The sequence below is a fragment of the Medicago truncatula genome, chromosome 6 (genome assembly GCF_003473485.1).
Source record: "Medicago truncatula cultivar Jemalong A17 chromosome 6, MtrunA17r5.0-ANR, whole genome shotgun sequence".
In the NCBI taxonomy this organism is placed as follows: domain Eukaryota; kingdom Viridiplantae; phylum Streptophyta; class Magnoliopsida; order Fabales; family Fabaceae; genus Medicago; species Medicago truncatula.
The window spans coordinates 10,441,718-10,502,665 of NC_053047.1; the positions used below are offsets into that span (position 1 = coordinate 10,441,718).

Below are 60,948 nucleotides of genomic sequence, written 5' to 3' on the forward strand. Positions count from 1 at the left end.
GAGACATCTGATATTTTATATGTTATTATTTGGGGATAATTAAATTATATTCTCACATTTTGTTGTGTGAAAATTACATGAATATTCCTTACTCTTGATTGACATTTATGAGAAATTTCACCCTCTCAAATTTGAGATTGATGTGTTAGTGAGGAATTTTACATCCCTAATTAACTTATAAATATTATATTATTTTGGGATATAAATATAATTTATCTTGTATCCAAAATATTCGAAAGATTTGATTTATTTCATACCCTTAAAATTTGAGATTTAAATTATTTTGAAATCTCTAAATATTTGATGCAAATTGATATGAGTATTATACACTTTTAAATCATATAATCTCTAATTTTCAGTTATCTGAAAAATATTTTTTAAAGTACTAGCATTTAGGTAAAGTGTTATAATTGTGAAAAATTTTAGACTCAAACTTATTATTTTGAGATTTGATGATACCCTCAAAACTATATGTCCTGTCAATAATAACTTGACTATTATACTATATATATTCTTATTTATGGGTTTCAAAATTTTGTCAAATCTTGAAAAGATCAAATATAAACTAAATTGAGAATAATCTCTTTTAAATCTATATATTCTCAATATTTGAGCCTACATTATTTTAAAATTTCTCATTTATATTAGTAACACTAACTATCTAATAAATTAAAATATTACTATTGTGAATTATAGAAGGCTCAATTCTATTAATTCTAATGCCATATATATTGAATTTAATATATTATTTCCTTCATATTTTCTTAGCATAAAGATCAAAAATTTACTAATTGATCATTTTTGTGGCGACATATTTAAACTAAGACACTTGTCTTTGATTCTTGTCACAAATTGTTTTGAAGGGTCCTCATAATATTTTTGTTTTCAAAATGAGTACATTGAGTAATATATATATATATATATATATATATATATATATATATATATATATATATGTCATTTATATTAATTAAATCTAAAATCGGCATATTTCTCTTTAATATACATTATACTTTCTACTATACTCTCTGATCTAGACCCGTAATTTATTATTCTAAATTTTGTGATAAATAATGCTAACTCTTTAATTATGTGTCTTTTCACAATTAAATATTTGGATCAAGATAATATTAAACTATATATAATGCATTGTTGCATTTTTTATGCTAAATATGCATTGTTGCATTTTTTATGCTAAAATTCTAATTATGAATTAAAATTTGCACACCTCTTTGTTGTTTATCCGTTAAATTTATCAAAACAACATATGAAGAATTCATGCAATTTTAAATCATCCTTACAACTGAACACTTATATAAATCATAATGAGTTATAATTAGAGTCTCATATATATTTAATTATAATGACTTATTCATGATTATTTTGAGATGACTATATTATAAGATATTCTCGTTAAGTCATCAAAAGTCATTGGCTCTAAGCATAAGGATGAATGTCACACACTACGAGGTAAGTTGTGTTTTAATTATTTTTATCATCTTGTGACTTATCCTATATTATTGCACATATGAAAATATTTATTCATTCTTCTCTTTTGTTGTGCAATTATGATATCCTATATAGAAGTGAAATTCTTTTTTCAAAATATTCTAAATAGAACTCTATAATTCTTATATATTTTACTATAATACTCCATTTGTATTTATATTCTAATTTTAATCTATAGTGAGAGTACTTAAAATTTTATTCTAAGAGTTCTATTCGGGATAAAATAGAAAATGATTTGACACACTTGTATTCTAAATAATAACTTTTGTTAGTATACTATTTCATATAGATAAATTCTAAAGTCATATTTATGATGTGCTAATTTAAAATATTGTTAAGCACATTTTTCTATTATTTGAATATGATCAAAGTTGAGTAAATTATGTACAATTGTTTATGCATGATATTATTTTATCATATTCTCTTAAGCATAAACATTACTGATTTGTATAATTGTAATCTCACCTATCGTGGATACTCTTATGCAAATTTTGTTAAATAAATTACTGTTATATTGGTGACAGTCATACTCTATCGGTGTGTTGTTATTAATATAATTGTTATTGTTCAATGTACCTTAATTTTTATACTTATGTCAAATATAATTAGAGTACCCTATCAATATTTAAATTTTTTGAGACATAAAAATTGTACATTGTGATGATATAGTTCTTACTTATTATCCTTAAGGTCCTTGAGTGAGATTACAATAAATAAGTTACTCTATTAAAAGACATGTAGAAAATTGTATAAATTTTGCAATCCAATATTATTATATTTTGAATTAAAATTCTACCTAAATGTGATTTTTTATATATACAAATATTTTGGATTGCTACTATCCCTTTGTTATATGAGTGACGGACATACCCTATCGGTGTGACGTTACTTAACATATCATTTTGTGATAGAGAAGTAGTTGAATATCTTATTTAAAATATCTTTAATTCAACTATCATTGTCTATTCTCTATCAAGTGGGAGAATCATTGCTATGTATTGTGTAACGTGATGGGCATACCCTATCGGTATGACATTACTTAACATAATCATCTTTTTATGAGTAAGAAAAATACCTTATTAGTTTAACTATTATTCTCCACTAAGTGGAGAACATATAATTCTTCAACCGGCTAGGAAAATTCTACATATCAATTAACTATATCTCATGAACAAATATATTAATTTGTTTCATAACTCTAGATATAAAATTATTGTAGAGACTTATATTGAGGATATTAATTATATTCTTTTCTCATAAACTATTATACACTTCCATATCCTTTTAAATTATTATAAAATTATTTTGTAAAAGCAATATGTCAAAATCACAAAGTTCTTAACTACTCTATTGAGAAAGGAAAAAAAATATTTATACCATTATTCTAAATAATTATAAATGGTATATATGGGACATTAAATTTTACCATTTTACTATATTTTGACATATTTTATATTATTGCTATTATTTAATACTTATGGAAGCTTATGACTATTTTCTCTTATATCCTCAATAATAATAAAATATAAGTCTAGTGCATTTCCGCTGCGTGTAACCTAATCTTTTCTCAAATGTGTGTAATTATAAGTGTAGCATTTGAGTTTTGAGTGAGTTACTACAATTGTGAATAGAGTCTCCTATCCTATTTTATAATACTAGAGACTTATCTCACTCATATGATGATAAACCTTTTATATAATCATCATACTCTGTCATATAAATGTTACTATATTTATAAAATTCTTTGGAATTTTAATTGTGAAAGGAGATATTGTGTTATAAAATTCTTAAATGAAAATTTACATTCTCCTTAAATCTAAATGCAGAATATGTGGTTAACTAAGAAACTCAATTCTTGATAATATCTGCCATTGATAAATTATACATTCTATGAGTTTCATACTATCATTAAGTTACCACTTTTGTTAATAATTATGTTATACTCATGTGCAAAATATGTGGTTGAGTTCATGAAACTCTACTAGTTAAAGTTACATAACCACTTATGTTGATAATCTTGCACTAATAATTAAGTATCCCACTGTTGAATATTACATTATTATAATATTTTTATATCAATGATCACTAATGTGAATCCCACTTACTCTTGTTTATATATATGTGGGATCAGTGGGAGTGTGTACACAACACTATGTATTATGAGCTCAAATGAGAAATCTCACTCTTGTTTATACATATGTGAGATCAAGAGAAATGTGTACACAATATTATTCTCATCGTTGCCATATACTCTTGTGCACACTATAAAATATGGCATAGCTTAAGAGACTTTTAAACTTTAGTCTCATTCTATTATATTGAGATATATATTAAAATTCTTTTAATATCTCAATAAGCATCATAATTGAATGCTTAAGTCAATTTTGTTGGAATATGCACAATAATCTCTCAGTATGCAAATATATATTGTGCTTCTCTTTTACCAACATTCCACATTTTATGAGGTTGTAAATAATAAGTACAATGTATAATATCAATACTCCTATCGAGTATGATATTGTGTTCTTGTAGTACTTATAATTTGAGATAATCATAAATGTTCGTTCATTATTGACATTTTAGTGGCCACATTAATCCACATCCTTTTTCTTTAAACTAAGTGTTTATGTCAATCAATTTTGGAGATTCTTGAATTTCCTATTTCTTTATGGATTTTCATAGTCACATTTTTCTAAAACGTGGATTAATTGAATGTCGTAGAACATTTATCGATTTAGACTAAATGTAATTACTCTCTCTTTATAGGCTATCCCTATAAGTAATTATTATTCTTATATCTTTGTGGATATATGACTTTTATAGAATTGAAAACTCATTGGCAGAACCACTAACCACAAACTTATATAAATGAGTATTGTAACTCATAATGATTTGATTAAGACTATGATATTTTGGGTTAGTGGGAGTTTGTTATAGCATTTTTTTAAAATGTTTCGGTCATTCTTTATTGACACATTCTTTTAATTCAAGTATGTCACTATAAATTCATCATTTGTTAGAAAATGGAGTCTTTGACCTGGATGATTTGTTTTCCCTATCGGATTCAATTTCTGCAGTATTAAAGTTTACTTCTCTTTCGAATTAGTGCTTTGACCATACATATATTTTAAAGTTTAAACTTTATATTCTTTTAGTAATTGAGTATTGTCATCCAAGTGGGAGATTGTTGGATTAATTATTTAATTAATCAATTATAGATTGACAATAATCAATTATTATAAATTAATGTTATAATTTATAATATGGTCTATTGTATTAAACATTCATTAGTTGATGAATATGTATGATTGGGCTATTCTAACTAAATGGACCGTGATGGGTTGAACCATTTAGCTAAGCCCAATGAGAGGTCCCTGCCCTCAGCCGTTTAGCTATTTAAACGTTATCCCATCAGACGGTTAAACTATTCTTCTGAACATTCTGGTGCTAAACGGAATGAGGGTAGTCATCCCTCTCATCCTTCATGAACCTAAACATACAAGGTACATAATTTCTTATTCCTTCTGTGATACTGATACTGATATGCTATAACTTGTATCTACTGATCCATGGCTGAATCCTAAAACTTTTATCAACATCATCCTCTTGCCTAATATTTTTTTTAAAAAAATAATATATGTTTTTCAATTTATTTTTATCAAATTAATAGTGATGATTCTTTTGCAAAGTAAAACTTCTTGGATCTTTGATTATCTTTGTAACATCTCGAAATTCATAGCTCAGCTGGTTTTGACAATGCATAATATATGTAAGGTTTGGGGTTCGAACTCCGGCCACCAAAAAAAAAAAATTTCCTCAAATTATCTTCTTTTATTTTTTTTAAAAACCTAAACTCTTGCCCTTTTATTTTCTCGATTCTTAGTTTTGTTTCACAGACAAATCTTTCAAAATCAAATTGTACATTATGTTATGGAGGTTACATGATTCCAATGTTTGAGATGTTGAGAACTTTCATTATGAATATGGATATGTGGCAATATCAGATACACACATACATTCACTTATACATCCACTTACATACATTCGCTTAGAATAATTTTTTTTTTTTTTTTGTTACATTATTATTAAGAGAAAGCACAATAAAGCATATAACAACTTTTCTTGTTGAGAAAAAATAGCTCCATACTGAAAATATCTTTATAGGAGAGGTGTTGAAGATCACACTATCTGAAAACTTGTGGGGGTCCTCCTTTCCCAATACAAGAGCATTAACTTTACAAGCAAAAGATGAGACAGGAAAATGACTGGCTGAAAGAAAAGGTTAGTAAATTTCTTTCATTGATTATATTTTAATTTTAATAAAATATCGATTATAACACACACACACATGGTTCTTTCTTGCACGACAATCCTCACCGGCCAACCTCTCACTAGTTAACTCCAATACAATAATAAAATTATACTTCTTACTTTTTATGAAAAGATGACAAAATATAAAATTGAATGATTGTGTAAAACATAATTATTTTATTGTTGTATAATTATTAAACTCATTCATAACAACGAGTAAAAGATTGATAACTTACAACATTAATGTATGAATCTATAGTATAGAAACAACAGATTGTGATTTTTCTAATTGCATCTAATGTTGCATAACTGAAATTAAACGACTCATTAAAAAGCGCACGTGATAACTTGCATAACTAAAACGCGTGTGAATATAAATGATGGAGAAATGGCTCGAAAATACGTTGTACGGAAATAAGGAGAAAAGAAAAAACTTGATAAGTTGCTTAGTTTTGGTGTGCTTTGAGACACAAACGCTCCTTATAAGGGACTTTAGCGTTTTTCAATTCACACTTACTAGTATATTCTACTATCCAACGTGGGACTCTAGAGTTTATTTTTCTTTCAATCCATACACTCTATGTTTCACACTAATTACAATTTAATGGATGATTAAAAAATATAAAAAAGTATCACAACTCATTAAATATTAATTGAACATAGTAAATCAATATTTTATTAATACGGGCTTAAATTTGCTACTAATTAACTACTAAATGATACTCTCAAATGTTACTGAAATCATTTAGTAACACGGGTTTTGGCTTTACCTAACATTTGTCAAATGATACAAGATCTAAATAGTAATATTTGTTTTTGATTTAATTAAGTTATTATCTATGTATATGTTGTTGGAATTTTAGTTTATAATTTATTTTCTTGACTAATAAAGCCACGTTTTTATATAAATTGATTTATTCTCTTGACTAATAAAGCCACGTTTTTTCTACTCCTAATTTAACCGTTACAAGCTTTACTAAATGTCATTTATTCTCGGTTACTCTCCTACTTTTTCGGTTTCAATTTTCCACATTAATCGGAATTAATTTGTACGTGTTTACATAATATAAATAAGTGGGTTTGGGGCGCAGGAAGAGAAGATAGAACATATGCACATATATATGTTGCTGAAGAATAATAGCTACTTCAATCTCTCTTCTTTTTCATTCACGTATCAAATAATAATAACTAAAATATAGTTCCCTTTAACATCCAAGAGTTAAAGTTTATGAATGCCTTTAGGGCATTGTTTAGTAACTTTAAATAGTAAATTTTTGTTAAAGTTTATGAAATCAATATATTAGAAATTTGAGTTTTTTATTTTTTTAAAGAATAATTTCTTTACTATGGTATTGTGCAGTAAATGGACGGTGCTAGAGTTTCAAGATTAAATTGAATTAAATGGGTGGTGCAAACTCTTAGAGGAAAACTTAACCACTACTTAATACATCTTCAGCTTGGCTCTTTTCTTTCAACACGATACAACATCTTCAGCTTTGTTCACCTACTTCTCCTTCACAGCTCTTGTACACGGTGAGCATTCACAATTGTTCTAGTATTTATTTGATGTTCATCTAGAAATGTTCTATGTGAATTTTCATTTTAGAAAAAACATTGCATCTAAAAATTTATGTATCTGTTTTTATTTTCATTAGTCTTTCGTTCTGAGATTTGGACCATTTTTGCTGATGTAATTTCGTTTCATTTTGAGTAAATATTTTCTCTGTAATTTTGGTTTCTACAAATATATTTAGTATAACTTTTTATGAAATTTAGTATTATTTGGTTATATGTTTAAAAAATTTAGCCTCACTAATATTTTAGATCCAGACCCATCTTTGTTCATAAACCTAAGAAACACAATATCGATATGCATGTATGTTGAACTATTTGGAAAGATCCACAATATCAAATAGAATTGAATTGTTTAACCAACATTATGAATTCATCAAGTGATTTGAAGATTAATATATTTTGCAATATAACTTATAATAATCGACATTAGAATTTCTAAAGTAAACGTACATTGAACCTATATGAAGTTTTATGATATGTGTAAATATTACATTTCTTGTATTCATGCAAATGTATAGAGTACATTTCATGTGTTATTATATGACAAATAAAAAAAAAAGCTTGCATTCTTCATTTGTGAAAATTTTTTCTACCATTTATGCATAATTTTGTTCTTTGTCTCTTATTTATTTCCCATCAAAACTCCTTTTGTTTTTTTTATTCATTTATTTTTTTTGCAATTCAGCCAACTAGTACTAATTGTTATCTGAAACAACAGCTGAGAAACATGGCACAAAGTGTAAGAGAGACTCCTGAAACATATTATACAATAAGACCTCATTTTAGATCAAAAATCTCTAAGGGAGATACTACGGTGATAGTTTTATTTTGTTGTTTTTGTTTAAATATAATTATATATTAAGTTATTTATGAGGTCTTACAAAATGGAGATACTACTAAATGGACGAGAGATCAATAACTTAATATTTAATTTAAACAAATACAACAAAATAAAACCATCACCGCAGTATCTCCCTTAGAGATTTTTTTGTATCTAAAATGAGCTCTTGTTGTGTAATATGTTTCGGCAGCCTTTCTTGCACTTTGTGCCATGTTTCTCAACTGTTGTTTCAAACAACAATTAATACTAGTTAGCTGAATTGCAAAAAAATAAATGAACAAAAAAAACAAAAGGAGTTTTGATGAGAAAAAAAAATAAGAGACAAAGAACAAAATTATGCATAAATGGTAGGAAATAAATTTCACAAATGAAGAATGTAAACTTTTTTTTTATTTGTCATTGCTTAATAACACATGAAATGTACTATAAATATTTGCATCAATACAAGAAATGTAATATTTACCCATATCATAACACTTCATATGGGTTCAATGTACCTTTACTTTAGAAATTCTAATGTTGATCATTATAAGTTATATTGCAAAATATATTAATCTTCAAATTATTTAATGAATTCAGAATGCTGGTTAAATAAATTAATTCTATTTGATGTTGTGGATCTTTGCAAATAGTTCAACGTCTATGCATATCGATATTGTGTTTCAGAATCATTTAATGAATTCAGAATCATTTAATGAATTCAGAATGTTGGTTAAACAAATCCATTCTTTAACTTTAGTGTATTTTGATGTATGACAATGATAGATGAATGATTAAAATAAATTATTTTGATTAGAGAGGATGATTTGTTATGAAATAGATAGAGACAAAGTCTGTCCTCCTGAGCTTAACTCAATTGGTATGGATAATGCATAATATATGCAAGGTCTGGGGTTCAAACCCTGACCACCACAAAAGAAAAAAATAGAGACAAAGTCAACAATATCACTAAACTCAAAGTCATCCAAGTGAAACCCGAATTTAACCTCATTTTAATTATTTTTCAAATCTAATAAAGAAAATATGTACCGGTTCCAATATTTTAATTTGATGTTTATAATATGGAAGGTCTATTTAATTTCACTTTTCTAGGTTTCTTCAGCTACAAGTAATCTTATTTGAGGCGTGTTGAACACTAAATATAAATATTTATGTTGGCTCCAAACTTAGTTTGTGGACCGGAGAAACCCGGATAAAAGACACCATGCCATTCATAAAGGCTAAAATAACTATGAGCGCCCTTCTTAAGGGTCGAGAAAGCCTAAGGCAACTCCTGTACATGCACCACCAATAACATGTTCTAGAAGCGGCCAGAAACCTTAATGCTTATCCAATTCCAGGTTACTTAATTAACGCCTAAGTTACTGGGTTTATCCGGCCCATCTATAACTATAAATACTATCCTTGAGAGCATTCTCAAGGCATGACCTAAATAGATTAACCATAGTCTCATAAATCGTACTCACTGCAAGTACATCTTGTAATGTAGCGGAAATCTAATCTCTTCCACTAGACTCAATCTACATTAGTTAGTATTTTTAAAATTTTATCAGTACCTTTCTATCTCTATATGATTTTTTATCACTGGTTAATATTTTAAAATTTTATTAGTAGCTATCTACCTCTATAATTTTTATTGATTTGATTGTTTCTTTGCACTTCATATATATTCCTTGGTAAGATAATATAAACCGAACATTCGTCCAATTGGACCGTTATTGTTATTTAATACAATTTTGCCCCATGAGTGACAAATTAAGCTATAGCTTATAAGTCGTTATGGTTACCCTTTCTTCACTCACACATAACACATTCTATCCTCTATTACCTTTGTGTATCTTATATTTTGTTTAATCCTAACAAAGATGAATTTTCAATTTTTTGTTCTTGTAATGTTTGTTGTTGTTGCTTCACCTTATCAATGTGTTAGACTAAAGCATATAAGACCCAGCTTCAATGTTCTTGACTATGGTGCTGTTGGGAATGGGAAAAATGATGAAACACGGGTATGTTTTTTGGTTACTCTATGATCTTATATTACGTGTTTCATTTGAAATGTGTATATTTTTCTTAGAAAAAATGATTATTTATATAAATGTTCAACACAAAATAATATGATAAGATTAAAATGTTTTTCTACTTCATTGATGGCTACCATTTTTAAACATAAATTTGTTCTTACACTATTTTTTATATGAAAGATATCGAACCAACATCTTTAAAAGTGTGTTTGAACGAGGTAATTGAAAATTATAAGGAAATTAGAATTTAGACAATTGAGTTTTCTTAATTTCTAATTTTTGTTTTGTTTCGATAGAATAATAAAATTCTTCATTCTTAAAGTTTATCAGATATATTTATGAAATTTATAAAATATTAGAGGCCAATTTCAAAATACAAAAAATTAATAAATGATTTATTGGTAGTATAAAATTTTGATTTACTATGTTCAATTGATGTTTAATGAGTTGTGACACCTTTTTATATTTTTAACTAGTTACAAACTCGTGCTTCGCACGGGTTGAATAACATATTTTTTAAAAATTTAGTTTCGAAGGAGAAATCTTATAAATTACGGAAAATTGTTGTCCTTTATAAATGTGAAAATCAAAGCCTCTGTAAACCAAAATTTTGCAACACAGAGCCTAAAACACTACATAAAAAATAACATAACAACTATTGTAATCTTTTATTCCTTAAAGTTAACCCGAACGTAAAATTTTGCCCTAGATTTAACCTAACTTCTTTGCTTAATTTTACTGTATTAACCCTATTTAATTTAATCAAAATGTTAACGTTAATTGTTAGGGAAATCAAAATAAACAAATCGCTCCTAATTTTTCTCCTTAATTTTACTAAACAAATTATATTAACCCTAGATTTAATTTATGCAAAATGTCATCTCTTATCTCTTATTTATAAACGTTAACCCGTGACACAATATTAATCCTAGATTTAACCTAATTTTTTCGTGTGACTTTACTATATTAACCCTAGATTTAATTTATGCAAAATGTCATCTCTTATTTTTAAATGTTAACCCGTGACGCAATATTAACCCTAGATTTAACCTAATTTTTTCGTGTGACTTTACTATATTAACTTTAGATTTAATTTATGCAAAATGTCATCTCTTATTTCTAAATGTTAATCTGAGACGCAATATTAACCCTAGATTTAACCTATTTTTTCACGTGACTTTACTATATTAACCCTAGATTTAATTTATGCAAAATGTCATCTCTAATTTTAACCTAATTTTTTCCTCCACACTTTTGCATTTAATGTTTATCTAAAGTAAAATAAAATGATGTTCTCAATTATATGTTGTTTTTTTGGAAAGGAATAACCGTTAACCCGTCTCGCTATACTTAACATAATCTCTTACTTATAAATGTTAACCCGTCTTGCTATACTTAACCTATTTTATTTCTTAAAGTTAACCCGAACGCAAAATTTTGCCCTAGATTTAACCTAACTTCTTTGCTTAATTTTACTGTATTAACCCTATTTAATTAACCATGTTTAATTTAATCAAAATGTTAACGTTAATTGTTAGGGAAATCAATATAAACAAATCGCTCCTAATTTTTCTCTTTAGTTTTACTAAACAAATTATATTAACCTTAGATTTAATTTATGCAAAATGACATCTCTTATTTCTAAATGTTAACCCGTGACACAATATTAACCCTAGATTTAACCTAATTTTTCCGTGTGACTTTACTATATTAACCCTAGATTTAATTTATGCAAAATGTCATCTCTTATCTCTTATTTCTAAATGTTAACCTGTGACGCAATATTAACCCTAGATTTAACCTATTTTTTCACGTGACTTTACTATATTAACCATAGATTTAATTTATGCAAAATGTCAGCTCTAATTTTAACCTAATTTTTCCCTCCACACTTTTACATTTAATGTTTATCTAAGGTAAAATAATAACCTTAGATAATCACGGCATAAAAAAAAATTCTTCGAAAGAAAAGATGTTAAAACGACGGAACATTGTGATTCATCATAAAATATGTATGAGCTGATTTAGAGATCATATAATCAGTTTATGAGATTAGGAATTGACATAATATTTAGGATGAAAACAATTGGAACCAAAAAGGAACCAATGATGTGTGAATTATGATTACATATTATCCAAAATTATAAAAAAGAGTGTTGTTGTAGAGATACCAAATTTTTATTTGGGAACGACTTGAACGTGCATATTTTTAGGTTGCTTCTCTAGATAAAAAATTAGCTTATCACCTACCTCTAACATATGTTCTCGGCAAAAGTTGAACCATTGACCGCCTAAGTATTTTTCGTAACTTGCTCTCTTTGCCGTTATCAAGCGACACTTATACTTTTTTTGAGTTTGTTTGTCGATGAGTGTGATTTTTTTCCCTGTTCCTTTTAGAAATGTCCTTGATATCTCATTTGGGAAGTGCTAGGTACAAAACAAATTGCTGTGTTAATTAGATGTTATATATATAAGTACATTTCTAAAACATTTACCAAAGCATTATAAAGATTTGTTGTAGGAAAAGAACATGTTCTATTTTATTCAAGAGATTAGGAAAACAACATTATAATTAACTTGATACTAATTGAAATCAATGAAGGAACCAACAATGTGTAGATTAACGTTACATAATAGTTAGGTTTATAAAAAAGACTGCAAGTGTCATAGACTAACCAAAAAGGAATTTTTGCCAATATTTACATCAGACAAAATGAAAAGAACAAATGGCATCCCAAAGTCAAGATAGTTTACGATTATAGTCCAAAGCGATGCTTCAAAATAGTAGAAGTGATAAAAAGATAATACAATTTCTTTAAAAAAATGATAAAATTAAATGGAACCTCCTTAAAAAATTAAATGGAACGGTTGAAAAAAACAAAGTTAAATGGAAGAAAAAAACATATTGAAGTATAATATTAAAAAATAAAGAAAAGGTTCCCAGCGTGAGTTGAAAAGAGGTGTTTGTGAAATAAATTGTCGAGAAGTAGTTTTTTAAAGTAACATTCAACAGCTTCTGGTCAAAGTTCATTCCATTCAATTTTATGCGTTCAAAAAATGTTCTTTTTTTAGTAAGTACTTAATTGATATTGTGTTTGGCCTAACTTCTCCTTAAAAATGTAGAGAAGTTTGAAAAAGTCGGATCAAACGATACCTTAATCTCCCACAACGACAATGTAGAAGCAACTGAATTTGGGAGAAAAATTTGAAAAATAGTTAAAAATTGGAAAATAATTAAAAGTTATTAAAAATATAAAAATTAGAAAATAATTAAAAAAATTGGTTAGGATATTTGTGAGGTTGTGATGATTAAACAATATTGAAATTAAATATATAAGTGATAAAAATATAATAAAATTTCTTTGAAAAAAAGATAAAATTAAATGGAACCTCCTTAAAAAATTAAATGGAACGGTTGAAAAAATAAAGTTAAATGGAAGAAAAAAAATATTGAAATATAATATTAAAAAATAAAGAAAAGGTTCCCGACGTGAGTTGAAAAGAGGTGTTTGTGAAATAAATTGTCGAGAAAAAGTTTTTTAAAGTAACATTCAACAACTTCTGGTCAAAGCTCATTCCATTCAATTTTATGCGTTCAAAAAATGTTCTTTTTTTAGTAAGTATTTAATTGATATTGTGTTTGGTCTAACTTCTCCTTAAAAATGTAGAGAAGTTTGAAAAAAGTCAGGTCAAACTATACCTTAATCTCCCACAACGGCAATGTAGAAACAACTGAATTTGGGAGAAAAAATTGAAAAATAGTTAAAATATAAAAATTGGAAAATAATTAAAAGTTATTAAAAATAAAAAAATTAGAAAATAATTAAAAAAAATTGGTTAGGGGCAAAAATGGAAATTCATAGGCCAACCTTAAAAAAAAACTCAACCAATTAGCAATTTACCAAATTGCCCCTTATAGGGGTAAAATGGTAAATTCAATGAACATTTCCTTTTATATATATAGTAAAGTAATAGATCATCCATTGAATGTAATTGCCGTTGAAATATAGAGTGTGTAAATTGAAAGGAAAAATAAATAAATACTCTTAGAGTACCACAATCGGTAGTAGAGTATACTTAAGTGTGAATTGGAAAAGACTAAATCTTTTTCCAACATTATATAAGTTCTGTGAGCTTAACTCAATTGGTAGGAACAAATGCATAATATATGCAGAGGTTGGGGTTCGAACCTAGGACACCCCACTTCTCCACACTAAAACCAAGCAACTTATAATGTTTTTTATCTTCTCTTTATTTTTGCTCGACGTATTTTTGAGCCACTTCTCCCTCATTCTTCCTGCCCCTTCAGTAATTTTGTCCCTTCATATATTTTTGTATCTATTTGGTGAAATATTGTCCGTTCGGGGAAATTTTGTTCTATCAGTATTTTGAGCGGTCATAATACCACTGTTTCTTCGATACTTATATTAGTCACAATGTCATTGTCCCTTCGACTTAAGACTGGTCCAAATATCATATTAAAGTAGTCATAGTTTCATACTAGAGTCGCCATAGTGCAATAGTAGAATCGTCATAGTATCACATTTGAATGGTCTTAGTATCATATACATATTATAGTTGTCTTATCACTATATTTAAAGGTGTATCTCTAAAATAGATCTGACAATGCAATACAACCTTAATACAACTGTATTTGAGCTATTTATTTGTAGGGGCGTCGTGATTAATAATTTGTACAATTTAAGTTGTGTCATAAAGCGTCTTAAGTAGAACGATCTCATTCATGACTCATTCCAATAACTCCTTCAGTGGCGGTGAAAATATTTTTGAACTATTTTAACTATGCGTTCCAACAATTACCATATATTTAAGTTATGTTAATCATTTAAATTGATACGAAATTTTATGTCAAATATGTTGATAACACAACTCAAACTTTGTACACTTAAAAACTTATTAACACTACCTAATGTATAAAGTTTCTCTTATTGCTCTTGATAAATTTACTAACCAATGCAACTTATAAAGGCTTTTGTGGATGCATGGAAAGACACATGTATTGCAATGCATGAAAGCTCAACCCTTCTTATACCTAAAGGAAAAACATTCATGTTACAACCTGTGTGGTTTCAGGGTCCTTGCAACTCTTCAAACATTTATGTGAAGGTAAATTACAATCCAAACTTTTGAAACAAAAAATATTGAAATTTCAAAAATTAATTAAGGTATACTCCTAAGTCCTAACCTAATTAATTGTATTGTTATTGTTTTTTCCTTATTCAACTTTTTTTTCCAAGTTATTATAATTTATAGGTTAAATTACATCATAGGTCTTTTAAGTTTGAGGTTTGTAACATATTCATCCTTTAAATTATTTTGATCACACATAAGTCCTTTAAGTTTGAGTTTTGTAACAGATTGATCCTTTGAGTTATTTTGGTCGCACATAAGTCTTTTAAGTTTGTAAACGTTTTCAATTTAGTCCTTCTGTCACATCATCGTTTTGGTTAACAGAAGGACTAAATTGAAAAGTTTACAAACTTAAAGGACTTATGTGAGACAAAAAGAACTTAAAGGACCAATATGTTACAAACTCTAAACTTAAAGGACTTATGTGTGACCAAAATAACTTAAAGGATCAATTTGTTACAATCCTCAAACTTAAAGGACCCTTAATGTAATTTAGCCAAACTTATATGCATTGTTGGAGTTGTAGCTTGAAGGAACTATCATAGCTCCAAAAAACATTGAAGCATGGAAATGGCCAAATGACAATTATAAAGGTTCATGGATCCGTTTTATAGAGATAAGTGGTCTTATTGTTTATGGAGGAGGAATAATTGATGGCAAAGGTGCTCAATGGTGGGATTGCCATTCCAATATCAAGTGTGAAAAAGAAAATCCAACTGTAAGTTTTAAAAACAGTAAATTTATTACTTTTGATCAATATTTTTCAATTTTTTACTTACTATATGTAGGTTTCTATATTAATATTTGGTTATTTTCAACTCAGGCTTTGCATTTTCATGCTTGTGAAAATCTGATTCTAAGGGAATTGACTCATATCAACAGTCCAAGAAATCATATAAGTTTGAATGCATGTCATGGCTCACATATCTCTAAACTACATATTATCGCACCAAATGAAAGTCCAAACACCGATGGGATTGACATTGCAGAATCATCAAATATCATCATTGAAAATTCCAAGATAGAAACTGGTAACTCTCACAAAGAGTCTCTTACGAACTCCCTCTCCTTTAGGTTTGACTTGGAGACAACTATTCCGATACACCGTACAGTCCAACATTTTGCTTGGGAATCCAGGTCAAGATAGTTTATATATAACACTCACTCTTCAACTCAACGATATACTTTTATAAAAGACAAAATCGTGAAAGACTTTCACTCAAAGCAGACAATATCTCATAACGCGATGTAACATACTTGACGGTGGAACAAAACTTTTTCTATCCCTAAACACACAAAAAAAATGCACATTTTATGCACCTAAAAGTACATTTGAAAAAAATATACACTTCTGAAAATATGTATGACTTATTAGAAATATATAGGATAGAGAAAGTTGCTCCCATTTTTTAATTCTATGATTCGAAACAAATTGAACCTTGCTTTCTGAAATCTCACCAAGTATTGGATCATGATAAATTTAAGCTAACATCATTTGTTTAATTGTTATTTATCTAAGGTGATGATTGCATTGCCATCAATCACGGTTCCAATTCCATTTACATTAATGGAATTTTTTGTGGACCTGGCCATGGCATAAGGTTAGTTAAAGTTAATATTTTTCTTCAACTTTAATTAATAAATTTACTGTTTTGATCAATAATGAAATTATTTGTGATGCATTGGTGATTATAGTGTGGGAAGCCTAGGAAGAAATGGAGTTCATGAATCAGTGGAAAATATATATGTTCGAAATTGCACTTTCAATAGGACAACAAATGGAGCCAGAATCAAGACATGGATAGTAAGATATACTTCTACTCTATTTAATTTGGTATTTTTTTATTTTCTTGAAGAAATTAATTTAGTTCACCCAAATTGGTTTGACATTTACTAGCACCTGAAAATAACACAATTAATTTTAGCTCTAATGGAAATTACATTTGAAGTCCATTGAACATACATTTATCTATGCTTCCAATTAGTGCAGCCAACAAAATCTTCATTAAGGTCTACAATGAAATTTTAAAAAATTGTCTGTAAGGTGAATGTTTTACGAGATAAAGATCTAATAAGGTGGGTAGCTTTTAGAAAATATCACTATTGGAGAAAAATTGAAATGTAGAGTCAATAAAAACATGTCTATAAGCCCCTCAAATTGCTCACAATTTCAGAAAAATACTCACTGGTACGGTCTGATTAGGGTTTACTCACAAAAATATTGATCAAAAGTTACGACATGATCAATCGAGCAATTTGATGGGCTTATTGATAAAGACTCCCAAAGCTTTGTCTAATTTAATTGAAGGAAAAACACAAACTTAAGATACCTTATTGAAATGTAGAGTCAATAAAAACATGTCTATAAGCCCCTCAAATTGCTCACATTGTCAGAAAATTACTCATTGGGAGTTACGGTCCGATTAGGGTTGATTCACCAAAAATGTCGATCGAAAATTACAACCTGATCAATTGCAATTTGAGGGGTTTATTGAGAAAGACTCCCAAAGCTTGTTTAATTTAATTGAAGGAAAAACAAAAACTTAAGATACCTTATTGGTATGTGAAACTAGCTATTCATATCACTCACATTATGACTAAAAACACTTTAATGTTTTATGTGTTCTTTAAATCAGGGAGGAAATGGTTATGCAAGGAAAGTCACATTTGAGGATATTATACTAATTGAAGCAGACAATCCAGTGATTATTGATCAAGAATACAACCCATATGATAGTGCATATGCAGTGAAAGTAAGTGATGTAACTTTCCGCAACATAAGAGGAACATCTATTGCTAAACATGCAATTCAATTACATTGTGATGAAGACATAACTTGCACAAACATTATACTTGAAGGGATTAACATAACATCTTCTATAGGAGAGGAAGTTCATGCATCATGCAAAAATGTAAATGGAGTATGCACTTCATGCATACCTTATGTTCCATGTCTTTCTCTAGAGTGACCAAGTTTTTGTGACAATTTGTGTCCATATTATATTGTAGGCTACCATATAGGCCAAGAAAATTGTGATAGGCCCTAAATTATATTTTTACACTGCATAATTATGATTTTTATTAAATTTGAGAGTTTAGATCTCAATTTTTTCATTCATTATTATTAGTTGATAGTAATTTATTATTACTAATTAATACAACTATTAATATTTATGGTTTTTTTAATATTTTTCTAATGAAGTTATTTCTAACATGTTAAGTATCAATAGTTAAATATGTTTTTCATCTCTATAAAAAAAATATAAACTTTCATGTTTTTGTTTCCTCAAATTTCATTTAGTTTTTGGTAGATAGATGAAATGATAAATAACAATTGAAACTCTCACACACACAAATAGATGGGTCGATGTTTGAACCTTAATGCGCCTCTTTAGTTCACCCTTTGATAACTTAATTTATCTAGCAGGAAATGAATTTCTCATTTTTGTTATTATAATTTCTTATTTAGAAAGTTGGCCTTAAATTTATACTGACCTTATATTTCAAAAACCTATAATAACTTTTTTTTTTTTTTTGAAAGAAAAACCTATAATAACTTAAATAGTTCTAATATTGAAGTCTCTATCTTTTACTAGGAACCAAGTCCTTATTCAACTTCAATAGATTCTGCACTAATTTGTCATTTCTTTAAACCACCTTGTCATCTAAATATGTTTCTTTATATTTTTGATATTCAAATCATGGAATTAGTGTAGAGTCTTATGGATCTACTTAAATGGATGAAAGATATCTTATTTAGAACTTTATTTACAAAAAAATATATTATAAATTAAATTATTAAGAGCCCTTTCGTGGGCTCTACTTTTGTTTCTCAGTTAGCCTGCATTGGATATTAATCCTTTTAATATATTTGCTTTTATATTGAAAAAAAATTATCAAATCGTTAAACTATTTTTTTTTTAATTGATATAGAGGTTGGATTGGGAGCCTCCAAAGACGACTTCCTAAGATGCATGCATTCTGTTTTGTCCAGCACATAGATGTTAATATATTCACAATAATCTCCCACAAAGGTGTTGAATTTAATGTACAAGAAAAACAAAATACATAGATAAAATATATTTACAAACAATGCATAAATAAAAAGATCACACATATAAGAGATTACTTAGCTTCCTTTGATTGATTTGTTTGTAATTTTGTTATTATTGCATCATGTTCAAATTCTAATTCCAGTTTGGTTTACTACGAAAAGAATAATAATGTTGGAAAATATCCTCATACTTGTTTTTGTGCTCAACGGAACTATGTTTTGTATGTTAGTTAGTGGTCAGCATATCTATTTTTTTGTTGACAAAAGTAGATGGCAAATCCGTAATGTCGGTGAAATTAGAAAATATTTTATATCAAATTCAATTCACAGCTACTTATTTATTTTATTAAAATTTCTTCAATTCGATAATCTATTTCTTTTTGTTTGAGATAGGATCTATTTATTTTTTATCAATTGCGAGATTTAAAATTGTTGCATTTTTACTATTGAAGTTAAACCCATAATCTATATGGTTAGACAAAAAGATTTGTGTCCCCGTGAGCTTAACTCAGTTGGTAAGGACAATGCATATTATATGTAAGGTCGAGCGTTCGAATCCCCGACACCACAAAAAAAAAAAAAGACAAAAAGATTTGTTGTCCATTGCGATAATCTATTTCACTTGAAGGACAATATATAAAATATGTAAGGTCTGAGGTTCGAACTTCGGCCACTACAAAAGAAAAGACAAAAATATTTGTTATTATCTCACTCAAGTGATCTTGAGTATTCGATAATCCATTCATGTAAATTAATACTCACTACAAAGAAAATCTAAGATTTGCTATCATAAGTGTGCTAGGAAATTTAATGGTGGTAAAATTCTACCTCTTTAAAAAACAATACATATGTTCTACCTAAATTCTTTTTTTTTTTTTTTTGTTTTTCCAAATATTCCACCTAATATTCTTTTAGAAAGAATACAATGAGCATGTTTGTAAGATGTGATTTTTATGGTAGGCTTTGGTTGTTGATCGCAAATTGGCCTGTGTTTGCAACGGTTTTTCAGGGTTCATTTCAAGATCATTTAGCTCAATTGGAATGTTAGAGGGCTTTTTCAAGCATGTTTAGTTGGCCTTTCAGATCATCTGGTTGATGTGGGTTATTTGAATGAATGAATATCATTTTGAAGTCACATCAACCAGATGATCTGAAAGGCCAACTAAAATCAATCAAAAGAGCTGGACATCATATCAAAAGCCACAACCGTGTCAATATAAGGAGGAGTTTCTTCAATCCAAATAAAATCTGATGAGATATCAATTGCAAACTTAGCTAAATAATGAGCCGTTTGATTAACTTCTCATCTAATCTGAGCAAAAACAACTTCTCATCTAATATGAGCAAAAACAACATGATTAAAATGAGAACTGGTTAGTTTACATTCATTTACGAGAGAGCCCTTAACAAGGAAGTTTATCCCGCTATTTTCCTACAATATTATCGAATTTGAATAATCGACTTCACTTTATGTGTTTATCTAGTCATTTTCTTCTCTCTCATCCTCATCTCGTCATTGTTAATTTTCATTTTCTCTCTCTTTACTCAAAAAATAAAAGGATTATCCGTTTGAATAGAAACTCATTTCCTCTATCAAATGATTTAGCTCAATTGATTAATGAGCTCCCCTACGACAAATTGTTATAGAGAACTTGAATTCGATTAAAAAAAAAAAAAAAACTTCTCTTAAAAAGAACAAACTAACGTAATCATCACAATAGTTGAAAAAATATTTTAAAACCATCCACACTTGATCCAAATTTCAATCATTTTGAAAATTATATACAAATCCAAAATTAAATAACATTTTTATATTTTTTGAGGGGATTCGTAACGTTGGTCTTATTTAATTGAGATAAGAATGGACCATAAACCCCGCCTTTTCAAACCACAACAGCTAGCATCGTAGACTCTCTTTTTGTGTCTATTTATATGTCACACTCTTACTCCTACTTTATACAAATATTCACATTCTTCCACTTCCATACTTTGCCTTTTAAGTATTCTTTGAAAAGTACACATTTTGTGATTTCTTAACATTGCAGAGTCACAAAAAAGTTTGTTTTGTACAAACTCAAACTAGTAAATTGGTATGCACCATTTTATTTTTTTTGTTACATTTTATACTTTTTAATTTTCAATTTTATATTGATTTGTGTTGTTGAAATGAATCATCATGGTCGGCGTTATGATATTGCGCCATTAGACTAATAAACTTTTAATCTAACGGCTTGCATCCATCCGACCTGATACAATAAAGTCGGATATATCTTAAAGCCGACTGTTGAGAATCGAAGTTTTCGTTTATTGGTGGAAAATAAATTTCAGGACTAAAATTGTAATGGGTCTAGGCGCTAGCACTATTTGATGAATGGTTTTGTATTCTATGATGTTTTTTAATTACCAAACATTGGTTTAGTTGTTTATTTTCATTAATAATATGATAAGGATGTTTGATTTGTTAATGGACATGCATGTTTATGTCTTTTTCCCTTGTCTTCTCTAGAACTTTTCATTTGGATTTTGCTCTGTGTCTTCTCTAGAACATTGTTTTGTCTTTCTAGAACATGTTTATGATTGATTGTATTTATATCATAATTTGAGACTTTGAATTTTGTTGTGATTTCTTTGTGAGGTTGTTTTGAGAGGAAGAAATGGCAAAAGGTTCACATTTTTTGGTGGGGCTTGTGCTCTTGCACTGCTTGGTAGCTATGGCAGAAGCTGAGCATTTGAGATACAAAGATCCAAAGCAGCCATTGAATACTCGAATCAAGGATCTTGTTGACAGGATGACTTTGGAAGAGAAAATCGGTCAGATGGTTCAGATTGATCGCAGCGTTGCTTCCGCTGATGTGATGAAAAAGTATTATATTGGTAAGCTTTTCTTCTGAAATTCTGTCTTTTAACTTAGACAAGTCTTTAAAATTGTTGGCTAGCGCCTGCGCTAGCCAACAATTTTAGTTAAACGGGTGTGAATTAGAAATATAGTTATACTTTGTTTGGTTTGTTTGTTTTTATAGGTAGCATTCTAAGTGGTGGTGGAAGTGTTCCTAAGCCAGAGGCTACTGCAAAGGATTGGGTTGATATGATCAATGAATTTCAAAAGGGTGCTTTATCAACTAGGCTTGGAATTCCAATGATTTATGGAATTGATGCTGTTCATGGAAATAATAATGTATATAAAGCTACTATTTTTCCTCACAATGTTGGTCTAGGAGCTACAAGGTATGCTTATTTATTTTTGTGTGTGAAAATTTTAGTTTTTCAATTCTTGATTATTAATGATTTCTTGTACTCAAGATCTTGTCTTGTGTGTTGAAATATTATGAGAAAATGGTATGATTATTTAAAACTTTGTCCAAACGTGATTTCATGTTTTCTAGGGAAGGTAGACAGTCCAAATTAAAAATTATAAAATAAATAAACAATTACAGATGGTGGAGACCTATAGTGTCATGCAAGATCTTATCAAATATATTTAATTTATGGAAGTATTGATACTTTAATTGTTTTAGGTAAATGAACATGACATTTTGTGTTTAGAATGTTTAGACCTATAGTAAAATGAACATGACATTTTGTATTTTAATTGTTCTAGGTAAATTATCTTTGGTTGTCTTTTTCCTATGATGTTTGAGACTTTATTGTAAACTTGCAGGGACCCTCAACTAGTGAAGAAGATTGGTGATGCAACTGCTCTTGAAGCTAGAGCAACTGGAATTCCATATGTCTTCGCGCCTTGCATTGCGGTAAAAATTAAGTTGATCAAAATTATACCTCACTTATTTGTCAATTGAAAGTTTGTTCAAATTCCGCAATGCTACTATGCTATAGTGTTGCTATTTAACAACACTTTGTATTAGATAGCGTATTAGAGAACAATGGCGATTTCTTTATAGCGTTGAACAACACTGTTCTACTTTGTAACATATAATATGTTTGTATAGGTGTGTAGAGATCCAAGATGGGGTAGATGTTATGAAAGTTATAGCGAAGATCATAAAATAGTCCAATCTATGACCGAGTTAATTCCAGGGCTGCAAGGTGACCTACCTGCAAATTGGTCAAAGGGTGTTCCATATGTTGGTGGAAGGTAAGAAATGATCAAATAAAATATTAAATTTCATAGATTTGATGCACTGTCTTAATGTTGGTGTTTGATTTTGTTATTTTTCTTGCGCAGCAAGAAAGTTGCAGCTTGTGCTAAGCACTTTGTTGGTGATGGTGGAACAACAAAAGGAATCAATGAGAATAACACAGTCGCAACCAGACATGAATTGCTTAGCATTCACATGCCAGCTTACTATAACTCAATTATTAAAGGCGTGTCAACCATCATGGTGTCTTACTCAAGCTGGAACGGAGAAAAAATGCACGCTAATCGCGATTTAATCACCGGTTTTCTCAAGAACACACTTCGTTTCAGGGTAAAACTTTACCCCGCAAGCCTTTGATTTCATAATTACAAATGATTATATATTAAGAATTTAATTTGTGTTAACTGACTTTGTAGAAAAGGTGACAATATATTAGTCGATAATTGTGTAAAATAATCTTACACTAAATGCATAGAAATTAAAATTGTGAATTAACATAGGCCTAAAATTGTTTGTTTATCAATCATCATATTAGTATACGCCTAAAATTATATGTTTTCATGCAGGGTTTTGTCATATCAGATTGGGAGGGAATTGACAGGATAACTTCCCCGCCTCATGCTAATTACACCTATTCAATTGAAGCTGGAGTGAATGCCGGTATTGACATGGTAAACTATGATTCTTGCAAGTCTTCCGATAAGCTTTTTTTTATGATTAGGAATCCAATTCAGTACCCTAAATTTACAACATTCACACACCCTGCGCACCAACTACTTGCACTAGACTCCAGCGGTGTTGATTAGATTTAATCGATTTTGCATAGAATGTATGATATTTAATACATGTTCTTGTGATGCTGCAGATAATGATTCCCTTTAACTACACAGAATTCATAGATGGCTTGACTTTACTAGTGAAAAGCAATGCCATACCTATGAGTAGAATTGATGATGCAGTGAAGAGAATTTTGAGAGTCAAGTTTGTTATGGGACTATTTGAAAATCCATTGGCAGATTACAGCCTTACCGATCAACTCGGGAGCCAGGTTAGTCGATGAGCTTCGATTTAAATATGATTTTAGTCCGAAAAACTTATACCATAAATCCATAATGAGAAACTAAATTGGCGACATAATTTGACAGGAGCATAGGGAATTGGCTAGGGAAGCTGTGAGGAAATCATTGGTACTATTAAAGAATGGTGAAAATGCTGATAAGCCGCTTCTTCCTCTTCCTAAAAAGGCTCCAAAAATACTCGTTGCTGGAAGTCATGCTGATAATCTAGGATATCAATGTGGTGGATGGACCATTCAGTGGCAAGGACTTAGTGGCAACAACATCACTAGTGGTATACTATAACATCCTTCACTTTTCTCCCACTATTGTTTGATACTATCTTGCACCAAAAATACAAGCAACAATTGCACTCATATCCATTTTAGATTGAAGGCGTGTCTGATGTCAAATATGTCACTGTCTGACACTGACCGACACATATTGTTACATTCAATCATTTTAATTTTCTATAGTCAGTGTCGTGTCCAGTGTCCTTGTTTGTGCTTCAGCGAATGCAATATATTCCTAACATATATTTTTAACATCGTTGAACTGATACAGGTACCACAATTCTGAGTGCTATAAAAAACACAGTTGACAAAGAAACCAAGGTAGTCTATGAGGAGAATCCTTCACTAGACTACGTAAAATCCAATGATTTTTCGTATGCAGTCGTGGTAGTTGGAGAGACACCATACGCTGAAACAAATGGCGACAGCTTGAACTTAACAATTTCCGGTAACGGAACAGAAACAATAAACAATGTATGCGGCAGAGTGAAATGTGTCGTTGTGTTAGTCACTGGTAGACCTGTTGCCATACAACCATATCTTAACAAAATTGACGGACTCGTTGCTGCTTGGCTTCCTGGTAGTGAAGGTACTGGTGTTGCTGATGTTTTGTTTGGTGATTATGGATTTACTGGTAAGCTTGCTAGGACATGGTTTAAGACTGTTGATCAGTTGCCAATGAATGTTGGTGATTCTCATTATGATCCTTTGTTTCCATTTGGATTCGGTTTAAGCTCATAAGGTTATGGTGTTAAATAATGTAGCATTTTTGGTGTGCTCTTAGGCTATTTATTACTATTGTATTTTTTTTACATTAGATGTTGGTACCACATTGGTATTGTGATATACTATGTTTGAAATATTTTTCAGCTTCAATTGTTAAACTTATTGAGTTCCAATCAAGTTTATATGTTTGTTCTTTAGACAAATGTTAGTGGTTAATGTAACAAAAAAAATGTTAGTGGTTAAATTGTTAGGGTGAAGAGAAAGAAAATTACTCTTCTCACTTATGGAATGGCTCATTCCCTTATACCAACGGCAGTTAACTGTCGTTCGATATATTTCAGCGGCCAGTAACTGTCGCTGGCATTTTTAAGATCCGTTGGACGGACTTAAAAAGTGATTGAACATATCTTAAAAGTGTCTGCAACAGTGAAGATTGAACTCTAACCTTCTTATTTTGTGTTAACCTTCTTTGAAAGTCTATATTTGTTTTTAAAAATATAATTCCAAAAGATATTACAGTTTTTGTTTTAAGAATTAAATCTTAGGAGACAAGTATGAGTTGTGATGCTTAGATTGTGATCTTAATGGATTTGGCAAGACCTATAAGACAACGAACCGTTGGAGGAGAGATGGTGATATGAGACAGTAAAATAGATTCTAGTGACAATAGATAAAATTTAAGTCTCAAGTGTAGGGATTCTAATTCTCGTGCCACAATCTCGTGTGTGTTCGTGCCATGGCCACATGGACCCATAGTGTGAGAAGCCATGTGGAACATATGTGTGGTTGGGCATATGATTTGGTCTTAGGAGGGACAAATGCTGATAAAATTCAACATATTAAGACCATGCTATATAAGAAATTCAACATCAAAGACCTAGGAGAGTTCTCAAATATTTTTTAGGCTTTAAAGTTGCAAGATCACATACTGTTATTACTTTGTGTCAAAGAAAATATACTCTTGATTTACTTCAAGACACTAGGCTTCTAAGCACTAAACCTTGTTCTACTCTTATGCAACCATAACTTCAATTACAAAAAGCTTCTAGAGAACTTCTATCTGAACCAACTGCATACAGAAGACTCATTGGTATACTTCTATACTTAACTTACTCCCGACCAGAGATTTCTTAGGTCGTAAGCAAACTTATTCAATTTTTAGAAGCTCCGACAAATGAGCATATGTTAGATGGTATATATGTTTTCAAATTTCTCAAGAATAATCCTGGTCAAGGGTTATTTTTCAGTTCATTCTCGCCATTAACACTTAAATGATTCTTTGATTCAAATTGGGGGCATGTCCAAATAACAGAAGATCAACAACTGGATTTTGCTTTTTCCTTGGCACATCTATCACAAGTTGAGTATAGAGCTTTGTTACAAGCTACATGTGAAGGACAGTGGTTGATTTACTTACTGCAGGATTTACTTATAGCACATACCACACCTATCATTCTATATTGTGATAACAAATTTTCACTATATATTATATAGAAGCAAATCATGTGAACCATGAAAGAACTAAACACATTGAAATTGACTGTCATGTAATAAGGGACAAAGTGCAGGTAGGAGTAATTCACTTGCTACCAATATCCTCAAAAGACCAAGTTGCTGATATTTTGACAAAGTCTTTTGCATCTAGATCCATTCAATATCTTGCAGGACAAGCTTGGAACAATTAACATTTATTCCGTCTTGAGGAGGGATGTTAAATTCGGACGAGAAATATGTAAAGTGGTCAAGATTTGTTCCACAAATCAAACTCTGATTCTCCCAAACGATTCATGTACTTTTGTGGAGTTCATTCACCATTGTCATTGTGCCTAGTCACTTGGACAAATTCCAATATTATCTATTTGATTTGAAACTTATCTCTTAAAAGAAACGTAATCATCACTACAATTGAATATATATATTTTAAAACTATCCATACTAGATTTGATCATTAAATTTGACCAATTATAAACAAAACCAAAATTAAAAGTAACGTTGTTATTGTTAATTGTTTAATTAAGATAAGGATGGAACATAAACGTCGCGTCTTCAAACCATAACAGCCTGCATGATTGACTATTTTTTTTTTGTCTATTTATATGTAACAATCTTACAACTACTTTACAAATATTCACATTCTTCAACTTCCAAACTTTGCCTTTTTATTATTCTTTGAAAAGTACACATTTTGTCTCTCCTTTCTTGTGTAACATTGAAGTGCCACATAAAAGTTTGTTAGCCATAAAACTTGTAAATTGGTATGCAATTTTTTTTGTTATATTTTATACTTGTAAATTTTCAATTTAATATACTGACAAAAAAAAAATTCAATTCAATATTTATTTCTGTTGTTGATTGTTGAAATGAATCAGCAGTAGTCAGCTTCATGGTACTACAAACCGTTAGATTAATAAAATTTGCATCTAACGGCCTGCATCCGTCCGACTTTATAGGAAAGACGGATATACAATAAAGCCGACCGTTGAGGATCAAATTTTTTGTTTATTGGTTGCAAATAAACTTCATGACTAAAATTGAAATGGGTCTAACTATTTTATGAATGGTTTTGTATTCATTAATGGTATGATAAGGATGCTTGATTTGTTATTGAACATGCATGTTTATCTCTAGAACATTGTTGTGATCTTATTTTGAAGTTGTTTTGAGAGGTAGAAATGGCCAAAAGTACAATGTTTTTGGTGGGGCTTGTGCTCTTGCACTACTTGGTAGCTATGGCAGAAGCTAAGCATTTGAGATACAAAGATTCAAAGCAGCCATTGAATACTCGAATCAAGGATCTTCTCGACAGGATGACTTTGGAAGAGAAAATTGGTCAGATGGTTCAGATTGAACGCAATGTTGCTTCTGCTGAAGTAATGAACAACTACTTCATTGGTAAGATTTGTTTCCTAAATTTTTTTCCTCTTAAACTAGATTTTCAAAAATAATTGTTAGTGCATATTTTAGCTGTGAAATGCACATAAGGAAATTCACCTAAGTTTTTGCTTTTTATCTCCATGCATGCAATGTAATTTAAATTGAGGATGCATATGGATTCGTTGCAGTTTCATTTTGTAATCCATATCGGCCATTGATTTGAGATCAGACAGTTTAAATTACACATTTAGTATATCAGTATTAAACGATTCTGACCATCGATTTAGGTCAGATGGCTAAGTAACTGCATGATTTAAGATGCCAAATAGTTTGTATTAGGATTTTTTTTTAATTTTTAACTTTAATTTTCTATAGGGAGTGTTCTAAGTGGTGGAGGAAGTGTTCCTAAACCAAAGGCTACTGCAAAGGATTGGGTTGATATGATCAATGAATTTCAAAAGGGTGCTTTATCAACTAGGCTTGGAATTCCAATGATATATGGAATTGATGCTGTTCATGGAAATAATAATGTCTATAAAGCTACTATTTTTCCTCACAATGTTGGTTTAGGAGCTACAAGGTATACTTATATTTTTTTTGTGTGAAAACTTTGGTTTTCAATTCTTTGATTATTGATGATTTCTTGTATTCAAATTCAAAGGTCTTCTCTTGTGTGTTAAATATTATAAAAAATATAGTATGATTTTATCAACTAGTTATGGAAAAGAAAGAAAAAAAAATACATGCAACCAATACTTTGTCAAAAACGTGCTTTCATGTTGGCTATGGAAGGTACGCAATCCAAATAAAAAATTACATGTGGTTGAGAGACCTATAATATAATGCAAGATCTTACCCTTATGATTTTTAGTGATGTTATCAAATATATATATATATATATATATATATATATATATATATATATATATATATATTTTGGTACAAACAAATATATTTAATTTACTAAAGTATTCATATTTTAATTGTTTTAGGTAAATGGACAGGACATTTTGGGTTTGGATTAATGTTGTAAAATTTACTTTGATTGTCTTTTACTCTATGTTCTTTTTCCTATGATATTAGACTTTATTGTAAACGAGCAAGCAGTCTTTTAGGTATGAATGTGTGAGGCGTTGTCATTATAGTTAAATGTATAATAATAATAATATCCTTAAGTGTGTCTTTTGTTAATAATTTTGAAGATCACATCGACTAACAAAGGACACATTCGAGAATCAAATTAACTAACAAAATATAAATTTGAGGATCAAACTGACTAATGACATGTTGATCGAATGAAAGTTAATTACACAAAGAAAAAGCTTTTTTCACTATAACTCTTTGTATTGATGATAGATTTTCTATATCCTAACTTGCAGGGACCCTCAACTAGTGAAGAAGATTGGTGAAGCAACTGCTCTTGAATCCAGAGCAACTGGAATTCCATATGTCTTTGCGCCTTGCATTGCGGTAATTAAGATAATCGAAATACCTAACCTATTTGTCAATCACAGAAAATAACAATTTGTTCAAATTTCGCTACGCTACAATATACTATGTGACAACACTTTGTATTAAATAGTGTGTGGCACAACAATAGCAATTTGTTCAAATTTCGCTACTATGGACCACAATGTTGCGCCGCTTTTGCCAATATTTGACAATATCATTCAACCTTATGACATATGTGTTTGAATTTAAAGGTGTGTAGAGATCCAAGATGGGGTAGATGTTATGAAAGTTATAGTGAAGATCATAAAGTAGTTCAAGCTATGACTGAGATCATTCCAGGACTTCAAGGTGACCTCCCTGCAAATTGGTCAAATGGTGTTCCATATGTTGCTGGAAAGTAAGAATTCACGATGCTGTTGCAGTTTTATATATGCATGTCTTCTGTCTAATTACATATGAGAATCGACTGTGACCGGAAAATTGAATTGAACCAATTTAGTTCTTTTTTGTGTGATTTGGTTTGCGTTTTGGTTTTTTCAAACAGTCATAATAATTGGTATTTAATCAACAGTATTAATTATCCGTTAATAATAACAATTTGATACAGTTTGGTTCGAAAAAGTATAGTTTGATTTGTTGTAAAGGTAGTTCTGGTTCGGTTTGAAACCACGTTGTAGGTGGCCCAAACCTTTTTACCAAATCGATTCAGGACACCCCTAATCTGAGGAGTGTCCGTGCTTCGTAGTTTTATTCATATCTTGAACTTAAAATGATGTTTTGGCTTTCCTATGACATGAATAATGATAAAATTCGTCTAAGTGTTGGTGTTTGATTTTGTTCTCATTTTCTTGTACAGCAAGAAAGTTGCAGCTTGTGCTAAGCACTTTGTCGGTGATGGTGGAACAACAAAAGGAATCAATGAGGATAACACAGTTGCAAACAGACATGAATTGTTTAGCATTCACATGCCAGCTTACTATAACTCAATCATTAAGGGTGTCTTAACCGTCATGGTCTCATACTCAAGCTGGAATGGAGAAAAGATGCATGCTAATCGCGATTTAATCACCGGCTTTCTTAAGAACACGCTCCGTTTCAAGGTAATATTTTACCTCATAACATAAGCCTTTGATTGCATCAAGAGTTTAATTTGTATGCACTATATGTATAAAAAACGTGACAATAAATTATAGGATGACGGTGTAAAATAGGTGGCAATATATTATTGCATAAATAATTGTATATTAACTTAACCCTAAAATTGTTTGTTTATCAATCATCATATTAGTATATGCTTAAAATTGGATGTTTTAATGCAGGGTTTTGTCATATCAGATTGGGAGGGAATCGACAGGATAACTTCACCTCCTCATGCTAACTACACATTTTCAATTGAAGCCGGAGTGAATGCCGGTATTGACATGGTAAACTATGTTTTTTACTAGTCTTTTGAATAGCTGTATATTTTTTATTATTATTAGGAATTGAACTCGGAATTTTAAGGTTTACAATACTTGCACATTCTGTGAACCAACCACTTGCACCGAATCCCGGTGGTGTTGATTAGTCTTATTCATAAAAAATATAATCTTTAATATTTACCCTTGTAATGATGCAGATAATGATTCCCCATAACTACACTGAATTCATTGATGGCCTAACCTTACTAGTGAAAAAGAATGTCATACCTATGAGTAGAATTGATGATGCAGTGAAGAGAATTTTGAGAGTCAAGTTTGTTATGGGCCTATTTGAAAATCCATTGGCTGATTACAGCCTTGCCGATCAGCTCGGGAGCCAGGTTAGTCGATCAGCTCAGAGCTTACACTGTCAATCAATAGTAATCGTAAGATCGTTTAAAATGTTTGGTGTTGACAGGAGCATAGGGAATTGGCTAGGGAAGCGGTGAGGAAATCATTGGTACTATTAAAGAATGGTGAAAATGTTGATAAGCCGATACTTCCTCTTCCTAAAAAGGCTTCCAAAATACTTGTTGCTGGAAGTCATGCTGATAATCTAGGATATCAATGTGGTGGATGGACCATTCAATGGCAAGGACAAAGTGGCAACAACATCACCACTGGTATACAAAACAGCTATTTTCCGCGATTTACAATTGACAGTACTGATATTCATAACATACAATGTTAACATTGCTTAACTAATATACAGGTACTCCAATTCTGAGTGCTATAAAAAACGCAGTCGACAAAGAAACCAAGGTATTCTACGAGGAGAATCCTTCATTAGACTATGTAAAATCCAATGATTTTTCATATGCAATTGTGATAGTTGGAGAGACACCATATGCTGAAACAAATGGTGACAGCTTAAACTTAACAATTTCTGGACAAGGATATGAAACAATAAACAATGTATGCGGTGTAGTGAAATGTGTCGTTGTGTTAATCACCGGTAGACCTATTGTTATACAACCATATCTTGAGAAAATTGAAGGACTTGTGGCTGGTTGGCTTCCTGGTAGTGAAGGTTCTGGTGTTGCCGATGTTTTGTTTGGTGATTATGGATTTACCGGTAAACTTCCAAGGACATGGTTTAAGACTGTTGATCAGTTACCAATGAATGTTGGTGATTCTCATTATGATCCTTTGTTTCCATTTGGATTTGGTCTTACAACTGAAGCTCATAAGGCTACTTCAGAATATTAGATTTTGTTAAATCATTTAGCATTTTTTGTGTTCTTAGGCTATTTATTACTATTGTATTTTTTTCTACATTAGATGTTAGTACCAAATTGGTATTTTCATATACTATGTTTGAAAAAAAAAATCAGCTTTAATTGTTAAACTTATTGAGTTCCAATTAAATTTATATGTTTTTTGTTTAGACAAATGTAAGTGGTTAGAAAATTGTTAACGGCGGAGATCGAACTCTAACCTCCTTATGAATACTTTTTCGATGTTCTCACTTATATTACTGAGCTACACCTTCAAGATCAAATCTATCCGATGTTAACCTTCTTGAACTTACATTTTATGAATTTCGGAAAGAGACTTTGAAAGTCTATATTTGTTTTTAAAAAAAAAATAATGCCAAAAGATAATGTAGTTTTTGTTTTAAGAAATAAATCTTAGGAGGCAAGTATGAGTTATGATGCTTAGATTGTGATCTTACCGGATTTAGTAAGACCACAAAAAATACAACTAACCGTTGGAGGAGAGATGTTGATATGAGACAAAAAATAGAATCTCTCAAGTGTAGGGATTCTAATTACTTAAACTATCATTAGGGCCTGGTAAGGCTACAATTAGTTGAGTGGTTCACAAATTTCAAAATATTGCTATAGAGAATGAAATCAAAATGGATGAAACATGAAATTGAGCTCTAATGTACCATTTATCACCGAATCAAAATGGATGAAACAATTATGTAATAATCACTACTACAATTGAAAATATATTTTAAAACTATCCATACGTGATTTGATCATTAAATTTGAACAATCATAAACAAAACAAAAATTAAAAGTAACGTTGTTAATTATTTATTTAATTGAGATCAGAATGGATCATAATCACATGTTCCATCGTTGACTATTTTTTTTTGTTTGTCTATTTATATGTCACACTCTTACAACTACTTTACAAATATTCACATTCTTCCACTTTCATACTTTGCCTTTTTATTATTCTATGAAAAGTACACATTTTGTCTCTCCTTTTTTCTGTAACATTGTAGTGCCACATAAAAAGTTTGTTTGCCATAAACTCAAACTTGTAAATTGGTAGGCAATTTTTTTTTTTTTTGTTACATTTTATTCTTGTAAATTCTATTTCTGTTGTTGATTGTTGATATGAATTAGCAGTGGTCGGCTTCATGGTATTACGGGCCGTTAGATTAATAAACTTTTCATCTAACGTCCTCCATCCATCCAACTTTATTGGAAAGTCGGATATATGATCAAGCCGATTGCTGAGGATCGAAGTTTTTGTTTATTGGTTGATTGCAAATAAATTTCATGACCAAACTAGAAATGGGTCTAGAACTATTTTATGAATGGTTTTGTTTTCCATGATGTTTTTTAATTACCAAACATTGGTTTAGTTGCTTATTTTCATTATTTGTTATTGGACATGTTTATGTCTTGTCCCTTCTTCTCTAGAACTTTTTTCATTTGGATTTTGGCATGTGTCTTTTCTAGAACATTGTTTTGTTTTCTCTAGAACATGTTTATGAATAATTTGAAGTTGTTTGTGATCTTATTCTGTAGTTGTTTTGAGAGGGAGAAATGGTCAAAGGTGCAATCTCTTTGGTGGCCGGGCTAGTGCTCTTCCATTGTTGGGTAGCAATGGCAGAAGCGGAGCATTTGAGATACAAAGATTCAAAGCAGCCGTTGAATACTCGAATCAAGGATCTTATTGACAGGATGACTTTGGAAGAGAAAATTGGTCAGATGGTTCAGATTGAACGCGGTGTTGCTTCTGCCGAAGTAATGAACAAGTACTTCATTGGTAAGATTTATTTGCTAAATTTTTTTTATCTTTTAAACTAGATTTTCAAAAAAATTTGTTATTGTTCATTTGAGCTGCAAAATGAACATAAGGAAATTCACTAAGTTTTTTCTTTTTATCTCCATGCCTGCAATGAAATTTTAATTGAGGTTGCATATGGATTCGTTGTAGTAACAGTATCACGTAGTTTCATGTTGTAATCCATCTCGACCATTGATTTGAGGTCGGACTGTTTAGATTACACATTCATTACATCAATATTAAACGATTCCGACAACCGATTTAGGTCAGATGGCTAAGTCACTGCTTGATTTAAGATGCCAAATAATTTGAATTAGGATTTTCTTAACTTTTTATCTTTAAATTTTTTATAGGGAGTGTTCTAAGTGGTGGAGGAAGTGTTCCTAAACCAAAGGCTACTGCAAAGGATTGGGTTGACATGATCAATGAATTTCAAAAGGGTGCTTTATCAACTAGGCTTGGAATTCCAATGATATATGGAATTGATGCTGTTCATGGAAATAATAATGTCTATAACGCAACTATTTTTCCTCACAATGTTGGTTTAGGAGCTACAAGGTATGCCTATATTTTTTGTGTGAAAATTTAAGTTCTTCAAATCCTTTTTTTGGAAGAAAATAGTTTCTCAATTCTTGGTTATTATTGATTTCTTTTATTCAAATTCAAAAGTCTTCTCTTGTCTGTTGAAATACTATGATTTTATTATTGTCTACTAGTTATAAAAAATGGAATATGTGCAACTATAAATTTGTCAAAACGTGCTTTCATGTTGTCTAGGGAAGGTACACAATCCAAATAAAATATTACAACTGGTTGAGACCTATAATATAATGCAAGATCATACCTATAATAATTTTAGTGATGTTATCAAATATATTTAATTTATTAAAGTGTTCATATTTTAATGGTGTAATATTTCCTTTGGTTGACTTTTACTCTATATTCTTTTTCCTATGATATTAGACTTTATTGTAAACAAGCAAGCTATAATTTTTAATTTTAATATGAATGTGCGAGGTGTTGTCATTATAGTTTTTGAATGTATTGAAATTATATGGATCAAATCGGCTAAAAAAGACACATTCGAGAATCAAACTAACTAACGAAAGACAAATTTGAGGATCAAATAGACTAATGACACACTACACCATTTGTTGTCTCTAGCAACACTTTTTAAGCAACATGTAAAAATTGTTGCTAAAAGTCTCTAATTACACAAAGAAAATGCCTTTTTTTTCACTATGACTCTTTGTATTGATGATGTATTTTTTATATCCCAAATTGCAGGGACCCTCAACTGGTGAAGAAGATTGGTGAAGCAACCGCTCTTGAATCCAGAGCAACTGGAATTCCATATGTCTTTGCACCTAGCATCGCGGTAATTTAGATAATCAAAATTATACCTTAGCTCTTTGTCGATCGTAGAAAATAACAATTTGTTCAAATTTCGCTACGCTACAATGCTATAGCGCTAGTATTGGACAACAAATTGTATTAAATAGTGTGTTGCACAACAATAGCGATTTGTTCAAATTTTGCTATACGCAGTAGCGATGTTGCGCCGCTTTTGCAAATATTTGACAATATTGTTCAACCTAATGACATATGTGTTTGAATTTATAGGTGTGTAGAGATCCAAGATGGGGTAGATGTTATGAAAGTTATAGTGAAGATCATAAAATTGTCCAAGCTATGACTGAGTTAATTCCAGGATTACAAGGTGACCTCCCTGCAAATTGGTCAAATGGTGTTCCATATGTTGTTGGAAAGTAAGAGATCATGATGCTGCTGCATCTTTATATATGCGTGTTTCCTATATAACAGTTTGGTTTCCTTCCTAAACCGAAACACGAATAGTCCTGCATTTAATTGTTAATTTTGAATTTTTTTTTCGTATACAATCATTTGTCTATGTTACACTATTATGTTTATCTTGCCTTCATCAATTACTTTTATTGACTTTCAGAACTTACTTTGATTATAAATTCAACTTTGCATCCTTCTTACAAAATCATTCTATTCATACTTGAACTTAAAACTGATTTTCTTGTCATTTCCTTGTACAGCAAGAAAGTTGCAGCTTGTGCTAAGCACTTTGTTGGTGATGGTGGAACAACAGAAGGAATCAATGAGGATAACACAGTTGCAACCAGACATGAATTGTTTAGCATTCACATGCAAGCTTACTATAACTCGATCACTAAGGTTGTCTTAACCATCATGGTCTCATACTCAAGCTGGAATGGAGAAAAGATGCATTCTAATCGCGATTTAGTCACCGGCTTTCTCAAGAACACGCTCCATTTCAGGGTAATACTTTACCTCATAGGCCTTGGATTTCATAGTTTCGAAAGATTATATCAAGAATTTATTTTTTATGAATTATCTGTGTAAAAGACGTAACAATAAATTATACTATGACTGTGTAAAATAGGTGACTATATATTATAGCATAAATAATTGTATATTAACTTAAGCCTGAAATTGTTTATTTATCGATCATCATATTAGTATATGCTTAAAATTCTATGTTTTTATGCAGGGTTTTGTCATATCAGATTGGAAGGGAATTGACAGGATAACTTCACCTCCTCATGCTAACTACACATTTTCAATTGAAGCCGGAGTGAATGCCGGTATTGACATGGTAAACTATGAATTTTACTAATCTTTTGAATAGCCTTATATATTTTAGGGTTTACAATACTTGCACACTCTGGGAACCAACCAATTTCTCTAAATCCTGGTGGTGTTGATTAGTCTTATTTGATTTTATTCATAAAAAATATGATCTTTAATACTTACCCTTTTAATGATGCAGATAATGATTCCCTTTAACTACACGGAATTCATCGATGGCCTAACCTTACTAGTGAAAAAGAATGTCATACCTATGAGTAGAATTGATGATGCAGTGAAGAGAATTTTGAGAGTGAAGTTTGTTATGGGCCTATTTGAAAATCCATTGGCTGATTACAGCCTTGCCGATCAAATCGGTAGCCCGGTTAGTCGATGATCTTGGATTTAAATATGATTTTAGTCCTAAAAACTTATACCATAAATCCATAATGAGAAACTAAATTGGCAACATAATTTGACAGGAGCATAGGGAATTGGCTAGGGAAGCGGTGAGAAAATCATTGGTACTATTAAAGAATGGTGAAAATGTTGATAAGCCGATACTTCCTCTTCCTAAAAAGTCTTCAAAAATACTTGTTGCTGGAAGTCATGCTGATAATCTAGGATATCAATGTGGTGGATGGACCATTCAATGGCAAGGACAAAGTGGCAACAACATCACCACTGGTATACAATAAAATTCCTTCTCAACTTCTTTTCCTACTATTGTTTGACACTTTCTTGTACCGAAAATTCAAGGAAAATTTTCATTAATCTCCTTAAAGTATGATTAAATCAGTTTTTTAAAATCCGAACTGAAAGTTTAACTAGATTAAACTTGAACCACCCTTAACTACGGTTTGGACCTTTGACAGTTCGGTTTTGGTTTTATCCTAATTCACGTGGCTTAAGGAAGTTGAACCATAATTCAGAGGTCTTTCTGATTCGATGTTTGGTTAGCTTTTAAAATCATTGGTTTAAATACCAAGTGTTCAATTAAAAAAATGGAAGGGATGTGTGTGCCATTTAAGCGTGCATTAAGGAAGTGAATGTAGTTTCCCTCGGTGTAGTCAAATGGAAGCAATAGCGGCGCTATAGCATTTTGGAATTTAGAAAAATTGATATTGTTCTGACGTGTGCTAGTTAGTACAAGACGATGTCAAATAATCATTATTGCGGTGCTATAACATTGCTTAACTGATATACAGGTACCCCAATTCTGAGTGCTATAAAACACGCAGTCGACAAAGAAACCAAGGTAGTCTACGAGGAGAATCCTTCATTAGATTATGTAAAATTCAATGATTTTTCATATGCAATTGTGGTAGTTGGAGAGACACCATATGCTGAAACAAATGGTGACAGCTTAAACTTAACAATCTCTGGACATGGATATGAAACGATAGACAATGTATGCAGCGGAGTGAAATGTGTCGTTGTGTTAATCACCGGTAGACCTATTGTTATACAACCATATCTTGAGAAAATTGAAGGACTTGTGGTTGCTTGGCTTCCTGGTAGTGAAGGTTCTGGTGTTGCCGATGTTTTGTTTGGTGATTATGGATTTACCGGTAAACTTCCAAGGACATGGTTTAAGACTGTTGATCAGTTGCCAATGAATGTTGGTGATTCTCATTATGATCCTTTGTTTCCATTTGGATTTGGCCTTACAACTGAAGCATATAAGGCTACTTCAGAATATTTGAGTTTGTTAAATATTTCATTTGCCATTTTTGGTGTGTTCTTAGGCTATTTATTACTATTGCATTTTTTTTACTTTAGGTGTTGGCACCACATTGGTATTGTGATATGTATTTTTTCTATGTTTGGATTATTTTTCAGCTTCAATTATTACACTTATTGAGTTCCAATCTAATTTATGTTTTTTGTTTAGAGAAATGTAAGTGGTTAAATTGTTAGGGAGAAAAGGAATTTATTAGCAAGCAGAGATCGAACTCTAACCTCCTTATTAACCTTCTTGAACTTACATTTTATGAATTTCGGAAATAGACTTTGAAGTCTATATTTGTTTTTAAAAATATAATGCCAAAAGATATTACAGTTTTTGTTCTAAGAAATAAATCTTTGGAGGCAAGTATGAGTTATGATGCTTAGATTGTGTTCTTCCCGGATTTGGTGATACCTAGAAGACGATGAACCGTTGGAGGAGAGATTGTGATCTTGATGGTGTTTGACTGGAGCTCTCCGAGGAACGAAGGGGTGTTGTGTACCTGCACATGCTTAGACGTTCAAGGCAGTATGTGAATGAGAGAAGTGATGCTAGGTTTAGAAAAGAGATACCTTGTGAGGTCTTGGTGTTCGCCTTATATAGGCCAAGGAGATAGTAGTTAAGCCTTATTGGGTCTTTTACCTTGTGTAGTTGGTCCATGTCCCTCAAGAGACACATGTAAGTTGATCAGAGGAAGTCATCATTGGATCCATCATGAACGGTCTAGATCCTTATGATGGGTCATTATTCTAGTGCGGAGGATTGGTGTCACGGACCCGTTTTGTTGTTCACCTTCAGTCCTGTGCACGTTCGTGCCACGGCCCCATGGACCCATAGCGTTAGAAGCCTTGTGGAACATGTGTGGTTGGGCGCCAACCCATACCGGAACATATTCGTTCATCCTCTTCCATATAAGTTTATGTTCCCATGTATGCACTTCTGATGAAGGGTTTGGGACATGTTTATATTAGATTTGAGATTTGATCCTTTAACACCTTCATTTAAACCTCAAAGTCGTGATTTATGGATCCAATATGAGCTATGGTTTCCAAATCTGATTTTAGTGAGCAACACTAAGGAAAACCCCAAAATTTATCAATCATTAGGGCCTTGTAAGACTTCAATTAGTTGAGTGGTTCACATATTTCCAAATATTGCTATAGAGAATGAAATCAAAATGGATGAAACCGGAAATTGAGCACCAAGGTACCATTTATCAGCAAATCAAAGGGTAAGTTTATTCCCATAAACTTACTTAGGTTGATTTGAAGCTGTTGGTTTAGAAAATTGGAGTGTCCTCCTCTCAAGGTCTCAAGTTTGATTATCTCTGGTGTCAATTTCAGTATGCTAATTTGACTTCTTAAAAAAAATGTAGCTCTCATAGCTCAACTGGATTATCCTTACAATCCACTTCAACGGGCTAATTGTAAACTTGGCTAAAACTTGTATGCTACACAATGTCCCCTCATAGATGGTTGTCAACATTCGTGGAAAAATACACCTGAGTTTTTTTGTCTATTAATTTTTTGCTTCGAAGTTTGGCAGAAGAGATCAAGGCAATGCGAGACACATCAAGCTTGCTCAATGGAGGCCTTTGCAGAAGGAAGAAAATCATCAACAAAACGCAAGTGACAAATTGAAGGGGACAATAACTGCCAGCGCGTATAGGTTTCCAATAAATTGCCTCTACCTGATCACCTATAATGTGAGAGAGCATCTTCATGCAAATGAGAAACAAGTACGGGGAAAGAAAATCTCCGTGCCTAATTCCTTTAGAAGGATAAAAAAAGACTTTGTTTTATCACCATTCCACATGATTTTGTACGTTGGAGAAGAGATGCAATGATGAATGATCTAAATTAGGTTGAAACTTACATTCATCTAGACAATTCTCAACGAAGTTCCAGCTAAGTCAATCATAATTTTTTTTCCAAGCCAATTTTGATAGACATGAAAACTTTATTACCTTTCATTTTAGACATGAAATGAACCATCTAGGCTCTTTTGCTGCGTTAACCATATGTTTCGTACGGAAAATGGACAATTGTAATCCAGAGTTTAACCGGGAGGTAAGTAAAGTCTTGTCAAGAATTGTTCCAACCAGGAATCAAAATCAAGTTATCATGCACATGTTCGTCCTTCAATTAACTCATTAACCACTTGAGTTCAATTACTTGATTTACCATCTAAGCTCGTTTATTACGTGTTAAAATACAACTGACTGTGATATTTAATAATAGGATAAAGTTAAACAGTGCCCTAAGACATTGGTTAAGCAACCAAAAGAAGTAAGTTTTTATTAAAAAGTGGTGTAATTATTACTTGATCAAAAGTAACCGTTTATATTTTTAAGACAAAATTTCTTTTTTAGATTCCTTAATCAGTGTTCAAAGGACACTGGTTAGCAAGACCCTTAATAATTTAGTGCTCATTTGTTACGGATTATAACGGGGGTGTATTGGATTGAGATTTTAAAAGACTATTTTGGCAAACAAAGTCCAGAATATTTTAAAAGATTATATTGATTTTGTTGGATTTTAAAAGACTATTTGTAATGACTTTTTATAATCAGGATTTTGAACACATGATTTTAATGGATTTATAATACAGATTTCAACAGACTTTATGAGATTTTAAGATTTGAAAAGATTGTATGAATTTTTAAGAAAAATTCAAATTGGGTTGTATGTACTTGGGTTGTGTGGAATGAACGGAACAACCGTCTGTTCAATAATATTGTTGCTGTTGTTTCCCGTCTATTAGATAAGGTCAAATTGTTATCTCTAGGGTGGCTGAAGGCAAAAAATGCCAAGTTTGTATCTGGTACCCAAAGGTGGTGGTCAAGCCCCTTAGTTTGTTTGGGCATTGGCTAATTTTTTTTGTTCCGCTTTTGTGTAATGACTCTGTAGTGGTTGCTTAGGCACACCTTGTGCTTGGGGACCGCTCTTTCGATTGGTTATATAATTTCATTTTAGTTTCTTAAAAAAAAAAAAAAATCAAATTGACCGGTGGATGAAAAAGATTATAAACTTATAATATAAAATTATTTATCGATTAATAATAATTATAATAGTATACTCAAAATAATAACAATAATAATAATGCCTTAAAAGAATAATGGTCACTTATGGGGAAGAAAAAAAAAAACAACGAAATAATCGCAAGTATATATATATATATATAACAACAAACTCTTTTTTTTTTAACATCTAGAAACAACTTCCGTCGAAAGAAAAAAAACTAAAATGTAGTGTTTTTTTTTAGAGACTAAAATGTAGTGTTAACGAGGAATAATGTCAGTTTTTTGTAAAAAAATAAAAATAAAAATAAGGAATAATATCAAAGAGGGACTTATGAATAATAACAAGAAGAGGGTATGAGTGTGTATGTCTGTGTGGTATGAGACAAGAAATGTTATGAATGAAAGTCTCAACGTTTTCTATCAGATTGTTGATTGAGCATATTATGTATATTTTTAACTAAAAAGATTTTTTCCTTTTTTTCCTCCGTTACATTGTAACACTACCAAAAAAAACTTAAAAAGTCTCACAAAATTCATTCCACAAAAGAATCTATTAAAATCTAAATACTTTTGACTACCAAAAGACATTTTATAAGTTAGGAAAAATCTTATCTGAATACCACCAGATTTCGTTGCCTGAAAAACAATATTGATTATCTTGATTGAATACCACAAGATTTATTTATATTCTATAAAAATCTTGATTGTATAAGACTTTTTTATTTTTAAAAAGTCTTTTAAAATTCCATGAAATCTCAATTTAATACACACTCCTAAGAGAACTTACTCAAAATTATTTTAAACTTTTTTTTAATTCTTATTTTATTGAATGTTGAAAAACTTTATTGTAATTGATAACAAATATGTCCTAGTATGCTTTTTGGTGGTGAGAAAGATGACTACCTAAATTCTCTAACAAAGTTCTTCAACCATGATAGAAAATTAAAAATTTTTTTTTTTGAAGGAAGAAAAATAAAAATAATAAATGTTTTTTTATAAGAAAAAAAAATAATAAATGTTTAGTGAATGTAAAAGGAAGTTTTTATAATATTTCATCTATATATTATTATTGATTTGATTTTTTTGTTATCCACAATAATTAAGATTTTTTACCATAAATAGGCGTCACAAGGTATCTCTCGAGATTATTTCTTATCCTCATGTTTCTTTAGAGGTCTTCCAACATTCCTATAAGAAAAATGTTTAAAATTATCCATAATTGACTGGATAAGTAAAATTTGAAAATTTAAAACAAATCCTAAATTTTAAAAGTAACGTTTATTATTTAATTAAGATAAGGATTGATCCTAAACCCATCGTTTTTATGTCTTTATATAGCATATCATACTCTATATAGCATAGCACATTCTTCCACTTTCATAACTTACAATTTTTACTATTATTGGGAAAGAACATTTTAGTGTCTGTCACTCTCTTTCTGCAACATTGTAGAGCCACACAAAAAAAATTGTTTTGTACAAATTAGTACATTGGTATGCACCATTTTTTTTTACATTTTTCAATTTTCAATTTGATATTGATTTGTGTTATTGAAATGAATCATCAACGGTAGGCTTATGGTATTATAGGTCGTTATATTAATAAACTTTTAATCAAACGGCTTGTATCCATCCGGTTTAAAAGTAAAATCGGATATACCATAAAGCCGACCGTTGAAGATCTAAGTTTTTGTTTATTGGCTACAAACGTATTTCATGAATAAAATTGAAATTGGTCATGCATCTATTGATGAATGGTTTTGTATATACTATGGTTTTTTTTTTTAATTTCCAAACATTGGTTTAGTTTTTTCCCTTCATTCATGCATAATAAGGTTGTTTTTTTTTTGTTTGTTGGCCATGTGTATTCTTAATTAGATCAAATAAAATTTTCTGATGTGATTGAATTGCATAATTTGAGACATTAATTGAATTTTGTTATGATCTCATTGTGAAGGTGTTTTGAGAGGAAGAAATGGCAAAATGTTCAATATTTTTGGTGGGGCTATTGCTCTTCCATTGTTGGATAACAATGGCAGAAGCTGAGAATTTCAAATACAAAGATCCAAAACAGCTATTGAATACTAGAATCAAGGATCTTATGGACAGAATGACATTGGAAGAGAAAATTGGTCAGATGGTTCAGATTGATTGCACTGTTGCTTCTGCTGATGTGATGAAAAAATATTTTATCGGTATGATTTTCTACTTAAATTTTATCTTTTAATTTCGACAAGATTTTTAAAAATGGTTGGCTAGCGCGAATTCAAGCTGCGACATCAAAGGATTTTCATGTCTCCGCGCTTGCAACGTAATGTCAATAGATGTGGCATTCACTCGATTTAACATTAATTCTCGCAATATCAAGGATTGTGACGTGATTGATGCCGATATTTTTTAAGTAATTTTTTTATAGTAAACAAACATAAAATAACTTATGTTTTATTTTTTAAAATCTCAAAAAATAATCTTATAATATGCCAAATAGTGTGATTTAGGAATATATTTATTTATTATATTTTTGTTTATTTTTATAGGTAGTATTCTAAGTGGTGGTGGACATACTCCCAAGCAAAATGCTACTGCAAATGAATGGGTTGATTTTGTCAATGAATTTCAAAAGGGTGCTTTATCAACTAGGCTTGGAATTCCAATGATTTATGGAATTGATGCTGTTCATGGACATAACAATGTTTATAAAGCTACTATTTTCCCTCACAATGTTGGTCTAGGAGCTACAAGGTATGCTTATATTTTTTGTGTGAAAATTTTCATATCTGTTTATTTTTTACATTCATAGAATTTTTGTGGATATTTTGATGATGTTATTTTATCTATGAACCTGCAGGGACCCTCAACTAGTGAGGAGAATTGGTGAAGCAACTGCTCTTGAAGCTAGAGCAACGGGAATTCCATATGTCTTCGCGCCTTGCATCGCGGTAATTAAGATAATCAAGATTTTACTACGTTGCAATGCTATAACGCTTCTATTTGACAATAACCTGTAGAACAATAGCGATTTGTTCAAATTCTGCTACGCTATAGCGATGTTGCGCCAATATAGCCACTATTTGACAATATTGTTCTACCATATGACATATGTTTTTGTATATATAGGTTTGTAGAGATCCAAGATGGGGTAGATGTTACGAAAGTTACAGTGAAGATCATAAAATAGTCCAATCTATGACTGAGTTAATTCCGGGACTGCAAGGCGACCTACCTGCAAATTGGTCAAAGGGTGTTCCATATGTCGGTGGAAGGTAAGAATTCTTGATGTTGTTGCAGTTTCATATATGTTTGATGCACTTTCTTAATGTTGGTGTTTGATTTTGTTATTTTCCTTGCGCAGCAAGAAAGTTGCAGCTTGTGCTAAGCACTTTGTCGGTGATGGTGGAACGACAAAAGGAATCAATGAGAATAACACAGTTGCAAACAGACATCAAATCTATGGCATTCACATGCCAGCTTACTATAACTCAATTATTAAGGGTGTCGCAACCGTCATGATCTCTTACTCAAGCTTGAATGGACACAAAATGCATGCTAATCACGATTTAGTCACCGGCTTTCTCAAGAACAAGCTCCGTTTCAGGGTAATACTTTATCTCATAAGCCTTTGTTTTCATATTCATGAGTAAATGTATTAAGAATTTATTTTGTATGCACTGTCTTTGTAAAAGAGTTGACAACATATTATTCGATGATTGTGTAAAATAGTAACATAAGCCTAAAATTGTCTGTGAATTAGTATATGCTTAAAATTCTTTGTTTTCCTTTAGGGTTTTACCATATCAGATTGGGAGGGAATTGACAGGATAACTTCACCTCCTCATGCTAACTACACATATTCAATTGAAGCCTCGGTGAATGCCGGTCTTGACATGGTAAACTATGATTCTTGCAAGTCGGTTGATTAGCCTCTTTTCTATCAATAAGAATCGAACTCGGTACTATGAAGTTTATAATAATACTTAACCTTGTTATGGTGCAGATAATGGTTCCCATGAACTACACAGAATTCATCGATGGACTAACCTCACTAGTGAAAAAGAATGCCATACCAATGAGTAGAATTGATGATGCAGTAAAGAGAATTTTGAGAGTCAAGTTTGTTATGGGCCTATTTGAAAATCCATTAGCTGATTACAGCCTTGCCGATCAAATCGGGAGCCCGGTTAGTCGATCAACTCAGAGTTAAATATGATTTTAGTCCCTACAAAATTTATTTATATAATGATAAACTAAATTGGAACCATGATTTGACAGGAGCATAGAGAATTGGCTAGAGAAGCTGTTAGGAAATCATTGGTACTATTGAAGAACGGTAAAAGTTCTGATAAGCCGATACTTCCTCTTCCTAAAAAGGCTCCAAAAATACTTGTTGCTGGAAGCCATGCTGATAATATAGGAAATCAATGTGGTGGATGGACCATTACATGGCAAGGACAAAGTGGAAACAACATGACTACTGGTATACATTAAATTCCTTCTCAAAGTTGTTTTTTTCGACGCTGTTTGACACTATCTTGTACCGAAAAATCAAGGAAAAATTGCACTAATCACCTTAAAGTATGTTTAAATAAGTATTTCAAAAACCGAACTGAAAAGTTTAACTGGTTGAACCTTGAATCAGCATTAATTACGGTTCATTCGTTTTGGCGGTTTGAACCTAGTTTTATCCCGGTTCAAGTGGTTTAAAACGGATGAACCACTATTTTCTGCGATCTACAATTGACAACTAGGTGATTTTCCTAAAATACAATGTTAACATGGCTTAAATGATATTGATATACAGGTACTACAATTCTGAATGCTATTAAAAACACAGTTGACAAAGAAACCGTGGTAGAATACAAAGAGCAACCTACTCAAGACTATGTAAAATCCAATGGTTTTTCATATGCAATTGTGGTAGTTGGAGAGAAACCATATGCTGAAACAGATGGTGACAGCTTAAATTTGACACTTCCTGCACATGGAATAGAAACAATCAAAAATGTATGCGGCGCAGTGAAATGTGTTGTTGTCTTAATCTCTGGAAGACCTGTTGTTATACAACCATTTCTTCACAACATTGACGGACTCGTTGCGGCTTGGCTTCCTGGTAGTGAAGGTACTGGTGTTGCTGATGTTTTGTTTGGTGATTATGGATTTACTGGTAAGCTTTCAAGGACATGGTTTAAGACTGTCCATCAGTTACCGATGAATGTTGGGGATCGTCATTATGATCCTTTGTTTCCGTTTGGGTTTGGTCTTACAACTGCAGCTGGCAAAGCAGCTTAAGAAGAATTAGACTTTGCTTAATCATTTGTTTGTATTCATTTACAATTTTCTGTTTCTATTTCTATTTTATATGTTGACAACACATTAGTGTTGTCATATATGTAGCATGGAATTGCTGAAATTAATGAAAGTTGTTATGATTGGAAATATTTTTAAGCTTCACTTGTTAATAGCATTTATTTCCAATCAAATCTATATATCTTTTTGTTTTAACTCTGATTCTCAAAGGAAATGACCAATCATTATGCAGAGTTTGATCGGGAAGTAAGTAAAGTCTGACCGATTAAATCTATATGGTGTTAACCTTCTCGGACTCGCCTTTTATGTGTTTCATAAATAAACTTTGAAAGCATTTAGTTGGATGTTGTGTGATATGTGTTGATTTTGTGGAATAGAATACCTATTTCACTTTGCAATTAGTTGCCTGGTTCATAGATTACAAAATATTGTTATAGAGAATGAAATCAAAATGGATGAACCATGAATTTGAACACACGTGTAGCATTTATCACCTAATCAAAAGACATGTTTATTCACATAAAATCGTTCATCTAGTTCTCACACTTATTATTATACAATGTCTTCAAGCTAATAAAGTATATCCTGTATGAAGCAATAACACAGACACCGAACACGACACTGATACGTAAAAAAAAGTAATCATTTGAGAAAATAAAAGTAATTAAAAGAAACCGTGTGTGACGATGTTGTGTTAGTGTGGGACATCGACACATATCAGACATACACACCTTTCATTTGAAGTGCCGGTTGTTCTACACGTAACCTTGAACAGCTACTCAGCCGCATCCTTGGCCTTCTCCACGACGACATATCCTTCATCTTCTGCTTCTCTTATTTGTTTTTCTATGTCTGCCTTTTGTTCAAGAAGTGCTTCTATTTTTCCATTGATCTTTTCAAGCTTTTGCTTCAACTTGCTGACATCATTGGACTTATCCTTTCCAGTTAACTTTCTCTTCTTTCCACCTTTGTCCTTGTCTTCTTTTTTCTTCTTCTCTTTCACTTCCTTCCCATCGTCATTTTCCTCGTCTTCTTCCGCTTTCTCCTCAGTCTTTTGTCCACCTAACTCCCTCGAAACAACTTCATCCTTATCATCTTTCTTCTCTTTCTTTTTGATTACTGTTTTCTCATCTTTCTCGTCCTGTTCTTCCTCACCCTTGTTTTTCTTTTCTTTTTTCTTCTTATCCTTCTTCGCTTCTCCCTCGTCAGTTTTTTCACTGTCCTTCTTCGGCTTGATTTTATCATCCTTTTCCTTCTCTTTTTCTTTCTTATCCTTTTTCTTTTTCTTATTCTCTTCGCCGTCATCCTCTTCTCCCTTTCCCTTGTCTTTCTTTTCTTTTTTCTTCGCATCCTTCTTCTCTTCTCCTTCATCGGTTTTCCCACCGTCCTTCTCTTTTTCTTTCTTATCCTTCTTCTTTTTCTTATTCTCTTCGCCGCCATCCTCATCTCCCTTTCCCTTCGATTTCTCCACATCTTCATCTTTGTGCTTTTTCTTCTCCTTCTCTTTCTTTTCGCTTTTTTCTTTCTTTTCACTAACCTCTCCTACATCTTCTTTCCCCTTGTCCTTCTTTGTTTCGATCTCTTCATCCTTCTCCTTTTTCTTCTTCTTTTCATCTGTCTTCTTCTCCTTCTTAAGGTCTTCACCTTCATCACCTTTTCCCTTTTTATCCTCAGAAACTACTCCATCCTTGTCTTTATTTTCCTTACTTTTCACCTTTTCTTTCTTCTCCGTATTCTCATCGCCGTCTTTCTCTTTGTGCTTCTTTGTGCCACTTTTCTCATCTTTTTCTTTCTTTTCCTTCTTTTTCTTGTCCTTTTCTTCCTTGTCACCATGTTTCTTCTCACTACCATCCTCACCGATATCTTTAGAATCGTCTGATTTCTTTTCATCCTTATGTTTTTTCTTTTTCTCAACTGATTTGTTCTTAACCTTCAATTCTACTTCTAACTCAGTCTTATCTTCCTTAACATCGCCTTCTTTTTCATCCTCAGTCTTGATCTTTAGAGAGATAGTTGATTTGTCTTCCATGTCTAGATTATCACAAGTTGGCTGAATCTGGCAAGTCCCTAAAACATGTACATACAAAACAAAAATATTATGTTGACTTGCTTGATATTAGATAAACAATAACACAGATACAACCAAGAGCCGAGAATGCAATCTTCCCCAAAATCTACCTATTCAGATAAACAACTTAATTGAGCACTTATAAAGTGTTTCTCATATAAGTCCTTATGTATAAGCTATTTCTAAACCAAAAGATAAAATAAATTTAAACTGTTCTCATATAAGCCATAAGCTGTTTTCATAAGCTATGTTGGAGAATTTGTGGTAAGCTTACTATAACTCATGATTTACTATTTTCATATAAGCCATGGTTTACTGATTCTTGTTTTCATATAAGCCATAAGCTGTTTTCATAAGTTAAAAACAATTTATATCATAAGTGTTTTCATTAGCTCTCTGAAATAGTCTCACAAGTGTTTATGCCTGTAGATAAGCTCAAATAAACCAATCCAAACAGACCTATCTAGTAAACAGGTACCTCTGCTGAGAAAACAAAGAATCAATCGTGTCTTATTCATGTATTCTACATCGCAACCAGAATAAGTGTTAAGTTAAAAACGTTTAGAGAATACAGAATATGATAGTATATTAATCCAACAGCAAGTTCATCAAGCACACTAAAGTTGTACTACATAAATATTTGGAATCCATCACTCAATTGAACTCTAATACATGAGGTCAGAATTTACAAACTGAAAACAGAAAACCGATTTGGTGTTGATCAAGTGGAAGAGACTTGCCCCCATAACGAGGAGTTCCTAAGGAAGCTTAGTTCGAATCCTAGAGTAGTAATTCACACCGGAAAGCTGAGAATCAAGGGATAAAATCCTGCTCAATAATCAGGATTAGTCTCATAGCCGGTCCAAAGAACTGAAATATGGACCTTCGTGAACTCACTAGGGCGTCAAAGACCCTAATTCCGGTAGTTCCAAATCAAAAACAGAAAAATTTGTAAAATAGAAAATGTCTTGCAGAACCAACTTCGCAAGATTTAAGCACCAATTGGTAGCTTTGGTCTGGATGGATAGGAAAAAAAAACTTAATTAGGTGCTTATAACATAAGCGCTTATCGTGTCAGTGCTTATGTATAAGCTATTTTTATACCAAAAGGTAAAAAAAATAAAGTTCTATTGATTTCATATAAGCTCCAAGTATGTAACCAAAAAAAAATATAAGCTCTAAGTAATTTTCATATGTTATCATGTAGAATTTATGAAAATAAGCTAAAAACAGCTCACAAACTGTTTTCATATGCCCTCCAAAACAGTCTCAAAAGTGCTTGTACCAGTATATAAGCTCACATTGGTCAACCCAAACAGGTCTTAACTAAGTTGTTAGTTGAAATTGCTAGTATTATGATCAATCAAATGACAATAATTAAAATCATTTGTAAGAAGAAAAAAAACAATAATTGAATCAAACTATACATAAATAAATAAATAATTTGAATAAAATAATAAAGGTAAAAGATGGATCATGTAAATTAAGCTACATCAAAATTCAATGGTTGAATGAATCAAAAGAAATAAAACAATACCTGTTGTGCAAAGAGATAATTCTGTACTTTGTTAGCTTCTTTTGGAAATTGGAATTGGAACTGTGAACTGTCTACACAAAAATGGAAACCTTAAAAACACTTTCTTTCTGCTCAGCGGTTGTCTTTGTCGTGTTTGGATGTATAAGTGGGACCCCAACAAAGTTCGACTGTTGAAGTAAAAAGATTTTGGTTTCTACTAGTAACACCTCCTTTATTTCAGTGTACACCTCGTAATACTAATTAATAAGTTTAAGGGTCATTCTAAATTGTGCACAGGTTAAGAAGATGAAAAAAGGAATTAACCGATAAATTTTATATTGAAATGATGAAATTTTGTACTTTTTTGGTCAAAACAAATTGTACTTTCAAAATAAAAAATACATAATTTTCAAAATTTTATTTCTATTTTTAGTTTTTTAAGTTGTGGTTTTAGGACACAAATTAAAACTTTCCTAAGTTTATACAGAAAATGACATTCGTATTATTTAAATTTCAAAAAATTCATCTCCCTCACTTCACACTAAGATATAAAAAATAATTTCTCGTGAGTTTAGCTCAGTTGGTAGGATAATGCATAATATATGTAAGGTTCGGGGTTCAAACTCCGGCCACCACCAAAAGATATGAAAAAATAAATGGTTTAAATATATTTTTATTCGCCTGTTTACAAAAAATTGAAGTGTTGATCCTCCTATTTTAAAAGTCGATTTTTTTGTCCTCTATTGTCCAACTTTTTTTAGGCCACATTGAGTATACAAGTCAGTAAAAATATGACTAATAAACACTACCCATCAAAAATAAATAGGCTACATCATCAAAATATGTCTAAAAATGAGACTGAGGGACCAAAAATACGAAGAAAAAAAAAGTTAAATAGGAGATTAAAAAATTGATTTTTAATATAAAGAGAAAAAAATTCATTTTTTTTTAAGATAGGGAGACAAAATGTACAGTTAAGAAAAAATACGATAAGGTGTTGAAAGAAGATATATATTGCATATTTTTGGTGTTTTTTTTTTTTTGTTATGTTTGATTTGTTCACATACATGCAATTTTTTTAAACATAAATGTAAATTCGGGGAAAGTTTTGACCTTTAAATTTAATGTGAAATTGTGTTCACGTAAGATCCCCATAACTTTGATTTATAAAAAGATATTTAATTCAGAAATGACAAAATACTTATGCTTCTGATGGATGTCATATACCGATCCACAATATATGGCATCCATCCCTTCCTAGAGTTTGATAGTCAACTTTGTCAAAAAAAAAGTTTGATAGTCAATATTCTCCTCAATGGCGGATCTTGCCTAAAATATTAGTGGGAGCGAAAAGATACTAACATAAAAGTTATATACAATTTTACACAATTGAGGGAGAGAGGTGAGGGAGAGTCATATACAATTTTACACAATTGAGGGAGGTGAGGAAGAGTCATAATTTTCTTCAAATATGAAATGCATTTTGGTATCTTTTTAATTTATTTTTAGTGGGGGGAGCCACTGCTCCCCCCTTAGGCTCCTTAAGAGCTTCGTCACAGCGTCTCCCTAAATTTTTTTTGCAGCTTGATTGTAAAGGTAGATGCTCTATTTTGAGGGAAGAATGCTATCCCTAACTGGGATTTCATTACTCGTGGAAATTTTAGTTCAAAATAGATTTTAATTTTCTTAGTAGTTTGGATTGGATAATGATACTACAAACTTGCTCCCTTTATTTGACCATATTTGTCATTAGATGGGACCAACATTAGATTTGTTGACTCTATGGGAAGCTTGCATGCAACTCTTTGTTTATGAATGGAGTAGAGCCTATTGCTAAATTACGAACAACATTAGTTGTATTTGACCTTGTTAACATCTTTTAGCTTCAATTCTTGCACGTGATCATAGAAAAGTGTTAGCTTTCATGTCATGTTAAGTGCTTTTTCATTAAAATAGAGTTTGTTTAATATGTGCAATATTGTTATATGTTATTTCTCATCACCTATAATATTAAAATTTCTCACATTTTTAAAATCTTGCACTAAACTATGGATCCATGTTGTATAAAACAATGTATAATATACCCTATATGAGAATGGACAAGATAGAAGAAAGAGGTGCTTTTTGTCCTCTTGAGATAGAAAACAAACTATTCAGGACATTCCTAATTGAGAGACCTATGGACCAAGTATTGTTGAAGTGTTGTAAGTTACAAATCCCACATTGGGTAGGCAATTAAATGTTGAAAAAAAAAGTAAACATAATGTCCATTTTAAAGGAGAAATGGCTAATAACATGACTGGAAATTATAATTATTAGCGATTTCTCATTATTCTATGGATACTATTTTTTTGCTCCATTCATAAGCAAAGAGTTGCATGCAAGCTTTAGAGAATTCAACGAATCTAATGTTGGTCGGTCCCATCTAATAACAAATATGGTCAAATAAAGGGAGCAAGTTAAACCTGCTCGCTTTGGTCAAAAGCACATGCGAGGTTAAACACCACATCGTAATTCAAAATATTAAGACATTGAGTTTATAAGTCATCTCTCATCTAATATTATTCAACATTCACTTTTTCGAGCAATCTTTTCATCAAGTGTGAGTTTATTACATTAATTATTTTTGTGTCCCCTCCCTCCCCCTCACGCGGGAAGTCTTCGTTTGAGCACCACTGTCATAAACATCTTCAACGGAAGGAGTCCGTTGAACCCTATGTCGAACCATCAACTCTCTTACCATTATTGGGTCGTAAGGGGAGTTCGGAATATCGTCACAATGAACTAAGAGCAATCACAGAAATGAGTTGACACCAAAAATTAATAACATAGTTCAACATGTTTACATCTTTAGGCTCCAAATGACTTTTCCATCATAAAGAGAAATTTGAAGGTGACCAACTAAGTTCATGACCATACTTTACATGGTGATAAGTACCTTCATTATTAAATAACTATTCATGATCAAGTAGCTTCATCGGCAAGCTACTTTTTTTCCGACCAAGAGTCCGTTTAAATTAATTTATTTTAGATTATGAAAAGCAAATAAATAAACTTTTATATTAATTAATAAATTCTCTCTCACTAATAAAATTTATATCTCATAAGTTATTTTTTTTCTTCATAAACCATCTTAATAAAATTATAAATAATATATAAAAAATTATTTATTTACATAAAACAGATCTAAGTTGTCTTAGTTTTTGGCTAGGTTTACTTAATGAATAAATTTACTTTATGATTAAATTTGCTTCATATCACTTCAAATAAAAAAAGTTCGAACCAAACTTAACTATAAAGTCAACTTATCCATTAAGTAAACCAAAATATAAAAAAAAAATATATATATATATATATATCAAATATTAACTTATAAAAAACTCAAATAATTCATTAAGAAAAAAAAACATAATTTTCAATCACAATCACAAGTAAACCAAATCTTTAACAAAAATTAAAAAAAGCAAACGTGATTTTTCAGTCACTTTACCCTTTTTCCAGCCTGTCTCCATCACTATATTTCTATTTCAAATCTTTACGTTTTGCAAAAAAATATTAAAAAAATATAAATAAGGAAAAATAAAATAATAAAAAACACGTTTTCTTTAACTGTGTTTGTTTTCTTCTCTTCTCTTCTCTTCTATGGCCTGGTTGTTAACCAGGTCTTAACCAGCTTCGAATTCTCTCTCTTTTCCCTCTCACATTCTTCAATTTTCCACCCTTTTCACCAACAATGAATGATCTTCTAACGGTAATGTTCAATTTTTCCATTTTTTAATATTTTTTTGAATTTTTTTTACTGTTTTTGATTCAAGTTTTGATTTTTTTTACGTGGGTTTGTTTAGATCTAGGTTTTTGAATAATGGGTATTTTTTATTTTTTGGTTTTGTGCTGTTGGGTTGTTTAGATTTGGAAAGTTTTGGTTTTTTTTTTGTTATGCTTGTTTGGCAAGAAATTGAGGGGTTGATGAATTTGGTGAATGTGGTTTTTTGGATTAAGAGAGAGATTTTGGTGTTTTTTGTGTGTGAGTTGTGCTGCATTGTAGTTGTATATAGGTGATGGATGGTAATGTTGGTTGATATTTCACGGTTTGGTGCAAAATTTGAGATGTTTTTGTTCTTAAATTGGTGTTGGTTTATGTTTAAGGTTTGATGTTTTGTGTTGAATCTATGTTTCGAGCAATGATAATTTTAAAAACCGAACTGAATCAGGCGTTCAACTGGCTGAACCTGAACCGTGAGCCGACACTGTATATGATTTCGTTATTTGAGCGATTTTATCAAATTTGAGATGTTCCTGTTTCATATTTGTTTATGGTTTGATATTTTGTATTGAATATGTGTTTTGATCAATGTTTTACAAACCGAACCGAAGCTGAACCATGAACCAACACTGTCTAGGGTCGGTTATTGAGCGATTCGGTCACGGTTTTGTCCTGATTCAAGCGGTTTAAAGCAGTTGAAACATGAGCAGGAGGAAATAAATTATAATAAGTATTGCCATGGATAGTAACAATTAATCTTGATTTAAGTATCCACTTGGTTTTAATTTTTGTTTTGTCAACAATGTTTGGAATATGTTATATCAAACAAAAATTAAATAATGGATGGAGCTTTAACATGTTTTTCACTGGATTTGGTTATTAGTGGACAGTTTTGGTAAAACAGTAACTCGAGATATTCTAACTATGACCCTTTTTGGTATTTACAAAGTTCATGGAATGTTTACAGAAACCGTCTTTGAAGTTCTTAATTTCCAATACGCTTGTATTGAATGCAATTCGATTTACGACCTTGAGTTATGTAATCACTTCCATATTCTCAAATTATTACCGGTATTAGCGTGTCAGTGTCATGTCTAGTTTCCGTGATTATGTCATGACTTCGTGTTTTGACTCTGAATCCAATATTTTCATAGACTATTCTGCAGAACATTAGCAGAATACACTTGCACTAAGGAACATTTAGAGAACAATATTCTAACAGTTTTAGGTTTTGGAAATACATATCACTAGATAGACCTTAATAGTGCTTAAAACGTCACGTGGTGAGATCATGAGACAGCTCATGCTTTGAATTTTACAGGCATCTAATGTCGGTGCGGGTTTTTAAGTTTACGGAGCATGTAGTCGTAGTAAAGATGTGGGTAATTTAACTAGGATATGCAGAGAATAACATCAACATGAAGAGTATAGCGATATATTAACTTGATGGGTATTTTTTTTTTTCAGGAATCATTTGAGATCCCTCGTGGTCGTGGAGGTGGTGACATTGAGTTGGGAGAATATGGAAGGAATTCAGGAGAGCTTGGCTTGGATAGTTTCTTCAAAAAGGTATTCATCTTTATACATCTAATGTAAACAAGCATGATTTAGCTTGTCTTTGATTAGTTATTTTATTCCTATTAATTAATCAAATTATTTTGTATAACTACTGGATGGCTTTAACATTCATCATTCATGTTGAATTATTTTTGTCTAACTCACTGAATGTTCCTATTGATTAATCGTTCAATAGGTTCAGGAGCTTGAGAAACAATATGTGAAGCTCGATAACCTTTTGAGAAAGCTCCAGGTAACTTTTCTTTGACTACTAACTTTCGCTCTTGTGAAACATTTATAGGTTGAACTGAAAATTGTTTAAACATTTTTATGCAAACCTTTTATGCAGGATGCCCATGAGGAGACCAAGGCTGTGACCAAAGCTCCTGCCATGAAGGGTTAGTTATTATGATATTGTTTTATCGATTTTCGATCAATCTTTTGTATATTCCGTAACCTTTTGTTTATGATCAAAATAATATAATAAAAGAAAAATCACTGGCTCATGCATCTAATGAAGTTAATGAGTAGTAAACTAATTATCCTGCTTGATTTCACGTCTGCAGCTATAAAGCAGAGAATGGAGAAGGATGTTGATGAAGTTAAGAAAACTGCATATTTCTTAAAGACCAAAGTTGAAGAGCTGGACAAAGAGGTATGATCTCTACTGAAAGTATTTCGGTGTTTTATTAAGTACCTAGATTCTTGTTATTAACTCATCACATTATGTGTCGCAGAATTTGGCTAATAGGCAGAAGCCTGCTTGTGGAAAAGGATCGGCTGTTGACCGGTCAAGAACAGCAACGACAATGTCAGTAATTATCCATCGTTTTATCTATCATTTAAACACTTAACACTAGGTCATACTATACTTGTAGATGCTTATTATGCTATGTCAGTAGTTTCTGAAAACATATTTCTAAATTGTTTATGATGTCATTCCTACTCATTGAGGTCTAAGAATTTGATTAAGTTCTCACCTTAGGCCTCAAATTTCAACATTATAATTATTATTGGCTTAGGGTTTTTATTAAACCGAACTCATCTTTACCTTTTTTTTGTGTTATATTATTCTGTAGTGCCTTGAAAAAGAAACTGAAGGAGAAGATGGCTGAATTTCAGGTAGGTTTATCTCATATTTGTTGTTTAAGAGTTTTTTTTCATTCTCATAATCTTCAACTTAATTGCTATATATGTCAAAATCTTTGCAGATCCTGAGAGAAGCCATCCATGAAGAATATCGTGAGGTTGTTGAGAGACGCGTATTTACAGGTTTCAGTTCTTTACTTATTAGTGTTCTTCTTATCCAAGTTATCCCATTGGTTAATTACCTCGACTTGGAGTTAACAATTTTACGTTTTCTCTGGTTTTCGTGATTGTCAGTAACCGGCGCGAGAGCTGATGAGGAGGTAATTTTTTAACTGAATTTTTCGTTTATTGAACAAAATGTTGCTTTAGAAGTTTTTCTTCTAATCATTTAACAATGTACAGACAATTGACAGATTAATTGAGACCGGTGACAGCGAACAAATTTTCCAGAAGGCTATTCAGGAACAAGGACGAGGCCAGGTTCATCTCTCCTTATTTCTTCATTCCATCCCTGATTTTGACCATTCAACGATCCAGAGAATATTCTTGAGCGATTTTTAAGAAAAGCAAAATCTACCTTGTAAGGTTATCTCTCACACGTTTGAGTTATCTTTTGTAGGTAATGGACACCCTAGCAGAAATTCAAGAACGACACGAAGCAGTCAGGGATGTTGAGAGGAAATTGCTTGATTTACAACAGGTATTTAATCAGTCCATTCAGTTAATTCTACTGTTAATTCAATTTACATTCTTTCCTGATGATTATAACTCATGTCTTTGCAGACATTTATGGATATTGCAGTGTTAGTTGATGCACAAGGCGACATGCTTGACAACATAGAATCACAGGTATTTTTCATCACTTTGCACATAACGCCATCATCGAATCAGGATAAAAAAAATAGAGTAATGGAAAGGTCTAAACTTGTGTTTGAGTAAAAACACGCAGACCTACTTGGTCCCTAAAAATTGAAAAGTATCAATTTGATCTTCAAAAATTTCAAATGTTCGAACTATCTGGTCCTTGAAAACCGAAAAGTATCGATTGTCAGTCAAAACAGTCTCTGATACGGACTAAAATATTCTTCAAAATCATAGTAAAACTGGCTAATTTGATTAATGAGTTACATTTATGATCGAATTCAGGTTTCAAGTGCAGTAGATCATGTGCAGCAAGGAAATAATTCCCTCCAAAAGGCAAAGAAAATGCAAAGAAACTCAAGAAAATGGATGTGTATTGCCATCATGATACTTCTCATTGTTGTTGTAATCATTGTTGTTTCTGTCATCAAACCCTGGGTTACCAAAAAGGGTGCATAGTTAATCGGTAACACATTGTTTCCACAACAATTAAGTATCAATAGTCCTATTCATAATCCATTCTTTTTGTTATTATTAAGGTTGAAACAAACATTGGTCTCCTTTTTAAGAGATTAATGTACTTAAGAAAATTAATTAACTTCACTACATTATATATTTGCTTATTATATTTATCACATTTCAGCCTCTTTAAACTCAATATTTTTATTGAAGTTATCTAGTACTATTTTTACACAAAGGTTAATGATGTTGTCAATAGGATTGGCATAAACGGCCGAGCTTCTGCTCGTACTTGCTATGATTTGAGTTTGAATTCAGAACGTCTTTGCTAGGTTATACGTAAATTTTATTGTATACATTTATTGAGGCGTGTCACTCTTATATATAATATAAACATTTATTTATAAAGAATAATTGATTTAGATTTTGGTGTGCCAAATCGATTCAATCCAAACCAAAAAAATAACTTATACAATATTGTTGATAATTAATGTTATCGTTGAAGTTATGTGTTTGCCCCACATAACATCAAAACTCCAACCCATCATGTAAACACTTAAGTTCAATAATTTCTTGGCAAAATTACATAAATAGTCCCTTAACTTAATTTTAGGTAACGTTTTAGTCCTTTATCTTTTTATTTTCCCATTTTAGTCCTTTATCTTTTTAAAACATTACACACTTAACCTTTTAAGTAAATTCTGTTATATTCTCTGTTAACCTCATGTTATCTTCTTCCTGTCAAATAGCAGAAGCTACAACTTGAAGCTCAAACTCAAAAATTGCAATCAATTGCTTCATCACTCACATGAGGCTCAAACACCCAATCATTTTCTTGTTCCTTCGCCTGATCCAGTGGAAATCACCAGCCACGTGAATGTTTATGTGGGTTAAAACCTATTGTTTGAACAGTGACAAAAATGGGTCCCTATAGAGAAAGAAAATTTTGGTGTTGTAGGAATTGTGTGGTACCTTTGCATATGTATTATGGGTTTTATGTGTTGTATCCTCTTTCATTTTCTTTCATCTCAGTTTGCATATTGCTTAGATCTAATTTTTGTGGTTTATGGGTTTTTGTGTTTATTCATTGTATAAGCTTGTGACAATGATTGTGCTGCAATTATACATCAACAGACACAAAAACCTTGCATTGTGTGCCTCCGGTTACTTTTCTTGGCATTCCTCTTGGTTTTTTATGAGATGAGACAGGTGGAGTACTAGCACTTTGAGTATTGTTTGCAGCAGTTTCAGTTTGAGTATTATATCTGTGCAGTTGCAGTTTGCTAACAAGCATCATATGTCTCTTCTTCTGGATCGTTTTCCCTTATGCGTTTTCCTCTTCTTCAATGTTTCTCTTATTTTCACATTTCTGGGTTTTCCAAATTGTGTTTTTAATTTGTGTGAAAGATTAAAAGGTTAAAGGGTAATTGTGAAAGGAAAATTAAAAAAAATAAAAGAATAATATAAATTGTGTTTTTTTGTTAACAGAAGAGTAACGGAAGACTAAAGTTGAAATTATTTAAAAAGGTAAAGCACTAAAATTGGAAAGAAAAAAAAATATAAAGGACCAAAATGTTACCTAAAATTAAGTTAAGGGACTATTTATGTAATTATGCCTAATTTCTTTTATAAACTTATGTTTATTGAAAATTTGAAATTAAGTTCACATTATTCATGAACCCACTAATGAGTACTTTTCTTTTTTTTAAAGAAAAACAATTATTGTTAAATTCAGCTAAAATTATTACAATTTTTTTTTACAGACAATTGAAAAACTATTTAGTTTAAGAAGCCAATTACAAATTATTGTCAAGTTCAAGGACTCAATTATAAACAATTTTAGTTAAGGGACATTTAAAAATCCTCAAATAGTTTTGGGACTAACAAAATATGCATTATTTTATGAAAATGTAGATTTATATGAAATTGTTTCAAATACATTTTTATTGTTATTTAGGATTTTGTAGTTTAAATATGTTTCCCAGAATCTTCATAAAAAAAATGCAAATTGAGTATCACTAATTGTTGCCCTCAAAATGATGGTATTTTATTATTCTAACCTAATGCTTAATGATTCCAATTTTAAAATGTCAAGCTATGCTTAATCTTGCAATTATTGTTAACATGATTGATTAAGTGCTCTTATAAAAAAAATGACTGGTTAAGTGTTGTGGTCAATACAAATAAATAATAGCTTAAATTGGATAGATTTCCTAAGATAACATTGCCATGTTAAGATAGCCAACTTGCTCAATATAGTAATGATTGTGGCTTTTGCTTCTATCAAGAAATTCAACGACAAAACTTAACCTTAACTATTTATTACTCTCTCTTCTTTCGATTCTTTCATTTATCTTTTCCATATTATTTATTAAGAATAATTTTGTAAAACAATTCATAATATTTTTTTTCCACACAATATTAATTGTATTTCTTAATATGTGTGAAATGCCCAAAACGTCGTACAATTTGGGACAGAGGGAGAAATATTTAAGAGAGTCGTTTTTATT

General features: G+C 31.0%; 5 protein-coding genes across 12 annotated transcripts; 4 read left to right on the top strand and 1 right to left on the bottom strand.

Annotated features, from left to right (window-relative positions):
* Nucleotides 1-9,936: 9,936 nt before the first annotated feature.
* Nucleotides 9,937-18,501, top strand: LOC25495857 (probable polygalacturonase At3g15720). Of its 2 annotated transcripts, none has more exons than XM_013596110.3 (7): nucleotides 9,937-10,242; nucleotides 15,247-15,384; nucleotides 15,935-16,126; nucleotides 16,232-16,439; nucleotides 16,928-17,009; nucleotides 17,104-17,212; nucleotides 18,045-18,501. In XM_013596110.3, the coding sequence occupies exons 1-7, from the start codon at nucleotides 10,102-10,104 to the stop codon at nucleotides 18,375-18,377; spliced, it is 1,203 nt and encodes a 400-aa protein (XP_013451564.1). In that variant the 5' UTR covers nucleotides 9,937-10,101; the 3' UTR covers nucleotides 18,378-18,501. The 2 variants fall into 2 exon arrangements, with proteins under 2 accessions (XP_013451564.1, XP_024641460.1); XM_024785692.2 differs by having other exon boundaries at nucleotides 15,352-15,384.
* Nucleotides 18,502-21,588: 3,087 nt separating this feature from the next.
* LOC25495860 (beta-glucosidase BoGH3B) lies at nucleotides 21,589-38,947 on the top strand. Of its 6 annotated transcripts, XM_039835169.1 has the most exons (11): nucleotides 21,589-21,836; nucleotides 22,111-22,336; nucleotides 22,483-22,523; nucleotides 28,924-29,087; nucleotides 29,887-29,977; nucleotides 30,211-30,356; nucleotides 30,816-31,059; nucleotides 31,279-31,383; nucleotides 31,578-31,760; nucleotides 31,838-32,042; nucleotides 32,132-32,806. In XM_039835169.1, exons 1-11 carry the CDS (start codon nucleotides 21,834-21,836, stop codon nucleotides 32,626-32,628), a joined length of 1,905 nt encoding a protein of 634 aa, XP_039691103.1. In that variant the 5' UTR covers nucleotides 21,589-21,833; the 3' UTR covers nucleotides 32,629-32,806. The 6 variants fall into 6 exon arrangements, with proteins under 6 accessions (XP_039691103.1, XP_024642040.1, XP_013451566.2 ...); XM_013596112.3 differs by lacking the exons at nucleotides 21,589-21,836; nucleotides 22,111-22,336; nucleotides 22,483-22,523 and adding exons at nucleotides 27,732-27,888; nucleotides 28,288-28,525 and having other exon boundaries at nucleotides 28,883-29,087; XM_024786270.2 differs by lacking the exons at nucleotides 21,589-21,836; nucleotides 22,111-22,336; nucleotides 22,483-22,523 and adding exons at nucleotides 27,747-27,888; nucleotides 28,304-28,525 and having other exon boundaries at nucleotides 28,883-29,087.
* Nucleotides 38,948-43,853: 4,906 nt separating this feature from the next.
* Nucleotides 43,854-47,107, top strand: LOC25495861 (beta-glucosidase BoGH3B). Its single transcript, XM_039826906.1, has 9 exons — nucleotides 43,854-44,016; nucleotides 44,359-44,563; nucleotides 44,670-44,760; nucleotides 44,939-45,084; nucleotides 45,174-45,417; nucleotides 45,604-45,728; nucleotides 45,761-45,998; nucleotides 46,091-46,295; nucleotides 46,620-47,107. The coding sequence occupies exons 1-9, from the start codon at nucleotides 43,854-43,856 to the stop codon at nucleotides 47,105-47,107; spliced, it is 1,905 nt and encodes a 634-aa protein (XP_039682840.1).
* Nucleotides 47,108-47,581: 474 nt separating this feature from the next.
* Nucleotides 47,582-50,884, bottom strand: LOC25495862 (protein PXR1). Of its 2 annotated transcripts, none has more exons than XM_013596116.3 (2): nucleotides 50,731-50,884; nucleotides 47,582-49,192 (listed from the first exon to the last, which is right to left on the bottom strand). In XM_013596116.3, exon 2 carries the CDS (start codon nucleotides 49,152-49,154, stop codon nucleotides 47,901-47,903), a length of 1,254 nt encoding a protein of 417 aa, XP_013451570.1. In that variant the 5' UTR covers nucleotides 49,155-49,192; nucleotides 50,731-50,884; the 3' UTR covers nucleotides 47,582-47,900. The 2 variants fall into 2 exon arrangements, with proteins under 2 accessions (XP_013451570.1, XP_024642042.1); XM_024786274.2 differs by lacking the exon at nucleotides 50,731-50,884 and adding an exon at nucleotides 49,934-50,514.
* A 3,419-nt stretch (nucleotides 50,885-54,303) lies between these two features.
* On the top strand, nucleotides 54,304-58,614 carry LOC25495863 (syntaxin-132). Its single transcript, XM_013596117.2, has 13 exons — nucleotides 54,304-54,460; nucleotides 55,940-56,041; nucleotides 56,226-56,282; nucleotides 56,379-56,427; nucleotides 56,596-56,684; nucleotides 56,767-56,840; nucleotides 57,109-57,151; nucleotides 57,241-57,301; nucleotides 57,413-57,438; nucleotides 57,521-57,598; nucleotides 57,738-57,818; nucleotides 57,902-57,967; nucleotides 58,265-58,614. Exons 1-13 carry the CDS (start codon nucleotides 54,443-54,445, stop codon nucleotides 58,436-58,438), a joined length of 918 nt encoding a protein of 305 aa, XP_013451571.1. The 5' UTR covers nucleotides 54,304-54,442; the 3' UTR covers nucleotides 58,439-58,614.
* Nucleotides 58,615-60,948: the final 2,334 nt, after the last annotated feature.

What these genes read in the sequence shown, in the direction of transcription:
- LOC25495857 (XM_013596110.3), top strand. Translation starts at nt 10,102, where the DNA reads ATGAATTTTCAATTTTTTGTTCTTGTAATGTTTGTTGTTGTTGCTTCA. An exon ending in GGAAAAATGATGAAACACGG is followed by an intron (nt 10,243 to 15,246) that starts GTATGTTTTTTG and finishes CAACTTATAAAG; the next exon opens with GCTTTTGTGGATGCATGGAA. An exon ending in CTTCAAACATTTATGTGAAG is followed by an intron (nt 15,385 to 15,934) that starts GTAAATTACAAT and finishes TTGGAGTTGTAG; the next exon opens with CTTGAAGGAACTATCATAGC.
- LOC25495860 (XM_013596114.3), top strand. Translation starts at nt 34,209, where the DNA reads ATGGTCAAAGGTGCAATCTCTTTGGTGGCCGGGCTAGTGCTCTTCCAT. An exon ending in GTTGGTTTAGGAGCTACAAG is followed by an intron (nt 35,011 to 35,739) that starts GTATGCCTATAT and finishes CCCAAATTGCAG; the next exon opens with GGACCCTCAACTGGTGAAGA. An exon ending in TGGCAACAACATCACCACTG is followed by an intron (nt 37,759 to 38,279) that starts GTATACAATAAA and finishes ACTGATATACAG; the next exon opens with GTACCCCAATTCTGAGTGCT.
- LOC25495861 (XM_039826906.1), top strand. Translation starts at nt 43,854, where the DNA reads ATGGCAGAAGCTGAGAATTTCAAATACAAAGATCCAAAACAGCTATTG. An exon ending in GATGAAAAAATATTTTATCG is followed by an intron (nt 44,017 to 44,358) that starts GTATGATTTTCT and finishes TTATTTTTATAG; the next exon opens with GTAGTATTCTAAGTGGTGGT. An exon ending in TGGAAACAACATGACTACTG is followed by an intron (nt 46,296 to 46,619) that starts GTATACATTAAA and finishes ATTGATATACAG; the next exon opens with GTACTACAATTCTGAATGCT.
- LOC25495862 (XM_013596116.3), bottom strand. Translation starts at nt 49,154, where the DNA reads ATGGAAGACAAATCAACTATCTCTCTAAAGATCAAGACTGAGGATGAA.
- LOC25495863 (XM_013596117.2), top strand. An exon ending in GCGCGAGAGCTGATGAGGAG is followed by an intron (nt 57,439 to 57,520) that starts GTAATTTTTTAA and finishes AACAATGTACAG; the next exon opens with ACAATTGACAGATTAATTGA. An exon ending in AGGAACAAGGACGAGGCCAG is followed by an intron (nt 57,599 to 57,737) that starts GTTCATCTCTCC and finishes TATCTTTTGTAG; the next exon opens with GTAATGGACACCCTAGCAGA.